The sequence below is a fragment of the Momordica charantia genome, assembly GCF_013281855.1.
Source record: "Momordica charantia cultivar OHB3-1 chromosome 9 unlocalized genomic scaffold, Mcharantia_2.0 BLBB01000009.1, whole genome shotgun sequence".
NCBI lineage: Eukaryota > Viridiplantae > Streptophyta > Magnoliopsida > Cucurbitales > Cucurbitaceae > Momordica > Momordica charantia.
Window position 1 is genome coordinate 9,123,970 of NW_028275167.1, and position 63,842 is coordinate 9,187,811.

General features: G+C 35.4%; 1 protein-coding gene, 1 long non-coding RNA gene and 1 pseudogene across 3 annotated transcripts; 1 reads left to right on the forward strand and 2 right to left on the reverse strand.

The window, feature by feature from the left end:
- Window positions 1–7,427: 7,427 nt before the first annotated feature.
- On the reverse strand, window positions 7,428–9,197 carry LOC148208914 (uncharacterized). The gene is made up of 2 exons (XR_015787388.1): window positions 8,862–9,197; window positions 7,428–7,844 (listed from the first exon to the last, which is right to left on the reverse strand). It is a non-coding gene; the product is annotated as an uncharacterized LOC148208914 (long non-coding RNA).
- Window positions 9,198–16,331: 7,134 nt separating this feature from the next.
- LOC111024481 (uncharacterized) lies at window positions 16,332–18,550 on the reverse strand. Its single transcript, XM_022302178.2, has 2 exons — window positions 18,393–18,550; window positions 16,332–16,736 (listed from the first exon to the last, which is right to left on the reverse strand). Exons 1-2 carry the CDS (start codon window positions 18,519–18,521, stop codon window positions 16,497–16,499), a joined length of 369 nt encoding a protein of 122 aa, XP_022157870.1. The 5' UTR covers window positions 18,522–18,550; the 3' UTR covers window positions 16,332–16,496.
- Window positions 18,551–37,212: 18,662 nt separating this feature from the next.
- LOC111024487 (large ribosomal subunit protein uL18-like) lies at window positions 37,213–39,705 on the forward strand (annotated as a pseudogene). Its single transcript, XR_015787439.1, has 7 exons — window positions 37,213–37,305; window positions 37,434–37,500; window positions 38,053–38,132; window positions 38,278–38,393; window positions 38,851–38,983; window positions 39,077–39,253; window positions 39,339–39,705. The product of XR_015787439.1 is annotated as a large ribosomal subunit protein uL18-like (transcript).
- The last annotated feature ends 24,137 nt before the right edge of the window (window positions 39,706–63,842 follow it).

The following is a 63,842-nucleotide window of genomic DNA, read 5'->3' on the forward strand; positions in this document are numbered from 1 at the left end:
CAGATGATTCATTGGAAGATCAATGATACCTAAGGAAGTTGACTTGCATGCAACAATTATTCTATGTGACGAGTTGATTTGCATGTAACAATTATAGATATTCGTGGATGTTTTAACTGTGTGTAGATAATGCATCAGAGTGTAACTCTAGATTTATAGTAGGATAACCTTTGTTAATAAGTAAAAATAAATTATTAGATCATGAGAGCTAATAATTTGTGAGTCCATAATTAATTAAGGTCCTCTTGTTAGTTCTTGCTTTCGAGAGGGAAGATTGTCAATATATCCCAACCAATAAACAAAGCATTTGTTTAGTACGTTTTGTTCCCACTCACATGTTTTATAAGAGGTCATCTAACATCTAACATATAATTTGTATGAGGTTTAAGTCCATAACTTTGAAGTTTAATTTATATAAATAGCAAAAAAGGGGTGCATTTTGTTGGTATAGGTTGTGGTTGGATTTAAAATTTTTGTTAAGGGGCTTTAGTTATTATTCTGTAAATATGCTCAACGAACTTGATTTTGATTATTAGAGTTATAAATCGTGAATCCATACTTTATGTTAGGTGGAACGTATAAAAATAATTTGAACACGTTGATGTGTATTTAGCTTATATATTTTGATACTAAATAGGTTAAATTACAATTTTTTTTTCTTAAACTCTCAATATTGTGTTTAATAGGTCTCTAAACTTAAATTAAAAAATGAATTATAATAAACTCTTAAACTTTCAGCTTTGTGTCTACTAACTCCACAAACTTTTTAAAAATGTCTAGGTTAAAAAACACATTTGGTTCCTTGATTTAGTCCCTGAACTTTAGTTTGTAACGATTTAGTCCATATACGTTTACTAAAGTAACAATTTAGTCCCTGAACTTTAACTTGTAATTATTTAGTCATTGTAGCTTAAAATTTGTAACAATTTAGTCTATATCGTAAAAAAATTTATTAAAATGAAGTGTTAAATTTTATCATATAACAATTTAATCTTTATAATTTTATAAACATATTTGGTTCCTCCTTAGTTTATCAATCTATATATAAGAAACTTAGCAAAAAAGCTTCACGATAAGGACTAAATCGTTACCAACTTTAAATTACAAGGACTAAATTGTTACATATTAAGGTTTAAGGACTATATTGTTACCAATTTAAAAGTACATGGACTAAATTGTTATAAACTAAAGTTTAGTGACTAAATTGTTACTTTAGCAAAAATAGAGGGACCAAAAGTATTTTTTTTAACGAAATATCTAATAGGTTCTTGAACTCACAAGCATAGTAGTACAACCTATAACAGATCTTGTTCAAGTAAATATAGTTTGAATTAACAGATTCCTGAACTTTAAAAAAGAGTCTAATAGGTTAATGATGCTTGAGTACCTGTTAGATGCAAAATTGAGAGTGAGAAGATCTATTAGATATTTTTTAAATTTCTGGATTCTATTAAACACAACTCTCAATATATATACACCAAACTTCATCACTTAACCAATTAAGTTTGTTCAATAAGACATAGAACAAAATTTTCAATGTAAATGTAGAAGAAAGTGAACGAAACTTGAAATAATAAATCAAATTTTCTCCTTTATAAGAACTTATAGAATTTTTCATGCCATCAATTATTTTAAAAAAGTTGACTGAAATTATAAATATATTTTTTATTCATTTCTATTTATAAACACTAAGAAAAAAAATCAAATTTAAAAAAGAATTTAAAAGTTTTATAATATATTTTTTTGTATTATTTATAACTGAAATTTTTTTTTCTTAAATAAAAAATCGTTATTCCTTCTAAGAAAATAAAAATAAAATAAAAAGGAAAAAAAAAAACAGTTATAACCACCGTTATTCCTTTTGAAAAAAGAAAAATAGTTTGATACTTGTAGAACTAGGGAGCTATGGGGAAGGGCTTCATGATAAAAGAGAGGCATGACCCACGGGGCCAACCAACATCAATATCCAGACGATTTAGATTTAAATGTGTAGGGAGAATATTATGTAAAGCCTTCCACAGGAAATGTCTAATTTTTGTAGACACACCTAAACTCCACACACTTCTCCAAAATATCTGATTTTCAACCATAGTAGAAGGGGAAGTGTCAATCTTCAAGTTCATATAAAGTTTGTAGCCGCTTCTTACATTGTAGGAGCCCCTCTTGTCGTAATGCCACACCCAACCATCTGCTCGAGTAGAATTACATCTCGGTATTTGCTTAATAATATCAACATCTTCAGGCCAGAAGAAACTATTCAGCTTTAGGACATCCCAGTTACCATCCACCCCAAAAAAATCAGCCACCACCAAAGTATCATTTCCATTTGCTGGAGTAATAGGCTTCAGAGTAGTCTCCCAAGAAATCCATCTATCTTTAAAAACATAGGTTGACTGGCAATTCCACCCTCTGTTGGAACTTCTTTAGAAGAAGATTTTGTCCCCAAACAAAGCTACGCAAAAAATAGGAAGGATGTTTGCCAATATCGGTATTCAAACAGAAGAACCAAGAAAATACCTTGCTTTCAACACCTTGAACACCAAAAGATCCAGGGAGGTCACCACCTTCCAAACCTGACTCGCAAGGAGAGCTTGATTGAAACCCTCAAGCTCCCTGACATTCAAGCCTCCGAGTTCCTTTGGATAACACAACTTCTCCCAGCTCATCCAATGCATCTTCCTTTTCTCTACAAATGAGCCCCACCAAAATCAAGAAAACATCTGATTGCCTTGCCTATACTCTTAAAAACCTCCTTACCAGCCTCCGAAAAAAACTGACGTTTCCAACCCTGAAGGGCTCTCCACACTCTATCTTTGAGGGACTGCCAATCCTCCCTTCTTTTTCTAGTAAAAGCCGAAGGCAAACCAAGATAAGTGCCTAAGTCACCAACAAAGCGAACTTAAAGAAGCGACTGCAGATAGAGTCTTCGATCTGGGACAATATTCGGAGAAAACTAGACCATAAATTTTTCAAAGTTAAAACATTGACCATAAGCCTTTTCGTAAAGGGTTAGGATCCGCTTTAAGGACCAACATTGAACTGCATCAGCCCGAAGAAAAATCAAACTATCATCGGAAAAAAATAGGTGAGAAATATAAGGGCATTGGTCTGCTAACTGGAAGCCGTCAATCTGTTTGCTCCTTCGAGATTGCTGAAATAAAGAGGCAAGACCTTCGGTACACAGAAGGAAAAGATACGGGGAGATTGGGTCTCCTGACTGTTTCCCCGTTAACCTAGATCGAGAAAGTCACCGAAGAGACACAGTTCATAACTTTGTTCAACCACTTCTCCGCAAAGCCCATCTTTCGCATAATCGCCTCAAGAAACACCCATTCCACTCTGTACTCTGTCGTAGGCCTTACTCATGTCAAGTTTTAAAGCAGTCCATCCCTTACGCCCCTTTTTCACCTGTTTCATCGCATGCAGACACTCATGACCAATAATCATGTCAAGTTTTAAAGCAGTCCACCCCTTACGCCCCTTTTTCACCTGTTTCATCGCATGCAGACACTCATGACCGATAATAATGTTGCCAGTAATTGAACGACCAGGAATAAAGGTCGACTGAGAGTTCGAAATCACATAATCTAGGATATGTTTGCACTGATTTGCAAGGACTTTGGTCACAATTTTTTACGAAACATTACATAAACTGATGGGTTGGAAATCGTCTTTGAAATAAGGACAATATTTGTGTCATTCCACCCCTGAACACTTTTCCCATCATTTAAAACTTCTAGCATTCACCAACTGTTTGAGGCCCCACAGTCTTCCAAAATTTCTGATAGAACAGTGCTGGAAAGTCATCTGGCCCAAGAGCTTTAGTGGGGACCATCTCTTTGACAGCCCGCTCCACTTCTTCTCGAGTGTAAGTAGAAAGAAGCCAACTGTTCATGTCTGGAGTAACTCGGGGAACAATACATCCAATGGCATTTTCAATCTCCTCGCTAGACGACTGAGAAGACTTAAAAAGCCCTTCAAAATAAGAGATAAAGCATTGGTTGATTTCAAACCCATCCTCGGTCCAAAGCCCTGCCGCAGAAGTAATACCACTAATGAAGTTCTGCTTTCGATGTAACGTTGCCTTCTTATGGAACTATTTGATATTCTTGTCACCCCACTTAAAGCCAATCTTCCCTTGAACGCTGCTTCCAATAAATCCGAAGATGAGAAGATGAGAATAAGAAGCGTCCTTTTGATAAATAATTCGACGAAGTATTGATCAGCTAAGTGTTTATTTAGAAGAATGTTTAAAAGATATGTCGCCATTTGCAAGACATGATGCCAAAATGAAGGTGGTAAGGACGCCATTGGCTGATAAGGTGCGAATATATTGTAAATGGTACATAACTTTCTCTTAGCTTTCCCATTTTTTGATGAAGTATGAGGACACAATAGATGAAAGGAGAACTCATTAATCTTACAAAATTCCCCAAAATGCTCATTATCAAATTTCCATCCATTATCACATTGAATATTCTTTATATCCCATTCAAAGTGGGTGTGGATGAAGCTCTAAATGCTAGAAACATGGAATAGACGTGAGACTTTTTATACAACGGAGATGGCCACAAAAAACTAGAGTAAATATCCAACAAAATTATATAATACCGATGTCCCGAAAAACGCAAAATAATTTCCCTTGTTCATAAGGGTAAAAGAAGCTAAATGTGTGCTGTTTTCTAACGTTTTAAACTCGGAAACCGTATTTTAAGCTTATTATAGTATCCAAAACCTTTCATTTCAAGTTATCTTAGGTTATACATGCACATATGACGTTTTTACATCATTTAGAGTTGATTTCTAAAGGAAATTACACTTTTGTGCAGAAAAATTTTGAGCTAGGTGACTGGCGCCTTCCCCAATCTCGAGATTGCCCTTAATGTAAAACACACGTTTTTGTGTGATTTGAAGCCTTCCCAAACTCTTCCACGTGTCTTCCATCCATTAAAGGTTGCTCATTCAACAACTACCCAACCAAAAGGTGTTTGAAATGGATGGCTCTCCACAAAGCTCTCAACCTCCTAACCACCTTGAAGTCCCTATAAATTCAGCAACTCATTCTCTTCATTCATCATCCCAGAGTGATCATTTTAGCTTTAGACGTTCATTCTCAGCTTATTTACGTTTTCTCTTTTAGTCTTTGAGTTGTTATTGTTTTAAACCTTGTTTATTTCTAGTTCACCCTTTATTTCTAGCTTGTTAGTCTTGAATTGTAAATTTTAATCTTGTTTAATTAAAATTCCAGCAAGTTCTTTGTTACTCATCTCTCTCTTTCTCATTACGAAGTTGTAATCACTCAACCTTGAGGAATCGACCGAGTATTGCTCCCCAATCTTGAAAGAGAACGGGTTAGGGTCATTCAAGTTACAACTCCACAATTTCCAGCTTGTCTTAATTCTACTCATCTTTTAATTATGTCGTCTACTTCCATCAACATTAAATTCTGTTTTTCCTTTATTGTCATGAGCTAAATTTATTTTTCCCAAGCCCGGTTATGGATAGTTAGTTAAAGTTTTTAAAATCCAACAAGGCAAAAGACGTTTTTCTCCTCTTTTATCACCTAAAGTTGTTTCCATAAGTTGAAACTTGATTTGGCCAATTAATGTTTTAACCAAGCATCAATACTGAAAGGGTTGATACGTTTTCACAACTTTACTGATTTAACTTTAGAGAGGAATACTTTAGACATAAAGATTTCTCTCGGGTAGCCTAGACATAAGACCTCGACCTAAGGTTACAGTTGGTTTTTACTAAATTAAGTTCTTTTTTCTAATAGACATATTAGGAATGGACTTAAACCTTCAAAATCACTTAGACATAAGAAGGTGGCGAAGTAAAACCGAAGAAAATTTATGAGAGGCGCCTGACGCCTAATTGTAAAAAATTTGTGTATTTTCAGCTAATTTGAAGTAATTGGGCTGAGTTTATTGCATTGAGTTTTTAAATATCAAAACCAACATTATCCTTATTATTTGTCACCCCAAATTCAATTACAAAGTCACCGATCATTAACATTTCCTATAAAAAGACTTCATTTGTCCCTGAGGATCGATACTCGGAATACTCGTTCCGTTTTTACTACTTGTGACGGGTTTACACTTGCGCTCTCATTTATTTTGAATCCAAAATCCCAAACACAAAACAAAAGAAGTCCAACGATCACAATGGATAATATCAAATGGCAGAAAAGTAAAAGAAGACGAGAAACAAATGGCAACTTCACATATTTCCCAAGAGAGAATGAATGACAAACCTTAGAGTTACGAGTTGGATAACATTCAATAAATCTATTCAGTCGAAGGGTTTCAACAACATGTGCTCCTAGGTGACCCAAACGTTCATGTCATAATGATGGTGCTAAAGCTGTGTGAACAGAGATGGCATAGTGGTTGGTTTGGAGGTGATTGGATAAAGAACGCCTTGACTCTCACATCTCATTAGATTCATCCCTGTCTGAAAATCCTTCATATAAAACTCAAAAGGATAAAATTGAACATAACTGAGATATTAGTAGGAAACTTTTGAACTGACACAAAGTTTTTAATAAGCTGAGGGGCATGCAGGACATCTTTCAAGGCTAAGGGAGATTGTGGGTGGGACAAGTTAGTGTGACCATGACCATTAATTGGAATGGAATGACTATTATCGACAATTATACAATGAGTATTGTCCAAATTAAAATAATACGTTAGAATACCTTGTGTGGCGTCATGTGGAAATTGGCATCAAGGTCCATATACCAATTTGCATTTGGAGTCAAAGGAGTAAGCTCGAGAGTGTGCATTGTGGCTGATGTTTGTAGGAGTTGGAGAGGTTGCTGCCTCAAAGACCTACTAATATAGTCCCAAGAATTTCAGTGTTCGACCGCTACTGCAAATTCACGACTTTTGTTGTGATGACGATTATGTCCAGTCCTTTTACCTCTAAAGTTGCCCCGGTTGGAAGGGAAAATGTCGCGGGGGGACATCGTCGACCTCTCGAGCAACCATGGCGGCATTTGATTTGACAGTTGCATTTTTTTTGCAAAACCTACTTTTTCAAGAGTGATCATTGAACGAGCTCGATAAAACGGTGAAAGTCGGTCACTTTGGTGAATCAACATAACAACCTCGCTATAGGCATCTGTGAGGCCAGCGACCATTTGGAGAATAAGCCAATTGTTCGTGACCGGAGCCCCCACATTATTAAGTTGATCCGACAAGGTTTTGAGTCGTTGACAATATGTAGAGGCATTTGAGAAATTCTCCATGCAAGTGTGAGAAAAATCCACTCGAGAGTGACGGCCCTAGAATTTTTATTATCTTAAAATATATCACACAACCTATTCCAAGCTTCTATGGTTGTGGTGTCAGGTTCAAGAATAGTGATGCGATCATATTTGGCCCACAGTTTCAAGAGTCAGTAAATAAGAAGATCAAGAGGAGATCGAGAGGAGAGACCCTCCAAAAGAGGACACTTCATTGAACTCGTGAGCATATTTTGAGGATCCCAAAAAACAAAAAGAGGAAGAAATAGATTAAGGGAGATCCAAGACGACCATGCCTCAAAGACAACCCCACCGCACGCATGACGCATGCCTAACACGCCCATATCTTGTACAAGAACCTCGCAAGCAGACGTCTTGCGCGCATGCCACTGCGCCCATATTCCAACCTTGTGCATCTCCTATCGCACGCCACCAGTGCACCCTCCAAATGTACGCCCTGCCTTGCGTGCATTCTGCCTCGCCCGTGTGCTGCACCATGCTTCCTGCATCGGTCGCTCGTGCACGTCCACGACTACTGCTTGTAGCACCCTCCAAACGTTTATGCCTTCTGCTAACGCCTAGCCCTGCGTGCCTCCTGTCGCACGCCTCATCATTTTAAAAGAGAAATTTCATGTATTTATGAAATTTATAAAAAAACCCATAAAGAGAACACTATTTTATTCCCGAGAACTTTCATGTATTTGTGAGTTTTAGAAAAAATTCACAAACTGAACACTACTAGTTCTGAAATCTGGTTTTTATATTTGTGGAAATAAAAAGGTTTTTTTTTTTACTTTATAGAACTAACTTGAAATAAATTAGCTTATTTATGACATTTTAGGAGGAAAGAGGATAAAAACTATATAGATCAGAACATTACTGCAATTTCAAAATTTTAATATTTAAAATTAGATACATTTAAATCTTTTTGACATCTTGAGGTACAGCTTGGAAGATTGCATTTACCAAATCTCAGCTTTAATAAAAAGATTAAAAAGCTACCTAGAATCTCTCGGGGATAAAATTTAATATTCAGCAAGCTTTGCAATATCAAAATTTTAATATTTAAAATTTCAGTTTCACAATTTTAATATTTAAAAGACTAGAAACATTAAAAAAAAAATTTACATTTTGTGTAAGCAAAATGATTTTTTAGATTTATAACAAACTAATTTGGTATTAAATGTTTCAAATTTTGAAAGCATTTTGAAATTTAGATGCACGAGATTTTATTGGGTTAAATTGGGTTTAAAAGCATGCAGAGTATAAAAAAATATGAACATGACCCAAGATTATATAATTTTACGGTCGTAAATCCATAAAGATGCAGTAAGCCAAGATTCAAATCATCTGCAGATTATTCAAACTACAAAATTTAAATGCATACCTCGTACATTCAAATCTAAAATAGAATTGACATGGAAAATGAATTAGCAAATCAGTTAAACAAATTTCAACTTACATGGAGGGAACAAAAATTAACAAAATAAGGCAAGTAGACATGGAAGAAAATATTAACAGCATATTAAATGAGACTTTTAAAAGAAAGAAATTCTCCTACTAATCTTATGACATACATTTTGTGAATTTAAAAATAAAGAATACCACAAACCTTTAGTGAAATTCCACCGAAATTTGGAGGAAGAGTAACCCTGCAATCTCACCAAATAAATTTCTTGGAGATATAAGAACCAAACTTTTGGAGTAACAAAATTTTAGCAATCTTCCAATCCCTCTTCTCTGGTTTGAAAGAGGAAAATAAAAGGAAAGAGAAAAAAGTGGGAGTGGAGTAAATGTGGGAGAAAAAAAAAACCTTACCTCCTATGAAGCGTCGAATATGAAGAAAGGGGAGGAGAGAAATAACGAAAAAAAGGATGTGGAAGAAAATTAGGGACGAAGAAAATGAGAAGTTGAGTACTAGGGAGAGAAAATGGTGGGAGAGTGGCCAGAGAGAAGGGCGGAGAATGGAGATATGGAGAGAGAAAAGAGGAGGGATATAGAACTTAGGGAAGTAGTTGAGAAAAAAAATAAACAATTGTATTTTGTTAATAAAAGTGAATGAAATAAAAAAAATGGATTTTGTAAAATCACAACTTCAGATGGAAAAAAAAATAAAAAAAATCATTAATTTTATTAATTTTGCTATTTTGTTATTAAATAGAATAATCAAAAGAAACATTGGACTAATGCATGAAATAAGTCGGACAAAGTACGGTATGTTCATAAGGGAAAATATTTTCCTCAATTGTTAGCTTATTTCATTTTCTTTAGATTTTATTCTTGAGAATTATTTTCCTTTAGTTTTAGGCAAAGTAGTAATCTCGAAGTCAGGAAATATCTTTTGCAAATTTTATTCCTCAGATTTTATTATTATTTTTATTTTACATTTTTTCTAGTAAAGTTAGTGGCCTTGACCTATAAATAGATGTCACGTGTAGTCTTGAAGACATATTTTCATAGATTATTGAAGTTCATTTTTGAAAGAGAGGATTCTCTCCCATTTCATTTGTTCAACCCCCAATAGTGTTATCCTTTGTGGGATTGAACTTAGGGTAAATTATTTTTGGAGCATACTTGTTTGGTTGGTCACCAAACTTGTGGAGTGTTTTCGGCCTTGAGTTTAGTAAAAGTATTATGTCTACTCATAGTATTTGACTGCAAATGTAATCCACCTAACTTTTCCCTTTCAAGATGAACCATCTATGTATATGATTATATTCAAGTAGCTAGAGGCTTGTGTAGTCCATATGCTTGGTCAGCCCGTGTCAAATAGTGTGCAAAAGATCGTGGGAGATAGTTGCACAAATCCATTGAAGAAACGTAGCATCAATGGTCGACTAAAGTTCTCTTTGCCTTTTCCAGAGGAACAATGTGGTTGATAACTCAGTGAGATCGTGTGTGAATCTTGAATAGTTTCACCCACGTTGCATATTGGATGTTATCGGTAATGGAAATATTGTTTTTGATGTTAGACATAGCAAGAGTTGTGTGAAATGAAGATTTGAATTCATCATGGTGGTCTACTGTAAAGGAGAAGGTAATGGAGCGGAGGAGAATGGCCGTCTTTGAGTTGAAAAAAAAAATGAAGCTGGCAACTAAAATTCTCAACGAAATGGGCAAATTTGGATGGGAAAAGAGTTGTTTTCCGGTCGAAAAGCTGAAAAATCAAGTCAAAAGCTGAAAATTTGGAAGAAAAAAATGTGAAGAAAGTGGAAGGTGCTGCAGAAGAAGAATGACCTATTTTCTCTAATACCATGTAAGCATATCAAATCCTCCCCTTCTCTATTCAACTCCTTCAGTATATACAAGAATCTCAAAGATCTCGTGGCTTAGAATTAAGGAACTAAATAGGAAACTAATATGTACATAAACACTACATTAAATTACTAATGATTTACCAAATACAAATATTCCATTCTAATCTGTATGATTTCGAAATTTAGAGACTAAAAAACTAAACTCAAAATATATAGAAGAAAGAATACTTTACTCAAACGAAAGTTGTAGAAACAATCAATTAAAACTTGAGAGGGAAAAAAAAAGAGAAAAAGTTACATCCAATGAAGTGGGTCCTCCCAAGTACACACGCCAACAAAGGTAAAGCTATGAATATGGGCAATCGCCAATTGGGGTTTAAAATAAACCTCTCAATGCATTGCCCATTGCCCACATGTATTGTACAAATGTTCACTGTTTAAGACCATGGCCATCTTGGTATTCCAAGAGAGTTAGGCTGGCCTATGGTTAAGTCCGATTATCGATTGGGCGAGGTCGGGAATAATGAACTCCTCATCCTTAACTTTATGAGATGTTTGTCTCTCTTTTTTTGTTTTCCTTGTTGAATTTGTCGATTTTGGAGAATGTAGATGAATTTGGAGATGTTGAGGTTAATAGTGAGTTTGAGACTACTTTAAGAAATACCATTGAATGAAACACTTTTTCTAGAGGAACACTAATTAAGCCTTTCTTCTAAAGACACTTAAAAGCGTTTTTTTTTTCCAAATATGTTTAATAACAAATTATCATGAGTTTGTTGAGCTTTATACTATATCAATATTCACAGTTTTCATCTAAAAATCAATTGGCAATGAGAGAAGTAGTCTAAGTATATCATAAACATTTCTCAAGTCTTTTATCTTTTCAATGTGAGATTCTTAACACAACACTCGGTTCTATATACTCTTCAAAGTGTGATTTAATTTTGGAGTACTTCTCTATCAAATAATTGGGCCAAAAGGGCAGTTATAGTACTTTGACTTTTTCAAAATTTCTTTTATGTTACTCCCAAACACAATGATATTAAGAGAAAAATAATTTCGCATAGAAAAAAGTATTTTTGGCCATGCCAAAACAACACTCTCAAATAAGGTTTATTATATTACATATATTTTTTTCAGTTTATAAAAAGTAAATAATTTGGCTAAAAAGTTGAGACATAAGAGCACCCACCTTGTGTACCATGAGGGAGAAGCAAAGTGTGCTATTTTGGACTAATGCTGACATTGATGATCTTGTGGATGAACAAAGAGTTTTTTGAGACAATTTAAAAGCTTAGGGTTAAAATAAAAATTTTGAAACTCTTGGCCATAACTGAAATTGATAATAGGAACATTTTATTTGACCTATATAATACTTCAATCATACCAAATATTTTGATGTAACAAACTTTATTTCTTGGTAATTTTAATGTTTCAAAGTCAAACGAAGAATTGAAGGAGAAAAATCCAATGCCATGACCAATATAAGTTTGGAAAGGAAAAATATATGTTGGCAGGTGATATGGACAATCCGACCAATTAGAAGTCGACACATGGCATACGACATGACACTTTGTTGATATGGCAGATAATGTAGCATCTAGCTAGCAAATCATAGTGACGTGGTAGTGATGTAGCAGTAAAATGACATCAACCATTTTGGTGAGTGGTGGATGATGTCGAAGAATCATGTGGTGTCATGACACATTCAAATAAATTCAAATTTTACCTTCACTTCCTCAATTTTCCTTGATCTCCACAAATCTCACCCAATCTACAAATTTTCTCAATCTCCGTCAATTTTTCTAATCCACAATCTTCTTTTTTTTCTCTACCTTATCTCTACTTTTAATCTCCATCGTTCATTCCTTTTTAGTCTAAATCTAATGGCCAAATTTCATCATCGCCACCAAATTCATCTTCTTCCACACACAAATTATTGAAGCAAAAATCATATTTCTCTTCTTCAATTTTTTTGCCCTCTCTCTCTTTTTTTTAGAGATATATTAGTGTGTTATTTTTAGTCATTACTTTAGTACGAAATTTGTAAATCCACCTTAGTAGAGTATTTCATTTTTTATTGTTTATTTTTACATCATTTGAGATTTTGTATATTAAGGTGTGGGTGCACCAATGGATCGTGAGAGTGATTTGACCTTGAACCAGTAATAAAGGTTGTAGTGGTTTGATCTTCAACTCAGTAAAAAAGATAGGTGTAGTTTGGATCTTGAACCTGCAAAAAGATCAATATGAATTTACTCTTAAGCTTGAAAAAAGAGTAATCCATCGGGTTGGTTCTCACCCGTAAGAGAGACGATGCAGTAAAAATATATCCAAATAGAAGTCTTGGGGAGTGAAATAGGAATTTCCGAACAACTATATAAATTTATGGTGTCATTTTTTTTCTTTGTACTATTTTAATTCCTACATTTAAATTACGTTCACAATTGCTGGTTATTCTTGTCTTCTTTTTTAAAATAAAAAAGTTGGTACGCAATTCTATCCACCCCTCTAGTGTTGTCGGACGATTCAATCGTTCGCAAACTTTTACCCTTTCTTTTAGTTCAAGATGAGGGCCCAGTGGCGAATTGAGAATTTTAGATGGGGCACAAATTCATATAAATATAATAGAAAAATATGAATTTTAATTCTGGATGGTGTGTATCAGTCTACACCTTATACTTTGGATAAGTGTTGCAATCTTCATCTTACACTTTAAAAAATATGGCAAATTTATATTTAGATAGATTTTCATTTGAAAAGAATAATTCTCATATGCGTCAAATGATTTAGAAACCATATTTTTGGTATGAAGTTGATAGAATTTAAGATAAAAACGATATTAGAGTTGGTCTTTTTAAACTTAAATTTGTAAGTTTGACAAAGTTATTTACATGTGAATTTTGTGTATTAACCCAACTTAATTTGAGAAACTTGATTTTTATTAATCTAGTTTGTGTTTTGTGATTTTTTTTTAAAATTAACAGACAAATTAGCAGAAATTGGATATAAGATAAAAATTACAGTAGTTATCTAAGTTTAAGATCAATTTGATGAAATTAAAAGTTTAGGGTGAAAATTAATGCAATTTACCCAACTTAGAGATGAAAGGATAATTTTTTTTTTTCAAATTAATCTAGGATGCATTTATTATAAATGTTAAGATTATGTAATATGGAAACTAAAAATATAATAAATAATAATGTATGATATTAGTTTTTTTAGTATGAGTACTACAGATTTTTGTCAAATAACTATTAAAAATTATGACTTTGTATATCAAGCTTACGTTGAAGTGAAAAATTAGAGAATTCAAAAAAGAAAAAAAAAAGTCGAAAAAGGTGGAAAATATGCAAAGCAAAATATAGTTTTTCATGAGAAAAACATCCATTTTTTAAAAATATTTAAATTATCACAATCAAAGAAAGCATAATTAAATAGTTCCTAAATAAACAAATAAAAATCATGGAAAAACTTGACCCACCATTATTATGTTATTCACTTAAAAGAAACATGCCTATGATGCTGACAAAACATGCTTGTTTACCAACAAGGCTAGGTTTTAAACCTAAAAAAAAACATAATAAAAATAATAAAAAGTAAAAAAATAAAAAATAAAAAGAAAAAAACTAGGCTCTAGTGTAATCCTATCATTATTGGTCCTCAAACCTAACTTAAATTTAAAATCTAAAATGAACCTAATTAAAATTTGGACAATCATTGACGCTCCCCCATAGTTTTAGTGGATATTCATAAAGGTGCTATTATATTCACATATAAAAAGTTATTCAAAATACAAAATTGAGAGTATCTTTTTTTAGTACAACCGATGTGAGGTGGGAATTTGAAACTTCAATCTAAAACGTAAAAACTATAACTATTAAAGCAAGAGTCTAACTTGATTATATATATATATATATATATATATATATATATATATATATATATTATGGCATTTGATTGAATAGGTAAAAGTGATTTTAGAGATTATAAAATCATTAAAAAGCAATTCTAAAGTATTTCAAAAACGTTTTCAAAAATTTTTATTTCCGTCACATAAATTTCAATTTTGATTTCGATAAATTCCTACCATTAACGTTATATTTCAATATTATTATGACAAACTGATTGATTTGGTATGATGTGGCATAAAGATTTCGTCCTACTCCTAATAAAACAAGGACAAGTGGACTAAAAAATTCAAAGGAAGGTAGAAAAAATATATTCTAAACTGATTGTTTAGCTAGGTCGTATTATTATTATATACAACGTATATACTTATTGGTACTAATAGTTATCTTGTTAGGTCATGTCAGCCAAAACAAAAATAGTTCAACAGTAATTGGCATATAGTTACAACCATGAGGTTGCAAATTCGAATTCCCTTCCCAACATGTTGTAATAAAAAAAATATTAAATCATGTTCAATTTTAAAACATCAAAGATTGCGAGTTTAAATGGGTTAATATATATTTGTGAATATCATGATGATATGTTGAAAGGAAATTTGTTGAATTGGATGTATGAACCATCCACCCCTTGATTACAAAAACACCAACATTGATTGTGACTTGACAAAGCCTTTTCCAATGGAAGAGACCAATTTAATTCCAACTTGAAAAATTTATAATGGAAGAGAATCACAATTTCACAAAGAAAGGCCAACCATGTAAAAGTTGCACATAAAGTTCCAAATATACCCTTAATAAGGGGAGGGTAAAAATGGAACATTTAAATCCCAAAAGGATGCATAAATGTTTTCACCAAGCCCATCCTCTATTTTCCAAATGAGTAGCCAGAAACTTTACCAAAAGAGAGAGGGGAAAAGAATAACTCTTTTGGAAAACTATTTAATATAATAGGATCAAAACATTTGTGTTTTTATCTCTTTAGAATTTTTTCTCAATTATATAATACTTATTTTTTGGGGGACAATAACAAATTTTGTTACTTGATTGGTGTTCGTTTGGTAATGTTTTCGTTTCTTGTTTTTCGTTTGTGCTCGTTTTAAATTTTAATTAACATAAATGTATAGTAACCATTTATGTTTCTCATGTCATTTTTAAGAAATGTTTTCAAAATTGCGGTAGAAATTCTAAAAACAACAGAATCAAATTTTTTGTTTTTTTTCTCCATTTTCAATATTATTCAAAATATAAATAAAAACATTATTTTATCGTGCATAATAATTGAAAAAATTATTTCTTATAAAAAAATTATTTTTTTTAATTTAAAAATTAAAATTTCTATAATAATTAATACTAAATATTAAAATGTAACACCCCTTAATATTTATAGGATTGCTTATCCACTACTCACCTCACCTTATGTGATTAGAATATATACGTGCTCACATGTTAACACGTTACTATACATACTCCAAACTACGTTATAAATTTGTTTAAAGAGAAACAATTATAAGTATATTAACATGATTATTATTTTACATATGAAGGACTAATTAAAATAGACATTTAGTGAGTATACAACAATTGACATATACTCAACTCATTCCTTTGAGATTGGAGATTAAAATTCTCATACCCCAATTTGTTGTACTAAAAAAAATAGACATTTCAAAATTTAGGGATCAAAATGGAACAACCGTATTAAGTGGACTCGACGAGAATGAAGTAGAAGTGTTCATAGATCGGTTTTAGAACCATCAAACCCACTTAATATCATTCTCCATCCCAAAAAGATCTCCATAATATTGGTGAAGGATCATTGTGGGAAGAATTTTTGGTGGTCGGATTCTCCGATGAGAAACTTTTCCTATTGAGAAAATTTTGATTACAAGAAAAGCTTATACCATTCGATAAAAGTTAAAGAAACAAATCAGACATATTTTAAAGTTCAAGAACCAAAACAAGATTTAAACGGAAAGAAACATAACCCAACTAAAAGGGAATATTCTAACTTTATACATTACAAAAGAGAAATACATTGGGATTTTGACCAATTAGTCCCTAGCTAGGTTGTAAAGTTCTTCAAGGGGTGTGATTGCAATTATTATTAAGTGGGTACTTAATTGCATTTAGGTCCAACTTCCTAAGGGCAGCTTTAGCAAGATCAATGCCACAAATATCAGAGAGTCTGACCAAATAGAGAAGCACATCAGAAAGCTCTTCCCCCAAATGCTCTTTCTCCTCCTCCTTCCACTCTGGCAGTCCCTTTGCCACCTCCCCTTTCCATTGGAATATTTCTGACAATTCTCCCACTTCTCCCACCTGTCAAAAAAACCACTTGTAAATAACCTTACCTAAAGTGCTTCAAAAACTACTTTAGAGCGTGTTTGGAAATTACTTTTGTCATTGTCAAAATCACTTCCCCTTCCATTGACAATTTTTTTGACAAATAAAAAAAAATTTGATTTTAAGAAATCTAAAATCATTTTAGATTGATTTTTAAGGTATCACTTGCATGATAATTTTGAAAAATCAATTAAACATAAATCTCATTTTTCAAAATCATTTCTTGTACCATCACTCTGGAACACACATCTTTAGAGTGCCTTCCTTTCAAACACTTGAGCCCGACTTCTAGATTTGTATGTTGCTTAAATAAAACTACTTTAGAGTGCTTTCCTCTCAAGCACTTGAGCCTGAGCCTATGACTTAAGCTCCTACTCATTTTCTGATGTGTTGGCTGTTTTTAGAATTAGGAATATTAGTAGGACGACTTGTAGATTTGTATTTTGTTTCCTTGGACAGCTTTTAAGATAATGCTTTGGACTATTCTATAAATATTTTGAGAGGAAGGACTTTTCGGCCCCGTGAAAAGCACACCACACATGGGCTCTGTCTCAAATCGTGATGTGTGACATATTTTAACATGTGTTTTTATATTTTTATTTTTCGTTTCATAACGGTTATATGGTTTGTTTTAAAAGTTACTTTTTTTCTTTTTTTAATAATGGTTTTAGGACATAAAAGTAATGAAATAAGTAAAGTAAAATCTATCGTTACTAAAAGTAGATTCGGAATTTTAAAATTATATAAGAAATAAATATGTAAAAAAAGTTCGATTCACAACTATCTCACTTCCTTTATCCTTCCTTTTTTACCTTGTTTAATTCCTACTTCAAATTTATGCTAACCCACTAAGCTATATGTCATGTCATATAAGTTTATCATCAGAAAATTTCAATATCCACCAAGGTATAATTAAAAAGTACTTAAATTTTCGTGATTAATTTGAAACTTTTTGAATGATAGAGACTAAATTTCAACATCCACGAAGGTATATAATATATATATATATATATATATATATATGTATGTGTGGATTTAAATAAATAAAAATAAATAATCTAATAAAATTATAATTTAAGAGAATGAAAATATTTTTAAATAATTTAGATATTGGATATTAAATTTATAAAAAAATGGATAATTGAAAATTGAAAATAAAGGAGTCAGGCGGAAAATAAAGGATAATTGAAAAAGTTATGAGGCGGCTTGACAAGGTTTCTATTTCTTTCCCATTTCCAATTTTGTTAAAAAAAAAAAAAAATTTATGTTTGTTATTTTTCATTTTCCTTAGAAGACTAAAATTGTATACAAATTTTACAAATAATAAAAATAACTTTCTTATTTCTTATTTTTCATTCTCATTTTTAATTTGTTATAAAAACACATAAATAGTATATAACTTCCTCGGTATCAATCACAACTAATAAGTAATTTATCTTTACAAGATATATATTTCTTTTATTTAAGAAACATAAACAAAAAACCAGGACATTACCAACGAAACAGACAGGTTCTATACGTTTTTATCATTAAGTTCGTGTTGGCAAAAAAAAGTAGATGTCGTTTACCGTCGAAGAATGGTCGGTATTTTAAAGTCGATGAAACTATGGAAGTGTGAGGGAGAGCGCATACCAGAGCAAGAAGGAGGTTTCTGGGACTATGGAAGCGATCCCAATTCCTTTGTTGAGAAAATTCCGCCATTTTTTTCCTCAGAAGCTCCAAACTCACACTATTTCCTTCTTCATTTCCATTTCCAGTCATCTTCTTCTCTAAAACTCTGCCTCTCTTCTGTACCCTCTTCATCCTCTTTATACACGTCTCCGCCACCGGCTATTGCCGGTCATGGGCTTCGATGGACCGGCACGTGTCCGTTCCCATGGATTTTCTCCAGGATCCTTGGTCGCCCTCGTGTTCTTCTGGGACCCACTTCTCTTTTTAATAAAATATATATAATTTTAAAATGTAATGTTTTTAATTTATTTATAAAAAAAAATAGAGAAAAAAAAAGAAGGTACTGTGCTTTCACACCTTGACGAGCGACGCAAAGAAATATGTGAGAGTGAGAGACGACGTCGTTTGGTTGAAGAGGAAGTGAGAGGGACAGATGGGGATAGGAAAATGGATTGCAATTTCTATTGAAGTTGACTAATTCTTCTATTGGTGGAATATCACCATTAATGTTTTCCGTTTCAATAGTTTGAATTTTGACCATATTTTTGTTTTTTGTTTTTTTGGGATACGTGTAAGAGTTTTCTACTTTTGACTTAATTATAGGCTTCAAGTTAGTTACGATAATGGTAAGATTCTCTACTAAAATATCAGTTATTGTATTTGAAATTTCTTAAGAGATTAATGAAGTTCTTATTGAATAGTTTGATGATAAGGTAGGACTTTTGAATGTAAAATGATGAGCTAAGAGAAATAGTTTAGATGAATGTATGGTGATCAATGCAAAGCTTACTAATTTAAGTTCGGGCTAGGTCAAGTCTAGCCTAAGCTATTCTTACACTTATTCCGATTATTCTCAAAACAATCTTCTTTTGTGGTTTTTCGGAATCTTTTGTTGATCATTTCGTCATTTGCTTTTTACTAAATCAACTAATGCTCTTTTTGATGTACTAGCACCACTTACACATTTCGTTCGAAATTCTACTTCAATGGTTATAAGGGCAAATAATTGTATTTTACTAATTATTTGAAGAGTTGTTGTAGGATACAAGGGAAGAGTATGATGCTCTAATTCGAAATGAATGAGACGATCAAGAAATTCCTCCCTGAACCCCGTATGAGACTTGGGATTTGGTTCTATAGCTTCTTGTAATAGGCTTTAATGGGTCTTTTAAGACAAAAAAGAATTTTGATAGTTCTATATTTAGATACAAGATACATCTTGTAGCTAAAGAATTTCATCAAACAGTCAAAGCTATTCTTGGTAAATAAATATTTGAAGAAGAAATGAGTTCTCAAAAGAATGAATTTCATTCATCTTATTCTCAGTCAAAGCTAAGTACAGAGACTGACATATAGGCTTTGAGTTTCTTAATAGAAGTTAGATAGCCAAAAACAGATTTAACAGCCACTAACCAAGTCATTCTAACAACCTGTACTTACTAATACAAAATGATGATAACTAAAATTACAAATCAATGATTGATATTAACATTGGTTAATTGATCATTCTTTTAGTCCAGATGTAACTCAGGGGTAAAACGGTAATTTGACCCAACTTGAGTTACGAGCATTCGTGAAGGATTGACTCGTCATTAATGGTCGTATATCCATGGACACGAAAACATTCTGCAGTGAGAAGAGTGCAACTGCGAGTCTTTAGTGGAATGACCCGTAGTTAACGAATCTTGATCAACTCGGTCAATGAATTTGACCAATTAATCTTGCATCGTTGGAGCTTCTGATCTGTAGGTCCATTAGGTCCCATTGCTAGCTCATAACGGGTAAAACGAGGATCAAGTTTTTGGAAGAATTTGAATTGTTCAAATTACTTAAGGGATTATATGTATATTGATACATTATAATATATAGCTAATTATAAATTAAAACTATATATTATGAGAGAAATTATTTGAATGAGATTCAAATAAAATTAATATGAATATGATTCATATTAAAACTATAGGTTAAAACTAATGTGCATAAGATGTACATTACAACTATAGGTTATGCGAGAGAAATGTTTTAGAATATGATTCTAATTTTATAATAAATAATTAAGTGTTAATTATTTATTTGATTTATATATATAGTTATTAATTAATTATTAATTGGATTAATAATTAATTATATTTATTAATTAATATGATTAATTAATAAATTATATATATTAATTATTATTAATTAATTAATAATATTAATATATCAATTAATAATTAACTCCCCTGCAACTCCCTGCAAAATTGCAGGGAGTGGGCAGTTGAGTGACGTGGGGTAACTCCCTACGTCACTGCTTTTTGTTCTTCCTTTTGCAGTTCTACAAAATACAGGTGAACAGAAGAAAAAAAAAGCAGAACTCCCATTTTTCTCTCTCGATCAAGCTCTCTCAATCAAACTCCCCCCCTCTCGTTCCAAAGAAACGCTCCCACAAGCGTGTTCTCGAAACCCAAGAGGATAGCAAGGAAGATCGTTTGGTGGTGTTTGTTGGGAAAAAATTGAAGAAACGATCTTCAAAGGTAATGGTTTCCCTCTGTATTTTCTTCTTAACGTTTTTTATTTTGTTTCCCAAATATCACGAACAACGGTCCGCTTCCGCTCCAGGATTCACATCCCTTCACTACTATCACTGCACAGCCTATTGTCGAAAATACTGCTTTACCTGACACAAATACTTTACCTAATGGATCTTTGAATGGCTCTTTATCTACTGGTTCTTTGAATGCCACATCTGAATCTAATGCTAATATTTCTTCCAATTTTGATGAGCCTACTGGTATGCTTTCTTCCTTACCATCCTCTTCAGTTGTTCATAATTCTCATCCTATGACTACACGGGGAAAGAATGAGATTTTCAAACCCAAAGTCTCTGTTGTGGATTATAAGGAAGTTGAACTTCCCGATGTTAAAAAGGCCTTACGACATGAACATTGGAGACAGGCTATGAATGAGGAGTATAATGCTCTTCTTCGGAACCACACTTGGGATTTGGTTTCTCAACCTTTAAATCAGAAAGTGGTTGGATGTAACTGGGTGTTTAAGATTAAAAGGAATTCTGATGGTTCCATTTCGCGGTATAAGGCTCAGTTAGTTGCCAAAGGCTTTCATCAGTCTACGGATTTGATTATTCTGAGACGTTTAGTCCAGTTGTTAAGCCAACAACTATCCGGGTTTTACTCACCTTAGCCTTAGCTCATGATTGGCCAATTCGCCAAGTTGAAATCAATAATGCATTTCTTCATGGTCTTCTCTCTGAGATCGTATATATGGAGCAACCTGCTGGTTTTTATGTCTCCAGCTCTTCGCCTCTTGTATGTCGTCTCCGGAAAGCATTATATGGTCTTAAACAAGCTCCCCGAGCTTGGTTTGATCGGTTGAGTGTGTTTCTTCACTCTTTGGGCTTTGTTAACTCAAAAGATGATTCTTCTTTACTTTTACGACATACGACCTCTCATTGCTGCTATATATTGGTGTATGTTGACGATATTTTGGTTACGGGTAGCTCGATGACTGTTATATCTCAGCTTATTTTTTATCTTCATAAGCAATTTGCATTAAAAGACTTGGGTCGCTTGAGTTATTTTCTTGGAATAGACGTTTCTTATCCTCCTCAAGGTGGTCTTCTTTTATTTTAATCAAAATATATTGGTGATCTTCTTCGTAAGACTCATATGGCTGAGGCTCGGTCTATTGCTACACCAATGGTAAGTGGCCCATTGCTATCTGCACGACAAGGTGAGCATTTTTCTGATGTTCATCTTTATAGAAGTATTGTGGGTGCCTTGCAATATGCTACTTTGACTCGTCCTGAGATATCTTTTAGTGTTAACAAGGCGTGTCAGTTTATGCACTCTCCCACTTTGATTCATTGGCAATTAGTTAAACGGATTCTGCGATATCTAAAGGGTACTATTGATCATGGTTTGTTCTTAGCCAAACCGATTACTTTCTCTCTTCATGGCTATGCGGATGAAGATTGGGCGTCTGATCCGGATGATAGAAAGTCTACCTCTGGCTTTTGTGTGTTCTTTGGTGGTAATCTTGTTACATGGGGTTCAAAGAAACAGTCTATCATTTCTCGTTCCAGTACCGAGGCTGAATACCGTTGTCTTGCCACTACTGTCACTGAGTTGGTTTGGTTATATTCGTTATTTACAGACTTACGTATTTCTCTTTCTACTCTACCAATTTTGTGGTGTGATAATCTTAGTGTTGTTCATCTTAGTGTGAATCTGGTTCTGCACTCCAAGACCAACATGTGGAGCTTGATATTTATTTTGTTTGTGATCTTGTTCTAAAAAAGAAACTATTGGTATATCATCTACTTGCTTCTAATCAGATTGCTGATGTGCTTACTAAGCCGTTGTTTGCTGTCAATTTCAATCGATTAAAGTTCAAGCTCAATGTTCGGGATCCATCCTCCATTGGCTTGCGGGGGGTGTTAAGACAGCTCACTGATATTCTCTAACGTGGCCATCTTATGTGGAGTTATTGTTTAAATTGAGTTTAGTTTTTTTGTTATTTCTTTAACAAACTTTTTACTCTCGGTAATTGCATTATTTTTTGTTAATAATTTTTAGGAGTTTTTATGCCTATCACATAAATAGTCTTCTCTGTAATTGCAATTGATGGAATGAGAAGAATCGATGGCTTTTCTCCTCCATCTGAGATTTTATCTGATTCAAATTCTTTCGTAATTTGATGGGTATTATGATCATATTGGGCAATGCTCATAGAGAATTTCTATGTTCTGGGAATTGATAGAAAAAGGAATTCTTGCGGTAGCAGAAGGTGAGGTTCTCACAAATGCACAAAAAAGACCTTGGATGATTAGAAGTAGAAAGATTTGAAAGCTAAAAACTATCTCTTTCAAGCTCTTGATCGCTCAACCATAGAAACAATTCTAAGCAAAGATACATCGAAAAGCATATGGGATTGCAGAAGTATCAGAGGTCTAATAGAGTCAAACGAGCACAATTGCAAGCATCAAGAAGGAATTTGAAGTCCTACACATGAAGGCAGGAGAATATGTGAATGAATATCTTGTTGGTACTCTTACCATTGCCAATAAGATGAAAGTTGCTAGTTCAAACACAGGTGATGTTAATGTTGTTTGAAAAATTTGGAGATCCACGACTCCTAGATTTAATTATGAATCTATGTAGTATATTCTATTGACGAGTCAAAGAACATAGATAATTTAACGATCGATGAGTTGCAAAGCGACCTGCTGGTGCATGAGCAGCATATGAAAGCTCAAGTTAAAGAAGAACATGCCTTCAAGATCACTCATTGTGATAAGCCACAAGGTCGAGGACGTGGAAGAGGGTCACGACGACAAGGACGGGGCCTATATTCTTTTGACTAATCCATAATTGAATGTTATCATTGTTACAAAAGTAAAGAGGAAGGTGTCAACTTTGCTGAGACTAAACATGAATTGTTGTTGATGGCTAAGACAAATGTGAACAAAGGCAATAAAGATGATGTATGGTATCTTGACTCAGGCTGCAGCAATCATATGTGTGGTAAGAAAGAATACTTGTCTGATTTAAATGAAAAATATAGAGCATCAGTAAAATTGGGAAACAATTCTAGCATAGTTGTTATGGGAACATTAGATTGAAAGTGAATGGAACATCCAAACTACTACTGAAGTTTTTTATGTGACTGAGTTGAAAAACAACCTACTAAGCATTGACCAATTACAGGAGAAAGGATTTGTCATTGTGTTTTAATTAGGGCTTCAAAAATCATTCAACATGATGACATGTCGTAAAAAACTTCAATAATCCTTTGTCCCACAGTCTGGGTCTATTTACAACTAGCCAATTAAGAATTCTCAGATGTACTAGTACTAGCAAGTGCATCTTTGATGCAGTCATCGATTCTCCCGAGAGGTCACAATTACCGCGAGCAAACATATTAATGACGATGAATACATTTTTGCTATTCTACTAATACTTGTACTTGCTCTGCTATTCTGCCCAAGCCTGGCTGAGGAAGAATTACGGGGCGTAAAACAAAAAAATATGCTGATTCGGGTTGGGTATACTCATGTCGTCATGTCAAATGGTCTGCATTTCTGTATGGTGGGAATATGTATTGACGATTTTTTATGTGCCTGAATTGAAAAACAACCTACTAAGCATTGACCAATTATAGGAGAAATGACTTATTATTCTATTTTAACTAGCGTTTCAAAAATCGTTCGTCATGATGACATTTCGATATTTCTATCAACATTGACATTTCAAACCTTTGTTTTAAGATGGTAGATGTAAGGTATTTCATCCAGAGAAAGACTTGATTATTGGATACTAAAATGCCTACAAATCGAATGTTCATTTTAGAAGTTGTTCTCAACCTATAACATCTGTTTGTGGTACAACTTTGGCATTGTAGATATGGGCATTTGAGCTTTGCAGGTCTCCAAACTCTCCAACAAAAATAAATGGTGTCACAGTCGTACATTTTTCAACCGCACGGTGCCATGATCTAAGCTCGACCATGGCCAGGCTTACGGGGAACTCTAGCCCCAATTCACTTTTTGTGCCCTTTGTGGCTTCATCGGACCTTAGGCGAGGTTCTTTCTTCCTCGACCGAGCTTCACTCCATGTTTCCAACCATCTTGGTCTCCGGTCACTAGGCTGTCTCGCTCCTACGATGAGTCAGGACCTTACCGAGACGGGTTATGACCTGTAACGGGATCAGAACGAGCTTAAAACGCCAACTGGGTACAACCGAGAGATTCTTGCCACTTAACTATGTCGAAACTAGCTTATCGGACCCATCGGACCCTTTGAGGTCATTCTTGCCGAGAAACTAGTCAATAACGGGCTAAACGACCTTACCGGATACTGTCGGGATGATTCCTACCGAGATCCGGACAAGGAATGACTAAACTTGGCAACCGGTATGAGTCTTGCCGCTTACTGGGCCAAGACTAGCTTTTTCTCACTTACCAGGTGCCCACCGATACTTTAGAATGCCACCCCGAGCATCGGGATGTCATCGGACTTTGCTAATTATTTGGGTACGCATACCGAGAATCAACCCACGAGTTTGTATTTATTATCGGGACCTTCCAGACATCCAACCATCCAGACATTATCGAGGCACGACGACTTTTGCACCCGTGCCATGTCGTTCGAGCATATCGTAATGCATAACAGCCCCTATGTGTAACCTCCAGCCCATAGGACGAGAAGTAATGCCGGCACACCCGTGCCGCCCGACACTATTCTTGAGATTCCCATTCTCGAAGGAAGACACCCAAGACCTTGGTCTTGCAACGCTCGCCCATGCCATGACACACGCATGTGCCATGGGGTAGCTCACTTAGGCCAAAAGGCCTAGGGGTGGTGGAGAGTTGACACCATGCTTCCCCCTGAGGTATATTCTAAGACATTCTTGGTCTGGTAGGCGTGTACTTGCAAAGTGGCGAGGAGTCACTCGCCAACATAGAGCGCATGTCTGAACTTCGATTGACACGAAACTTGGCGTACTTGCATATCTCACTAATATGCATCTAACTCTAAAGCTGCTCGTCCAAACTCTCGACGGAACCCCAACTTCAAGGGTCATGGCCCAGGGCCCGAACTGGCCCCCGTTGAGCTTGTCACCGACACCACTGACATCGCCTTCGCCTTGCATTCTGCGTATGCCTTCTTTAGACATTCTTTTGCACATCTATGGGGTGTGATAGGTGATGCACCATCCTCCTTGGTCGCATCACAGCACTTCTCTCTCGACCCTTAACATGGCTCGACAGGCGACATATGCATTTCACCACCATTTGTCCACTATATGGGTGTCACAACCTACTATCCACTAGTATGGTTGTGACATTCTCCCCCACTTAAACTATCATCGTCCTCGATGACATACTGGTGGGGTACAATCCAAAGATAACAATTAGGATTGTAACACTGTCCCCCAGTTAAACTCAGCATCGTCCCGATGACGACTCGGAACTCCAACTTCGGACTGGCTGCCAACTGACCCGCTTGTAAATAATCGTGCATCAGACTGAATACGAAACTTGTACACTAACAATGAGCTATCCACCCACGGACTTTCGTGCGCCCAACTATAGGACTTGGCTCCGAGACTCGCAACGTTGCCACGGCAAACAGTCGTGCGCTCCTCACGCGTCAGCTATGGACAATTCTCTACCTCGGACAACTCTGCTCAACAAATCTGGGGAACTTCCACCCCAACAAACACGTATTCTCTGAGCGGCACATAACAGTGCACCTCTCAGGGTGAGGCTCGCAAGCCTACCACTGAATAGTTGGGGTTCTAAAGCATAACAAGCATTAAATCTGTAGCAAGCTATCCCCCGAATGTGAGATTTAGTTCATAACAGAAAAGAGAAAATAAATAGAAAAGACATGAGAAATCTCCATTGAAGTAGTCAACAGAGAATTGGAAGTTTCCTTAAGAGCACAGTGTGACCCACAAGCAGGCAATCAATCTTCTCAGCTCATTCTTTGATGAAAAATAGATGATGACAAGAAGGGAATGTTCCCTGAAATCGATGCTTCCCAAAATGTATTACTCTCTATCCTTCTTTGTGTGATTGATGTATATTTTCCTTATATATTGGGTCCTTAAAATTTAGGGCACCCCTTGGAAGATGTAGGAACGCGGTAAAAATGAAATGTATCGGGTTGTTGCACTATCATACATGCTAAAGCATCCGGGCGACAATAGGCTCTAACATCACCCTTACGACCTTGGCAGCACCCATCTTGTCCTTAGCAAATTATACAATTCCTGCACAAATCATCAATAATTGAGCATAAATCATTACAATTGAGGAAATTAAGAATTCTAACAGCTTAGGGACAAGGATTCTAACAGCATAAATCAATGATTTCTCAGATTTTCCTTAGTTTCTTGACAAGGATCCTCACATTTCTACACAATTAATACCCCAAATAGCCCGCAAAACACTCTATTGTAGAGAGTTATCAATGATTTCATTCTAAAGTAAATGAAAAAAGATGGGAGGTAAAATTGAAAATTTTAAAACATCAGGACAAAATTGAAACATGCTATATAAATTAATAACATTTTTAAAATTTAGTTTGTTTGATTTTTTTCTCTAAAAATAAATCATACTCTTGTCTTCTCAATTCTTGTTTTATGACAAACTAAACGTACTTTTTAAATTTTCCATTCTGCACTTTAAACCATTTTTTAATATCTCAAAACTTAAAAGTAAGATAAATACTTGCGGAATTAAAGTGAAATAAACTTTTCCTTTTAAAAAACTTATTCTATCTTCAAAAAATAAAAATATACAAGTTAGGTTAACCAAAAAAAAAAAAAAAAACAAAACTATATCTCAATATTAATATATATTGCCTATTTTGAATAAGGTAGCCTTCCTCTGTTTTAAAACTTTAATCAAAACATCTCGTACTGATGGAATAATCTTTACAAATCAAATCTCCATTTTTTGTTGGGTCCCTAAAAAACTTTTTCTTTTAAACATTGTTTTTCAATACCTCTCCTCCAAGATTATTTCTTTCAAATTTAATGATAAATTTACAAATATAATTAAAACAAAGACAAAAAAAAAAAAAGAAAAAAGAACAAGAACAAGAAATAAGAAATACAAAGTGATGCAAGATTTAGTTCTGACTCTAAAAAATACGTGTAACACAAGAGATTTACACACCGGTATGGTACTAAATCCAACACACTCCGATATCTAAATCTGACAAAGAATTCAATTAAGAATATCAAAAAGTAGGATTATAGAATATATCTTGCACCTCTGATCTAATTTTGCTGAATGGTCCGACTTGGACGGTTCGATTTACGTGGCTTACTTAGCAATCCAACTAAACTATATGTGTGCAAGTAAATAGACAAATCCACAATAAGGAACTTTGAATATTTGGTGTGAGATTCAGAGCTGAAATTTCGTTTATGATTCCTCTAAGCTTCCCTTAATTTCATCAAAAGAAGAGATAAAAGTCATAGCTTCGGTTGTAAGATCACACTCATCTAATGGTCCCCTTTTGTGCTTTGATTCTTTATAATAAATGAGAGTTTGAATTGAGGAAAAATTTTCCTTTTCCCAACCGACATTTTCAACTATACATTTCATTTTCAGCTGCCATGCAACATTAATTAATGGAAAAAGATTCCATTAATTGATAAATTAAATTTAAAAAAAAATCAATTAATGAAAAGTGTTATTAAAAAGTATAGGACAGAGTTGGTGATAAATAAAGAAAGAACATCGCAAGATCGCTAAATTTATGATCTAGATGTTTTGATCGAAAAACAAAAATCAGTGAATAGTCATGGTGGTACAACTGAATATGCATTAGAAAATAGAAAGGTCAATCTCTTCCCTACGATGCAAAAAATAATTGGGTCAAATTAAACATCCTTTAAAAACAATTACGAGGAAGTGTAGAGATTCACTGTAATAAAAGTCGGTACAAATCTTGAAAAAATGGTGTTTCTCGCTACACATTTTAGTTTTTTCTCATTGTAAAGTAGACTTCATTATCAATCTTGAAGTCTTCATCATTGTAAGCAGTAATATTGTTTTGATATAAATTTTTCTGGAATATTATATCACATGCAGAAGTATAAGAATTTTAATTTAGCTATCTTAACCACTTAATTATATTCATACTAACGTTCAACTCATAGTATAAGATTTACGAGAATAATTAATCTCACCTTCTAAAGAAAGAATCACCCATTTAGAATGGCTAGCTCATTGCACATGTCTTAACTAAAAAGTCATATTTTTTCTACCAGCTTGTTGATCTTCTTGTGGGTCTTTCCCTTCCAAATAAAAAGAAATTGAGGTCACTCACATTAAATGGAGGGAAAATGAATGCATGGTCTAATTCTAGGCCACCCACAGAAAATGGTGACTCTAATTCTAATTTTAGGCGGCGTGTGCATCGGTGAAAGTTTATTCTAGACAATAGATATGATATCATACGTCGGTAGAAATATCTAAAAGACACGGTATTACTGACATTTTTTGCAACAATACTAAACATATCGCTAAAACTTTTAGCGACGCTTTTCAACTCTTTGCAACGTTTTTTATGCGTCGTTGAAAGTCTTTGTAGTGACTAACAAAAGATGAGAATATTCCTGACTTAATGTTGTTAGAAATAATAATAATAATAATGGACAAGATGAGTGACATATTGAATGTTACATTTTATGCTAGATTATACATTTGAAAAGTTATAACGTAAAATTTTCTAAAACATTTCTACCTCTCTTCTTGCCAAGAGATAAATTTCATTTATCTTATTTGGGTCAAGACTTAGGGATGAATTTCACTTCAAACAAAAAAATTAATACAATTTTTAATAAAATAGTATGATAAATAATTATAATATATATATATTTGTAAAATGCCATAAAAATGGTTTCAAGGCTTTTAAATAATGCCATAAAATTATTTTCATGAATCTTCAGAAAATGCCTTTTTAAAAATATGTTATTATAAATAGAAGATAGCTAAAAGTTGTTATCTTTCATGAGTATTAATAGGCTTCATAAAAATACTATTAGTATTCTTCTAGCTAGCATTTTAATCCAAAGTCTTGGTAGCTCATATTATTAAAAGAATAATTATATATTGTTGTTGAATATAACATAAACTTTGAAAATGCTATTAAACATGCTATAATTATAGCACTACACAAATCTGTTTTATTACATTAATATTACCCATTTCATTTTTCTTTCATAGGTTTTCTATGTGAGGTTCAATTCATGTAAACAAATTGAGAAAATTTTATTATAGCTTTCATTATCTACATATTTTAGTGACATTTAAGACACTTGTTTATAAAAATAAGTAAACATATATGTATTACTCATAGTTAAAGAAATTAACGGCTTCACTGAATCGAGTCATAACACAAAATACATATTTCATTTTCACTTCAGTTAAGAAACCAAAAACATGAACGTCATTGATTTAAGAACAAGCTCACAAACCCTTGAATTAAAGTTTATATTTGGGAGAATTAATCATTAGAGATTGTACACTATATATATCCAATACAAATTAAGTTCATTAATTCGAGTTCCTCTTAGAATTCTCGTCAAACACCATCATCGTTAATTTAAGTCTTTTGTATTCACATTGACATTGTGAAAATATTTTAGGTCATTTTGATCCATATTGCTTTCCCACGTCAGATGCACACATCACATAATATATATATATATATATATACATATAACAATTCTATATTTAATAAGCCATTTTATTTTTTCTATTTTTACGAATTCTTTTGCAAATTTATCTCTTATTATTTAAAGGGACAGAGAAAAAAAAATAGGAAGATCATAATCTTAATACAGATTGATGTATGGTTGGCTGTGTATTATTAGTAAAAGTGCTATTTCTTTACCACAAAATCTTTCTTTCTGTTATCTCAAAATAATAATAAGAATGATAATAAATAAATCTTAAGGACCAAAATGGAGAGTATAGAGATCGAAACAGTATTTAAACAAAATTTTATTTAAATTACTTGAATTGAGTGAAAATTTTTCTTATTATTATTCCAACGTACATGTAAAAATAGTCCACTATTGAATTTGGTTATCAATATTTTGAAAGAGATCACATTTGATAGAATTAAATTACTCCAAAAAATCTTGCCTAATATGGTCTTTCTTGATTGAGCTAGAATCATAATCATTGTTGATTAAACTAAAATCATAATCATTGGTGGAGGTCATTTATCGTATGTCACGTGTCGACATCTAAAGAGACTTTGTACAAGGAAATGATTCAACGAAAAACCTTCGACAAGCTATCTCGCTAGCTCGACATTACATAGCTGAACCGATCTAATTTCGTCCATCAGCCAACCACTCCCACGTACGAGCCAACCTTTGAAGAACACCGTACCCACGATCACGAAGGCAACGAAGGCGTTCTCCAACAACACACCGCATTTCTCAGACTGACGGTGAGTTATTAGAGTGTCGTCGAGAGATCCCCACTTCCTATACAAGGTATGCGAAACTATTTTCACATTGAATAATAGATTAGACTGTTCGTTGGAATGCTAACCTTGTCTTGTAGGTATCTTGAACGTCAATTTCTTTCTTCCGAACTTCGTAGATTTCGACCTTGATCATTTTCAGGATCAAATAATCAGGATCAAATTAATAATTCGATCCTGATAATGACACTTTGATAATTATATTAAATTAGAAACACAAATCAATTTTTTTTTAATAATATGATATCACGATATTGATGTCAATCTAATTAACTATTTGATATCATGATATCGAAACCCAATATAATTCATTATATCGAATAAAGTGACATTGACATGCTCCAATGGTATGTTGAAGATATCCAATTAATATCAGGGTTAGGTTATGATATCATGCATGATAGTGAAATCTTCTAGTTATTTCATTTTTTTTCTTTTTTGAGTAAAAAGTTATAACAAATTTAAAACATAAATCCTAATCTAATTTATTATCTAATATCATGATAGTGGTATCCAAAACGTAGATCAATTACATCATATTAAAAACACAATCATAATCTTATTAGTTATTTGATATCAAAATAGTGATATTCAATATTGTTGACGACGAATTTCGGTAGAGGATCACGTGGTATATGGACAAGCAGTTCGGCTTGAAACCCAGCGGACTTGAGCCAGAATACTTGATGCCGGTGCGGTGTCCCATCTAAAACACTCTCACGATCAAGTTAGTAATCAGAATATAAATAAGAATAAGATACGAGAGGTATTAGTGATAGGTTTTTCACTTGTCTAGTAAAGATGAAGGTCCTCCTTTTATAGCTTCCGGGACCGATCAGGAAAAACAACGGTTAGAAGTGGCAGGGACGCCGCACACTGTATGTTTGGTCAAATGGGAGTGCGCTTCCAGCAGGTGCATGGTGGCACCACCACCTGCGGCTTTGGACATGTCGTCCGCATCTGTGGAATGCGCCAGTTGTAGTGACAATGCAACTACGTAAGGGGGTAACCACTTGTGGTCCTCGATTCCTTCTAAGGCAGACATATGTCCTGCTAGGTAATGCCCGCCTTAGGAAGGTGGTGATCAGTTGTCCCCAGTCCGTAGAGGATCGAACGTGTGTCTAGCTCGAGTTTCACCCATAACAAATATAAATTTTTATCTAATTAATTATCTAATACCATGATTTATGGAAATCAATATGATGAGTTATGTTGATGCCAAAATCTGTTTAAGTCTTGTAGAGCAACCTAGCAGGTCGGTGCGAGCTTCCCTGAGGTACCTGTAAAGATAGGTAAGACACTTTGACGTCCAAGTCAGTTAGTAATCCAATCTTAAACAGATTAGCTTCAGAAAGATTTTCATACTTGGCTTGGTGGGGGTACTGGTGGTGTAGTTATAGTAGTCAAAGGGGTAGTTACCTATCCCATTAAGGTATTTCCCTGTTCGAGCCAGTGACATGTCAATGGACCGGTATCATGTTGGTTTTTGGATCCATCCCTATTTCAAGATGGGGCGCTTGAGGTGTCCCTATCCACGTATGAGTACTGGATCCCGACCTATCAGGTGTATGACCTTCTTGGAACGGCTTTTGGCAGTTTGCCCTCCAACAAGTTATATTGTACTAAAAATTGAAATCAAAACCCAATTAATTATTTGATATCATGGATATTAATTTTCAGTATAATCCATTAGTATCAAATTAAAATAACAGCAACATGTTATTCGTTGAATCATATTTGTTGGAGAATAAACTATGACATGCAACATGGAGAGCAAAGAAAGATCAACGACCAACCTATGTAGCTTGACCAACAATACGACCTTATAGCTCGAACAAACTCTGAAACAGTTTAATAGAACCGAAAATTCATTCAAGAGTATCTCAACACTCCCCATCATTTGTTGGCTTGGATAATTGTACAAAGACCCAACAAGTGAAAATCATAATAAATGAGAAGGAAACGACACTACAAGGGTTCGAACACAGGACTTCCCGCTCTGATGCCATGTAAAAAATGAATAAACCGCCCCTCAATCCAAAAGCTTAAATTAATGGGTTGAGTAAATTTATATTGATGATGTTGGTGAATCTGATGATATTAGTGAACCCGTTGAACTATAGTTAGTTGTTATTACTTGAGTTAATTTACCAAATGTTGTAATCAGTTAGTTAACTCACTTAGTTAGTTCTGGATATATATGTAACACTGAAAATTTATTTAAGAGTATCTCAACAATCATCATTTCGTATATAGGTACTGTAACATGATTTTCCTCATTCTGAGAGCTTAGATCGCTCCTTATTGATTTCAACATTGTAGTGTTTGTCCCCATTTATGCAAATCATCCTTCACATTGGTCGCTCTAGATAGTTCAGTCATAGTCCTAAGCACATATTCACATCCAAATTTTAGGGGTCCCATCGATGAAAAAGATTGAATTACTTTAAAACCCAAAAATGTTGATTGTGAGTGTACTAAGAGTAAGAGCTCAAGGTTTCTCACATGCATTGAAACTCTCTCACAAATTAAAATCAAACTCTCTGCTTTAGCTTTAATAAGAAAATGTCGTGTACACACCAAAAAAACAAAACAAAACAAAACATTATCCGCAGACAAAAGGCAAAGGTTTCCTTTAATCGCCTTGTGTTTTCTATGACCAATATTCAAAATTTTCAAAGATCTTCTTGTTTGTGTTTTGTACATATCATAAAATGTGACCTTTTTTATATATATATTCATTTTTCTCTTTTTTTTTTTGGGTTTTTAAGGGTAGGTGAAAAGAATATTAGAAGAGGAAATAATAATAATAATAAGAGCACCGAATGATCTTCTTAGTTTGACATAATGTTTTGGATGTTTTTGGAAGCAGGATGGCTGAGATTTGACATCTCTTGCTATCTATTTGTCGGCTAGCAGCAGCTGGCTATGTCATTTTATTAAAATATATTATAAAGAAGGAAATTACAAAAAATGTGTATTTATATATATAGCATTATGTTTAAAGTTTTAGAAAAATGTTATAAGTTGAAACTTATACAAATATGTGTATACGAGACCAATCAAAAATTACTTTTGTGATATTTTTTTAAAAAGAATTAAAAGGTAACGATTTTTATAAATACATGTTTTTGCATCAAAATGAATTATGGTCTCACAGTTAAGTTGGCAGTCGGTCGGGTCTCGAAGGTCAGTTGATACTAATACTAGTTGGATACGGGAACATCTGTACAAGAAGAGCAAACATTCCAACGTCGAAGTTAATCTTGAATAATTGCGTATATTTACTTTCACGGGCGTATCAAAAAAAATCTATTTTGAGTATTTTGAATGCATATTTTGAGCAAACAAAAACTTCTTTTAGGTCAAATCGATACATTTCCAGTACCAACGAGCACTGATTTCTCATCTTTAAGCTTAAGTGACTTAAAAGGGAAGCACATGAAGATGAAGGTGGGGAATTAAAAAATACATGTTTTTTTATTGAAATCCATAAATTATCTCTATCTATCTGTTACTCTATATTTCAGTATTTCAGGAGTTGTACAAATGCATTTAGAGGAGGTCGTCAAAATAAATAATTTCTGTTGAGACAACTTTTATCACTTGCTAGAAGTGTGTACTCGTGCACTTATATATAGGTTTCGAGGGATTGTTGTTAACTATTTGTTCGATTTTTTTTATTCTTTTTATTTTTTACATTATTTGTTGTTATAAAAAATAATAATTTAAACAAATTATTTCAAATTGCTATAATTATTTTTTTAATTCCTATATTAGATGTTGAAATATTTCTACTCATGTATTTATGTTAAAATCATTTCTTGCAGAAGAATATTAAAATTTTTTCTTATGTAAAATTATAAAATTGTTTTGTTTTTCTAATAATTTATTATATTTTAGTGGATATCATTTTTAATTATATAAAAATTACTTAAAGTTTAGAAATATGGAGATTAAAAATGTTGAATTTTAGTATAATTAAACTACAATTAAAATATAATTTATTAATTAAAAAAATTCTACTAAGTTTTGTGATTTCAAAAATTGTTGTAGATATGTCCCGATATTAACATTTTAAATTTTGCTTAAATATGTTTCATTATAACTTAATTAATAACCTAAATAAGCAACTATTAAACTAATCTTATTTGCAAATTCAAATAATCTTCACCAATTCCCTACGGTTATTTTTTAAATTTCTATTGACGTCGATACTTGAATATAAATATTACTTATGTTTCTGATAAGATGATTAAAAATTGTAAATTAAGCTACATTTAAATTGTCATTTATTAATTTAAATAATTTCTATCGATTTTCATAATTTTCAATTCTCTTCTTAAATATTCGTTAACATCGACATTTCTATCAATGTTTTAGTCACGAATAGATTCATTTGAATTTTTGTATAACAAACACACCTAATGATAACAAACATAGATCCATTACGAGCTTCAAACAAACTATATGTTTTGTTGATACCAAATCAATGATGATTTTAGTATTTTGAAGTATTCATAACGTAGAGATAAAACAGATGATTCCAATCTTTTTTAACCCCTCGAATTAGAGTGTATGAAAAAGTTATGCCCAAAAGAGTTGAAGGCTTATTATTCATACATGGCTTGAAGATGACGTGGACAAATGGACCTATCAGAAGATGACACGTGGAAATGTATGGACGCATAGGGCTTATTGGTTGAATTGCTGCAGCGGTCCCACAAATGAATCGAATTGTGACATGTGGCAGACTGGGTTGCACGCGTTTGCTGATGCCAGTGGATTAGACCAATAGACCGTGACACATGGCACCCTCTGAAAAGTGAAATAAATACAAAAAAAATTCAAACTTTATTTTAACACACGTTTTCTTTCCATTTTGAAAAACATTCCTCTCATTGTTCTTGAAAATTCTCTCCCTAAGTATTTTGTTATTCTATCTGTTCCAAGCTTCAATTTTGTTGTAATTTTTCTTGGGAGAGATATTTTACCTAAAAAGATTTTTGAGCTTGTCCATTTGAGAGCTTTTTTATTTGTAAAATTTTTTCATTGTTCATCAACTCTTTCGAGAGAGTTTGTAATTTTATTCTTAAATCCAAAATCTAGTGTACAGTCTAAAAAAACGTTGAGAATGGTTTAATCTTAAGCTATATGTTGGAGGTAATTTCTCACCAACCACGTGTCAACATCTAATAGGGCAAAAATAATGAACCAGTACAAAGGTCAATATATTAAAGTGATTGTTCCTCGGACCTCGCCAAAGAGGCCGAGCCGATCAAAGAAGCCAATCGAGAAGTCATCCACTAGACGAGCCGACCTACGCCTCCTGCCTCGACTGCTTGAAGTCCAAGTGGAGCCGAGCTCATAATCCCAATGTCGGGTGTCTAAATTAGCAATCGTGCCGAACAGAGGACACTTCTTCAAGAATTGAACTCCGACACATTCCATGAAAACACGCCGTAGTACTTAGGTCGTGGAAGAGTTGTTGGAGACTTGTTGTAAGTCCTATCAGAAACTCCACTTATAACTATAGACCTCCGCCTCAATTTTCAGATAAGCAAAACTATATTCATCCATCGAGTCAGCTATCGTTTGAGATGAGCTTCGCAGACTTGGTCACAATCTTAATCAAACATTTTACACATGAAATTTAACCTAATTTTGAAGAACTGGGGTTGAATCGGACAGATAGGAAATTGGGCTTTAAGCCCAATAATAAAAGGTGCTTCTCTGGCCCAACGGCGTCACCTTAGGGTCTAATTATATAAATATGAGATCCTTCCATTCGAAAAACTCATCTCTCCTTCGCATCTCTCGTTCACTCTCGCTCAGTGTACTTCAGGCCTTCGATGGTGAGATTTTTGCTCGCATGAATCTTTCTATATGTTCGACGATTGTTATATGCAACTGCATTGTTTTGATATTAATGTTAGTGTAAATATTGGGTCGGCTCCGAGTAATTTTAATGGTTTATTTGCAGGCTTTTGCGAAAGCTCAAAAGATGAAAGCATACTTCAAACGCTACCAGGTCAAATACAAGAGAAGAGGTGTTTTCAATTTTTTTGTTTACTTGAAAAGTTAATGGTCGGTTTCTGATAGTGCTTGATAATACACAAGAACAAGAACAAGTACAAGAACAAGTACATCACTCCCAAATATCGCTTTGTTATTAGATTTGTATCCTCATAACATTTGGCTGCAATCTTTATGCTTTCCTTCAATAATAGCCCCCACATGCATTGTAGCATTAGGTTATATAGAAGCTGTTGTAGGCACGTTCTCCTTTGGATGCTTTTGATGTTCTGTTAATATATATGTATACATTTTTTTTGTTTTGGATGGTGAGATCTCGCTCGGGAAAGGAGACCTTAACGTTGTTTATTTGTAGACTAATAAGGATATTACAGAACAAATAGTATCTTCTAGCATTGCTGGTGATGTGGTTATTGCCGCAGCTTATTCTCATGAGTTATCTCGTTATGGTCTTGAAGTTGGTCTAACAAATTATGCTGCAAGTACTTCTTTTTCAGTGTAAGTCTATTTGGGACGGGCTTTTTGATCTTTTATTAACTTCTTATCCCTATATGAATACTGTTTAGCTTACTGTACTGGACTTCTCTTGGCTCGTCGTGTCTTGAAGAAGCTCGAGATGGACAAAGAGTACGAGGGTAAACTTGACGTACTCTATCTATCCTCTCTTGACCTTACCTAAAAGCAAAACCAAGCAAATTAAACAAGATGAATTAATATACCTCATCTGTTATGGCTCAACTCTTCCATCATTACTTATGTCCACTGAAAGCATTTGTATCATGAATCATTAGGTTACCGGAGAGGATTTCTCTGTGGAACCTACAGATAGCCGAAGGCCCTTCAGAGCTCTCCTTGATGTCGGTCTAGTCCGAACAACGACGGAAACCGTGTTTTTGGTGCTCTCAAGGTATTTAGTTAGTCTTAGATGAGCGTCTCTTTTCCTTGTTTATAATAATAGTTTAGTATTTGTGCTTCTAGCTTTACATGGTTTAATGAATTTCACCCGAGTAACTTTGTTTATCATCAAAATCATGATTGGATATCATGATGGCCACTTACCTTAAGAATCAGTAATTCTTATGTGGTCACTTACCTTAAAAATTAGAAATTACTATGTGTTTTCCGACACTAAATGTATTAGGGTCAAGTGGTTGACTCGTGAGATTAGTCGGAGTGTGCATAAACTGGCCCAAATACTCACGAAAAAGAAGGAAAAAAAACTTAGCAGCCCATTACAATTATGGTGAGAAGTTTGTTAGTTCACTGGAATTTTTAATAATCAGTAGGACAGTTTGAGCTCTTGGTATCTTTATCAAACCATCGTATTTTTAGAGACTGAATCTATATATATTTTCATGACACAGGGAGCTTTGGAAGGTGGATTGGATGTTCCACAGTGTCAAGAGTTTTGCTGGTTTTTCAAAGGACAGAAAGGAGCTCGATGCTAAGGTTCACCGCAACTACATATTTGGCGGCCACGTTGCTTCCTACATGAGGGTAATCTTTCCGAAGCTAATATCAGCATATAGTTGACTTAGAAATCAGAATAGTAATGAAAAACTCATGTTCACCATTGAGTTTTTAATCCAGTCCTTGATGGAGGATGAGCCGGAGAAGTATCAATCTCACTTCAGCAAATACATCAAAAAGGGAATCGATCCTGACAACATTGAAGAGTTGTTGAAGAAAGTTCACGCTGCCATCTGTTCAGAACCGTTGGCGAAGAAAACTGAGCAACCACCAAAGGAGCACAACTATTAGTCACTCGTGATTAAACTTGCATTTTTGGTTTTGGACTTTGATTACCACCTGTTGTTTACTGTGCGTGATTATTTAATGAATCTTTAAGGAGTTGTTGTCTGATAGGTTTAACTTGAAGAAGCTCACATATGAAGAAAGGAAGGCCAAGTTGGTTGAGCGTTTGAACGCGTTGAATTCTGCGGCTGGGGTTGATGAAGACGATGACGAGTGATTCAACTCAATCGACGACCATGTCTTTCAACCAATTCTATTATTACAAACCATTTAGTTTAAGTGAGAAGATCCATGGTTTTTTTTTCTTTTTTGAGATTTTCCCGAGGCGACTTTGCAACTTTTGAAGCGCTTCTGTCATCTCTATGTTCTAGTTTTAGTTGGCAAAGTTCAATTATGAGATTCTGGGTATGAAGATGTTAACTTGGTTTTTCAGTTTGGTCAATTGCATCTTTTGTTTTATTAAATTTTGTTGTTCGTTGGATCGAATATGTGATAGCTTGCTGATCAAATTGGATGGTCAACTCAATCCAATATCTTTGGATTGGGTCAGGTTGGGTTGTCGGATTGTGTTCTTTTTTTAATTTTTAATTATCACGACGAAAAATTAGGATTAGAACTAAATTGATGGCTAACTAAATTAACTAAATGGACGATTGATATTGAAGATAAAGATATTATTTTATATATAATTAAAAAATACACATATATTGCATAAATTCGGATTGTAACCGATTTTATCATTATTTGGTGTAGACTTCGGTAAATATTTTATAAACAAAAGGAGAAAAGTCACACCTACATTTATGTGCGGCTGTGTTTTGTTTTGTTTTGTTTTTCTTTTATAATACACGTCCTCTTTTGTGTGGCTATGTAATTTTGAGGTAGAAATTTTGCCTCCAGAAGAGCACTAAATAGTAGGGACTTTGTAACGTACCTTAAGGTCATCCCCAAGCCCAGGATTCAGCACTTCTTTGCCCCGACATTCCTCTACGACCTGGCTGCACCACCGTCAAACTCTGAGAGATTGCTCCAAGTCAAACACCCTTAACTTTGAAGTTCTTATGATTGAGCCACCGAAAAAAAAGGTGCATCGTAGTGACTATCAATTTCTTGACCATTCTTCCATGATCTCAGGATCTTTCTCATTCGGATGTAGTATCGGTTCATTCATGTACCCCTTCTCTCTATTTGGGTGTCACATGACTGTAACGCCCCCAAATTTCAAACAACCTAGTTGGGGCACATTATTAAAACCTCCTATTTCAGCTCAACATCAACAAAATAAAATAACTATATTTTGCTCAACATGTCCATAAACGAAACTTTATTGACTCTAAAAGTTCCAATATCACAACCAAAATAGCTAAACATATCCAGAGTTCTCAAAAGAATAACGAACCGACATCTTAAAACATCCTTAACAAAAAAAAAAAACAAACTGAAACAAATTAACTTGCTGAACGAATAACAAATCTATAAAAAAGAATCAATTCTGTTATCCTATCTAAAATAAATTGACGCAGCGCTATATGGTCTTTCTAGTCATGTCTCTACTCGCCATCACCGTTCCTGTGAGCGACCTCGTTACCTGTGGAATTTGGGGGAAGGGGGGGGGGGGGTTGAGTACAAAATTAGTACTCAGTAAGCAGCCCCTACCTGAAGGGCCACACACAATCAACAAGCTCTACAAGGATTTCAAACGTCATGCTTAACAAGTCATCATGCTTTATTTAATATAAACTCAACTAAATATGCAATCTACATGCCAAAACTCAATCCTCACAACACGAATCACTAGTTATCTTTCCTATTCCTCCAAGTCTTACTCCTTCGAATCGTATCGATCCCTAACCATCTACCCAGAGCCTCGACATTTCTCTATGACGCTTGGCGTTCGTCCCTTGACCATTTACCCAAGGCCCCCAACTGTTGCACTGACCCTTGACCATCTATTTAAGGCCTTGATGACTTCGCAACGTATTGGTCCTTATCCTTTCCTCTCAAGGCCCCAATACTTGTCTTACCTCTAAGATTCATCGCAGCGACCCTCGACCATTTACTCGAAGCCTCGACACTCATCTTTGTCCAAAGTTGACTTATCGACCCCCGAAGCTTCGATACCCAACTAGTGGCGTATCAGCCCTCTGACCCTAATACTCACTCATTCTCTTCATAACATAATCAAACTCTCACCAAGGTCCTGCATGCTTCTAAGCCATGGCCCATACATCAATCATCTCATAATAGTCCAATATGCAACAAACACAAACCATACGTAAATATCAATCAACTCAAAATAACCCAGCCTGATCCGTCAACAACATATATAATTCACAAAAGAGGCACAACCAATCAATATAACAAACAACATAACCAATATCTCATCTAGAACTATACCAATAGTAACATAGTATAAACAAGCATAAACAAGCAAACACAAGCACACAAACGTTTCATACACAGAAGAACAAACATCCCTAAAAGTAAGAACTACTTACAAAAAAGTGCCCTAACATGTTACTAAACTCGCCGAATGATTCCTAACTCACACTAAAACCCCTTGGGTTAGGAATGGGTCGACGTCGAGGGGGTTCGGGCTCCCAAATCCGAGTTGAAAAGGCCTTAAGCTTGCTGTTTCGATGTTAAAAAGCGATGGGTAAAGTTGATTTGGGTCCGATTAAGGGTGGGTCAACGACAAACCAATGCCAAAGAGGGTGGGGTACTATGAATCAAGCTTTGAACGGGTGTAGGTCAATGCCAACTATCATCAGAATGAAGAATACGCCGCTAATTTAAGCTCGAAGTCTCCGAGATCGAGCTAAATGTGTGCTGGTTGTACGACTGCTCAGTCGGAGGCACCACCGGAGCTTGGGTCATTGGAGAATGCAACGCCGGCGGAAGAGCCACTGCCAAGAACGCCGGATCTGGTGAGAAAAATACTGCTGTCGGGTTGCTCTACCGCTGAAACGCCAAGAAACGGCGATGGACATTGAAGTCGTGCCGCTACTCGTTTGGGAAGACCGCCGCTGCTATGGAATCGTTGGGGAGAAGGGACGCTACTGTCTGCCGATCTGCTACAGCCGGAGAGAAGCTGCGAGGCTGTGATTCATCGAGGGGAGACGAATGCTATCGAGGATCGTCGGAGCTCTTGCTTGTCCGCCGTCGCTCGCTGAAGAAGGTCGTCGCGCGTCGAATCCCCGCTGTTGCCGTCGCCGGAGAGAGGGGAGGGGCTGGACGAAAAAACAGAGTGGGAGGGGGCTGACGGCTGATCATTAGAGAGGGAAAGAGATGAGGGAAAATTGACAAAATAAGCCTTCTGTAAGGGTCTTTTAAGTTTTTTAATCGCCCTTCCCAAAACACAAGTTTTCTAGTCACTGCTGACATCACCAACTTTGTCAAATAACCTCTCATGCCCTTCTTGCTTTTTTTTTTCTCTTCCAGACTCCATCTCTCTTCTCTCTCTTCACTAATATTTTAGATTTCCCTCCTTATTTCCTCTCTCTACCTCCATCTCCCTCTTTTTCTAGATTTTTTTTCCTCCTCTCTGTTTTTTTATCGTTTTACATTATTCTCTTTTCCTCTTTTCAGCAAAACTTTTTTTTCTCACTCCCTAAAATTTTCTTGGAGTTTCTCTTTCCATCTTCCCTCTTTTTCTATTTTTTCTATTACTATTATTTTCTTTCTTCTCTACTCACCACAAAAAACAATTTTTTTTCCTCCATGATTCCTGTGACTTTTAGCAATCGATGACGATGGATGCATCAAAGCCGACGAAGGAGGTCGTTCGCCGAAGAAAGAAGATCAGTGGGGGAGGAGATAAAGAGAGAGAGAGCGAGGGTGAGCGAGAAAGAGCGAGGTTGAGCGAGAGAGAGCGAGAGAGAGCGTGGTTGAGCGAGAGAGAGCGTGGTTGAGCGTGAATTGAGGGAATCTAAAATACTATCCCAATATTAAATCAAATTTGTTTCCCGAAATCTATTTTCAATCTCATTAAATCTCTCAACGTAGTTTTAATTAGGATTGAATTAAAAACCCCTCATTTTGTTTTCATCTCTTTCATTCATAATTTAAAATTTAATCAAATGAAAATATCAATTTAAAATCTAATTACAGAAAGAAAGTATTCGAATTTGAAATTTAATTCAAATTTGTTTCCCAAAATTGATACATTTGATTAAAATTTAAATTAGGAATCAAAGATGGGAAAGCAAAATTGGGGGATTTGAAATTCAATTATAATTAAAACTACATTGAGAGATTTAAGGAGATTTAAGGAGATTGATGAGAGATTTCGGGAAACAATTTGAATTAATATTGAGATTCCGTTTTTCTCAAAATTAATTTGATTTGATAAACATTAATTCAAAATTAATTTTTAGATACTATCAAAAAACAATCTCATTAATTCTATCTCACCCTCGCTCACCCTCGCTCTCTCGCTCACCCTCGCTCTCTCGCTCTATCTCCTCCCCCATTCCTCTTCCACTGAGCTTCTTTCTTCGGCGAATGACCTCCTTCGTCGGTTTTGATGCAGCCGTCGTCAGCGAAGTCACGAGAACCATGGAAGCTGCTGGTTTTAAAAAAAAACTGAGTGATTTAGGGTTTTTTTTAAAGTAAATTGTTTTTTGTGGTCAGAAGAAATGGAATAATAGTAATTAGAAAAAATACAGAAAGATGGAAGAAGGAAAAGAGAAACTCCAAGAAAATTTTAGACAAAATGAGAAAAAAAAATCTGGAAAAAGAGGGAAATGGAGGTAGAGAGAGGAAATAAGGAGGGAAGTCTAAAATATCAGTGGAGGGGTAGTGAGGGTCATTTGGTGTGAAGGTGATGTCAGCAAATGCCTATAAACTTGTGTTTTGAAAAGAATGATTAAAAAACTTAAAAGGGTCCTATGCTTATTTTGTCCATTTTCCTAAGAGATGGGGTAGGGTTTTTTGGTTATTTCTTTCGTTTTTGTTTTCTTTTCCCTTTTTTCCCTTTTTCCTTTTAAAACCTAACCAACAAAATAGGATTTATGACCCTATAAATAAATGAAATTCTCCCAAATCCTTTAAATCCTTTTATTAAAAGGAAACACACTTTAAAAAGGATTTGAATAATATATTTAATAGATTAACCTAAATTTAAAGTAGATTTTTTTTAATAATGTTAAAAATGAAACTAATTCTAAATATATTGCAACAATCAAACTAATTTCAAAAATAATGTTAATTTTATTGTTTGGATTAGGTGGCATATGAAGTGGGCCCCAAAACATCTTTTAATTCTCCAACGAGTGCCACGCAAGCACTTCTCCTCTCCAATCCTCCCTCATTTCCAGCCCCTCCACCAGCTTCAGCCATTGCTTTTCGTCTTCGGCTGTACCAGAGTTGCTTTTCGTCATGGCGCTAATCGCTTTCTGGCACCACTTCACTGTCCGATCTCTCAGGGATCTGATTTTTCCCCTTTTTTCTCGTTAATTATCCCTTCCGATTTCTGATTTCCTATTTCCATTTTCGTCTAGTTTTTTCGTTGGGAGTGTTCACGTTCTGCGAGAATTTAGGGCTTTTCGTTCTGTTTCTGTTTCGATTGTCTTATTTCCATTTTCCCCTCTTTATCTCGGCTTTGCGATTCACTAAACCTAATTACTGAAACTTTGACGAAAATGAACACGAGATTGATATCGGTCATTGTGATTTAAATTTACAATCTAGGACTACGCTTTTAACTGTAATAGCGATGATGAGGTAATATTCAAATTTACATAACACAATGTTTATCATTGAATGTCGGTTGGCTAATTATCTAATTTCTTGTGGATTGTAATTCTACATTGTTTGTGCACTGTGTTTCGAGGGGTCGTAAAAAGCAACGGCTGAAGCCGGTGGAGGCACGGGAAATCAGGGAGGGTTTGCTGCCTGAGAAGGGGAGGAGAAGGTGCTTGCGTGGCACTGGTTGGAGAATTAAAAATGTTTTGGGCCCACTTGCTAGACCACCTAATCCAAACAAATAAAATTAACATTATTTTTGGAATTAGTTTGGTTGTTGCAGAATTAGTTTCATTTTTAGCATTATTAAGAAAAAAACCTCTAAATTTAAAACCTAATAATAGAATCCAAAAGAGAGAATTAAATTTCCAAAACGTAGGATTAAGATTTAATTAAAAACCTCTTTCCAAATTTTGATAACTTAATTATCTTAAACTTATGAAATTAAACTTAATCGTAATTGTACCCAAAATTAGAACTCCAAATTAAAAAATCCAAGAATTTAAATTATCAGCTTAGGGAAAAAATCCAATGACTCAATCTAAATCTTAAGTTAAAATAACCTGAAAACTCGGGGCATTATAGGAAATCTTAAGACCATCAAGATATCTTGTCCTTTGGAATTCCTTAGGAATTATTCGAATAGTAGAAAATAGGAATTTTCTCATCCATAACAATAGGCCTCACTCTCGAAGTTGAAGATTGTCAGACTTCTGCTTTGAGAGTATTTTGTCGTTCATTGGTTGACTATTTTTGTGGAATAGCCCTTTTGTTGGTCGTTGTTGGTTGTCATATTTATAGGCTAGCTTTCCTAGCCCATATTCTCTTTTGTTGTAGTTGGCTACAATTAGGTCTCTTGGCTCTGCTATACGGTTAGTTTTAACCGTTAGATTTTGGACTTGATATCTAACTTTTAGTTGGGCCAACGGTATCATGTTTGGGTTTCTAACCTATTTCGCTTTTGCCCATGGTTTTATATCCTAGGGTTTACTCTTGGATTTCTAACCTATTTGGTTTTCACCAACGACTTTATACCCTGAGTTTAGTTGGTACCCTTGGGTTTCTAACCTGGCTTCTGCTTGTTTTTTTCCCGAAGTTTAATCAACACCCTTAGGTTTTCCAACCTCATTTGACTTTTGCCAAATGGTTTTATACCCTGGGTTTTGTTGATTGGTTTGGCTTCAAAGGCATAAAACAAAATGTGAACGCTCCTTCCCCTCGTATTCCAATATCTCACTTTCTTTTCGTGTTGTTGAAACTCTAACGAGGTACTAGCTTTTCTACAGAATTCGTACATGAAAAAGTACAAGTTGTATCTTCAACTATATAAGAAGATAAAGCCCAAGGGGAAAGGCGAAACCGAAAACCTCCTCAACTTTAGAAGTCTCAATACGCGCTAAAAGCATTTCCTACTAAAATTGTGTAAGATAAGAAAGGAATTCATTGACTTCGAACAACAAAAATGATGGGATGTGAATCCCAGAGCGGAAGCGGATCTTTGTTCATCAATTTTGAGAAACAAAATCAAAAGTGAGCAAAAATGGAATACAGGGGAAAAAACATTTCTTTACCTTTGAAGAACTCTTCCTCAATTTGATCTCCCGAACACCACCAAAGAATCTTCCGTTTTCTTTACCTTTGAAGAACTCTTCCTCAATTTGATCTCCCGAACACCACCAAAGAATCTTCCGTGCTATCCTCTTGGGTCTCGAGATCTGGCTTGTGGGAGCACCGATTTGGAATGTGAGGGAGAATTGAGAGAGAGAGCTTGATCGAGAGAGAGTTGTTGCTCTTGCAGGGGAAGAAGAAACTGTACAGAACTATTCTTTACAGTTTAAACAAAAGTGACGTGGGGTAACTCCCCACGTCGCAACTTCCCACAATTGTATGGGAGTTTTTAATTAAACTTAATAATTAATTAATATAATTATTAATCTAATTAATAATTAATAATTAATTAAATAATTTAATTATTCATATTTAATCTAATTAATAATTAATAATTTAATTATTTAACTAATTATTAATTATTAATTAAATCTAATATTTATTAAATAAATAATTAACAATTAATTATTTAAAATTTAATTAAATATCACATAATTAGTTAAATCCATATATTTGAATCTTATTCAAACGCATCTCTCTCGTATAACCTATAGTCGTAATGTACATCTTATGCAAATTATTTTTAACCTATAGTTTTAATATGAATCTTATTCATATTAATTTTTATTTGAATCTCATTCAAACAATCTCTCATAATATATAGTTTTAATTTAGAATTAACTATATATTATAATGTATCAATATACATATATTCCATTGAGCAATTTGAACAGTTCAAATTCTTCCAAAAACTTGATCCTCGTTTTACCCGTTATGAGCTAGCAAGGGAACCTAATGGACCTACAGATCAGAAGCTCCAACGATATGAGATTAATCAGTCAAACTCATTGACCGAGTTAATCAACATTTGTAACTACGGGTCACTCCACTAAAGACCCGCAGCTGCACTCTTCTCACTGCAGAATATTTTCATGTCCACGGATATACAACCATTAATGAGAAGTCAATCCTTCACGAGTGCTCGTAACTCAAGTTGGGTCAAATTACCGTTTTACCCCTGAGTTACATCTTGCTCCTTAAATACCACTGCTCCTCTAATGAACAACCCGGTTATGGTCCGACCAATAACCGGAAGTCCCTCTCGGGCCAGTGAGAGGGTGGGGCCCTTTGTTCAAGTCCCGGAATCAATAATTAAGAGAACACTCATCTACTCCCCTGAAGTCGGAGAGAAGTGAATTCCATCTTGTGAAGTTATGTTCCCAGCTCCCCACTCGATCTCGTCCCCAAAATGGTAGGAATATTGAGTCGGCAACTAGGGCCACTCTGATCCATACAGATCAAAGGACGAGCCACTCACGGGCAGGAGCCCATAACTCACCAAGGATTGAGAATGAGTTGTCTGGTCATCCTATAAAATAGCAATCTGTTAGTCAACGACGTTACATCTAAAGATTGTCTATTTCGCAGTCCGGTCTTATACAAACTCATTGTATAGGATACCCCCACTCGCATGTCTCCACACGAACGACCTGCATCGAGTCGTCTGTAACATTTACAGAGTGGGTCGTATCCATAGTGTTGTCAGGATAAGGTACCCAGCCTTATCCATATATTATAGATCCTTTAGGTTATTTACAGGATCCACTTGTATATCAGGGGCATATCGAATATATACCTCGTATATCAGGGGTATATCAATTATACACCCAGTATATCAATTATATACCTAGTATATCAATTATATACCCAATATATATACTGTCCCAGTAACATGGTAATAACCTTGGATGTTTAGTTTATTGGACAATGCAATGCTATGAATTCAAGAACAAATTTATTGAATATACATTTGTTTTTACATAAATACAAACTATGAGTTTAAGACAACACATCCAACCAAAAAAGGAGTCAATGAGCACTAACTCTGACTTTTTTGTTTTGAAAGGAATGCTGATGTAAAAAATGGAGGTGGAATTACAGTGAAGGAAGAGTCTCATGCCAACTTTCTGTTTTTACCTTGCTAGGCCTGTACGCATGCCTTTTTCAGTACTTTTGGATTCTCTTCCCCGGTTTCAAATAAAATTGAAAATAAATAAATAAACAACATGCTTAATTTTTTATTTAACAATTTATCACCTTCAACCATCCCGGGCAAGAATAATTACCGGTTTACCTTCATTTTCAAATGGCATTCATCGTGAACAGAGTGTTGCTGACTTTCCTTGGAATTCATGACGACTGCCTTGACCTTTACAGCTTAGTCGTTTCCCACAGACGGTGCTAATTGTTGATGTAGAAATTTGGCCTCCGTGGATTGCACTAAATTCGTACCAATCTTCTAGAATTAAAGGGATCGACGAGACCTGCAAAACAGAAGAGCACGAGCCACACAAGCTCCGATGCGTAAGTCAGAATCGGAGTAGTCGAGTATGGAGTGTAGGGTAGGGTAGTTCAGCGTAGCAAATAGTCGGAACTTGTAGAATAGAAGAGCACTAAAGAGTAATGTGGCTCTTCCAACACAGGCTCCGATGCTTAAGTCAGAATCGGAGTAGTCGAGTATGGAGGGTAAAGTAGTTCAGCGTAGCAAATAGTAGGGACTTGTAGCATACCTTCATTATGAGTATTTACCTTCTATTTATAGAGAAAAATCCTAAGGCCATTAGGATATCTCGTCCTTCCGAATATAAGATATATTCTCATGAATCTAGAGAAAACCTAAGACCATCAGGATATCTTATCCTTTTGAATTCCTTAAATAAGGGAAATTCGAATTGTAGAAAATAGGGATTTTCTCATCCATAATAGTAACAACAATTTTTAAAGAGTATCATAGTGGTAGATATTTAACTTAGACATTTTTTTTAAATGATATAAAACCCATCCAATAGTCGAGATTTAAAGTGGCTGTGACTTCCATGTGATGTGTCTCCAGCCGTTCAAGGGAATCACATGCAATGTATACGATTTCCCTCCGCATCCTTTTTTTCATTTTTTTTCAATTCTTTTTCTTTTTACTTTTAAGATTTTCTAAATAATGTATTATTTCAAAAAGTCCATAATAGTGGTAAATTTGTGTTGGTATACATTTCAGTTGATGCAATTTTTGGGGAATCCGGGTCGGGTCAAAGGTCGGATCGACTAAATCGAACTACTCGGGAAATCGACTATCGGTTGATTTAATGAAGACTTGATCCGGAGACTGGTGGAGTTGGGATCTGCAGTAAAAGAGAAGATAAGAGAATAAACACCAGTGTGGTATCGACCGACATACACTCTGATGCTTAAGTTAGTTGATGAGCTTATGAGGAAAAGAGAGGAAATAAGCAAATCGTGAGTTGAATTGCTTAAGAGGGAAGGACATACCTCCTTTCTATTTATAGCTTTTGGTGGTAGTGTGAACGAGTCAAGGGAGGCCGTCAAAGTCAACTCCCGCACTATATTCCACTCTATAATGGGACCAATGAATGCACAAAAAGGGTAAGTGGCTCCCTTGCATCCGAAATCCGCACTATAACGAATGTTAAATCGGTATCGTATGAGTAGCGGTCAAAGAAGGTGTTTAGAAAAGCGTGTGCGACCCAACAAGCCGCACAAAATCAGGGCCCACCACCACAAGGTGGTAGGCCGCACAAGTCAACCCTCCAGCCTTATATGGTGCGACTTGGAGTTAAATGTCGCACAATGCGCGACTTCCCTTCCTTCTTCCATTAATCAGGCTTCAGGGGTCCATTCTTCAATTCCTCCAACATTGGGCACCCACTTCAAAGTTAGGGTTTCCTAGCTTTGAAATAGATTGTGCCCCGATTTCTCCTTTTCCTTGAAGCCGCTACTCACCTCCATGCTTCCCTTCTTTTGCGTTTTACTTTAACTCCCATTTGTTTACTTTAGTTCATCCATCTGCTGGGTTTACTGCCGTATTCGTCGTTGAATATTTCTCCAATTTTCGGTGAGTAATGACTTTTTTTCCTTCATCGAGCCTTTGCCAATTGTATGTTTTTCTAAGGCTGCCAAACCAGCCGCCTAAAGCATCACTGAGCAGTTCCCCTCTTCGGTCGTTGTTCATCTTTGGCGAGGTACTTACAAACGGCTAAGCTTGTTGCCCAATATTGCCTCTTTTCTGTCGTCGTTTGTCTCCGGTGAGGTCATTTTTTTTTTGTTGGCAGCGCAATATAGTTCTTAACATATAGTGGACATATACATATATTTTTATACATAACTGCAGTAAAACGTCCTTGTTGTTTAAAATTGTGTGGGTAGTAAGACTCTTACCACATTGCCCGCTAAAGGCCGTCCAATTTGTTGCTCAACCCCACTTCTTTGGGTCATGCTTCGCATTTTCTTTTTAGGCGCGTGGTCTACACGCGTATATAAAAAGGTATCACTTTATTCTCTTGCACACATTCCGTTTGAAATTTTACCTTTTCCCTCTTAATGATAATACGGTTTGTTGAGCGTCTTTGAGGTTTTAGGGAGCTTATTGTGCGGTTTTAACATTTTTGAAGGATTTTTTGGTGGACTAGTAGGATTTTGTTGCATCAGGGCCCCTGGTTAGGCTATTTCGGGCCGTTTTAGGAGCATAGTGCGGTTTGTTGTGCAATTGAACAAGATGCCCACCTTTTGTTTGTGCATCTAGTTAGGCATTCATGAAGTCACTTGATTGGGCATTCTTGAGGTTCTATCCTAGTTTCTTTTCCTTTGAGAAGCTTGTTTGGAGGCGATTTTGGCAAAGTACTTCTGAGGTATGTTTGCTTTTACTTTTCTTCTTCCCTTTCTTTTGTTTTCTTTCTATCTTATTATCAACTGCTTGTGTTTTCAGCCTGGTGTGCTGGTTAGCTCGGTGGCTTATCATATGGGAGCCAAGCTTTCTTACCTACAACAGTAGAAGATCGCAACAAATATAGCTCTATAGGAGTCTAGAGAGCTCGGACGCTAGTTTGGCGAGAAGAAGGCTGAGCTCGAGTCAACAATTGGTTAGATGCAACTTGAACGTGACCATGTGGTAGCAAAAAATGAGGTTATAAAAGATAGATCTGGTTTAGCGCCAAGTAGAGACAGATCAGGCTAGGTCTGAGTTTATGAGAAGCAAGGCCGAGTTTAAGGCTTTACGCACCCAGTCGATTACTGATTGGCGAGACCTTAACAGGTTAGAGGTCGCAATGCGAGAGGCAAGTGCTTTTGAAGCCTTGCAGAAAGAGGCTCTAGAACTGGGCATATCATAGGTAACTAGTTAAGTAGACAAAAGGTATCTTGAAGTAAACCTTGGATTTCTCCCTTTGACTTTGGAGGTGGAGTCGGCTCTACTAGAAGGGTCTAGCCATTCTGGTATGGTTTCTGAGGACGCCTGACACGACCTGCCCTAATACACCTACTAGTTCTAGAACAAGCCGCGCCGACCATAGACCCCAACGTACTACAGAGTCTATAGTCAAATTTCTTTCTAAATTTCTAAAACTAATTTAGATTATTCTTTAATATATAAAACATAAAGTGTAACATAATTCAGTTCAGAAATAACTATTTGGCCACGACTTCTAAACATGTTGTACAAACATAAAAGGTACAACTACTCCATTATAAGTCATTCTAAATGTACATACAAAATGAGATGCAAGTTCTGAGACGATGAGTGACAGAAACTGGTCGGCTATCTCTTTGAAACTCAGGTGCAGCCTGGTGGAGAAAAACAATGATAAACAGTGAGCTAGGAGGCTTAGTGAATGACAATTTAATAAGAAAATAGTTTCGTAAATTTCTTTATAAAACAACTCAAATCTCAACTCTTATAACAAACTTCTTAAAGTTGAAAGAATAAGTTTTTTTAAGTAAAACTTCATATAACATGAGCAACTAAAACTCAGTAATTTTCTAAACATAACTTGTAACAACATATACTTTCTAAAAACACTTTCTAAAAACATATCAAATATCTTCTTTCAAACCTAAAACAAGTTAAGAAAACTCAACACCACATATGTATTCGCATTCTATTCTGGTCTACTAGTGTAGAGTAATCTCAATACGTACAGCAGAATAATTCTATTTCTGGTCTATTGGCATAGAGTAATCTCAATATACATAGCAGAATAATTCTCTCAACGCGTGGAGTAAAATGGTCCCAAAGAGCTTCTATTTCTGGGTATACTATAGAAACACATTTTTATAGCATACGGGTAATCACCTAGATACAACAATATGGTGGTTTGAAAACTTATTTCTGCTTAAAATTCTCAATCTCATATACAGTTTTAAAATTCTTCTATTCTTCTTTCTAAGAACATTTCTTTCTCAAATCACTTCTAAATATATTTCTTGCTAACCATACTCATTAAACACAACAGTTTCTCAGAAATCATAAAGCATTTCTAAGTTCTCACAAACATTCATAAATTCTCAAAAACATTTCTAAATTCTCAGCAAACCCAATTTCTCAGTAGAAATGATAACACATACGTAATATATATTTTCTTAAAGTTCTATAATAGATATCTTAAAATATTTACTAAAATAACCACTCACAAATCCTATGAACGGGGTGAATTTGGATAGTACGCTGCTCCAATTTTTGTTCGTCCTGAAATAATAACCAACCGAAATTCAATTCACACTCAATTTCCAATTAAACTCTACAATTCTTTAAATTAAACCACAAAATTCATTCAACAATCTCATTTTCTCTCTACAATGCAATTACACTTCTTTCTCTCTCATCTTCCTTACAAGTGGGACTCACATCCCCATTCATAACCTTTCAAACTCATTTCTCACGTGATTAGCTTCAAATTTTGCAACATTTCATTTTTTTTATTTAACTTAAACCCACTCATTCTCTCTCCTCTACTATTCATCATCTTCTTCTTTTAACCTTTCATCCTCTTCTTCTTCCTCCCACGAAAACCCTCACTTCGCTACTCAAACAGACCATCTTTTCCAGCCATCACAGCAAGAACACGGAATATCCTACCCATCCTTTTACTGTGGTTCCAACCCTCCTTTCTCTGTTAACAATAAATTCTTCTTCTTTGCAAGAACCCAAAATATAGATTCACAAATCCACCATTAACACAAGGCCATCCATCAACTCCAAAGAAGATCACGATTATTCATAGTTCTTAAAACCCTAAAATACTCACAACCTCAAATAAACTTGTGATTGACAAACCCACAAATTAAAGGAGTCCATATACTAGAAATTCATGGTTTAAAACTCCAAAACTTACCAAAATCAAGCTCCCAAAACTCAAACCGGTTTCAAAATCACCATTAATTTCTTCCTCTTTCCTCTGTTTTGGTTCCAATCGACAAGAATCCCCTTCTGTTTTTTCTTTTTCCTCTTCGCTTCCCTTCGTTTCTTTTTCTTTCTTTTTCTTCTCTTTTTTTCTTTCTTTTCTGTTTTGTTTTCTCTTTTACCTCTCCACGTGTTTTCTTCCACAACACACATATGCACTCCAATTTTTTTCAATTTCCCATTTTCTAAACACACAAAATTTAAAAATTCATTTCTTTTTTTATTTTTAACTCAAAATTACGAAAATACCCTTACAACGCCCCTGGTACTGCGGTGGTCGAGGTTGTTGACGTTGCGATACCTGGCACAGGTACTGCTACTTTTTCATGGGTCGCTCATTTGAGTGAGCTTGCTTTTCAGTTGGGTCACCCTACGGGTACTCAGAGTGAGACTCGGGATGATGCTCCAGAGAGGGATGGGGTGTAAGGGTAGTTTAGCAAGCTTTTCCTGGTTCATTCATTTGACTTTTGTATGTATTTTTATAGAGACATGTTTCCCGAAATCTTTATTGGTTTGATTGAGTACTTTTATTAATTTACGATTATACATTTCGAGCTACGAATAATACTTCTTAAGATGTTCCACATTCCACGGATGTTTCAACTGCTTTCCTTCGAGATTTTCCAAGTAGTTTGTATCGGGTCGTGAAGTCGAGTGATGCGATATGGGCCTTCCCATGTTGGGCCGAGTACTCCATTGACAGTGTCTTTGGTTCCTTGTGCCACTTTACACAAGATCACCCTTCTGGAATGCTTGTGGTCAAACATTGGCGTCGTAGTATTGTGAGATGTGTTGTTTTGAGCAACGACACATCGATGAGAGGTCTCTCGAAGTTCATCCAGAAGGTCTAGATGAATTTTGAGTCTTTCATCATTGGTGATGGGATCATATTCCTCTATTCTTAAAGAATGAAGGCCTATCTCCATGGGGATGACTACTTCAGTGCCAAAGGCCAAGGAGAAAGGAGTTTCCCCAGTAGCTGTTTTGGCAGTGGTCCGGTACGCCCATAATATGCTTGGTAATTCTTCGGCTCAACCTTCTTTTAAGGATTCTAGTCGGGTCTTCGGGTAATGTTTGATGACTTTGTTCATTGTCTCCACTTGTCCATTGGATTATGGGTGCGCCGTGGAAGAGTAACAATGACGAATGTTGAGTTACTCACAGAAATTCCTAAAATTGGCATTGTCAAACTGCTTTCCATTATCAGAGATAATAGTGTAAGGAATGTCAAATCGTTATATGAGATTTTGCCACATGAATTTGGTGACCTTTTTTTTCGAGATCATAGTCAATGTCTCTGCCTCGACCCATTTGGTGAAGTAATCTACGGCTACTATAGTGTACTTAGTCCGACCTTTCCCGGTTGGTAATGGTCCTATGAGATCTATTCCCCATTACGCAAAAGGCCACAGGCTGAAGCAAACAGAGGTTCTGCTGGCATCGTTAGGATCGTTGCATAGCGTTGGCACCGGTCACACGTCCGAGTGTAAAATTGGGTATCTTGTCACAACGTTGGCCAATAATATCCTTGTCGAATGATCTTATGGGCTAAAGATCGCGCCCCTGAATGATTATCGTAAACTCATTCATTAATTTCCCGCATCACATATTCGGATTCTTCTTGATCCAGACATTTCAACAGCGGTTGAGAATACCCTTGTTTGTACAACACATCATAGATCATGATATATTGGGTTGCTTGATGTCGTAACCGTCGAGCCTTGATCGTGTTAGCGGGTAATTCACCTGTATTTAGGTATTTAATGATCAGACTCATCCACGAGTCATGACTAGGGGTATTTATAGTGCGGATGTCGAGGGCCTTTTCCGTACTAGACTACGATATAAACAAGATAGGGATGGTTCGGCCGACATTGGTTTGATAGATGGTTGCTGATTGAGATAAAGTAACTGCACTCCTGTTCTTTGATCGAGGAATTTGTCGAATCTCCCATTTTGGGAATTCGGCTAACAATTGTTGTACCTGTTTTTTTGTAAGTGTTTAGCCTTTCCCTTTTTACTTGATATTCTCTGCTAACTTGTTGACGGCGAACATGGAATCGCTATGGACACGTAAATGTATGGCGCCTTGCCCCCGTGCTGCTTAGAGTCCAGCAATTAAGGCTTCGTACTCAACTTCATTGTTGGAAGTTTAAAATCCGAATCTCAAAGCAACTTCCATACGCTCCTTGGTATGTGATAGCAATACTACCCCTACTCCACAGCCTTGGCCATTTGAAGATTCGTCTACATAGATTATCCAGAGTTTCGGATCAGTTGAGTGGCTGCTAGGGGCATCGGGGAGGGCGTCTTCATTTCGAGGTGCTAAGCTAGGGGTTAAGTCAATGATAAAATCGGCAATTACTTGCCCTTTAATGGATGTTCGGGGCTTATATTGTATATCATATTCTTCTAGTTCCACGACCCATTTCATTAATCATCCCAAAGTCTCGGGCCTTTGAAGGACCTGCTTCAATGGGAGGTTGGTAATCACAGTGATGGTGTGGGCCGAAAAATAGGGTCATAGCCGCCAGGCTGGCTCTATCAATACCAATGATATTTTCTCAATGGACAAGTAGCGGGTCTCGGCATCAGCTAATGCCTTACTGGTGTAATTATACTGGTATATGACGCCCATTTTCTACTTTGACTAGAGTAGAGCTTACTGCTGTTTCCGAGGTAGCCAGGTACAGAAATAGCTCGTCACCTAGGGAAGGTTTTGCCAACAAGGGTGTGTGGCTGTGGTACTCTTTGAGTTGTATAAGCACCTTCTCACATTGGTCGGTCCATTCAAATGGACCTCACCTTTTCGAAAAATATGGAAAAATGGTAAACATTTGTCTGTGGCCCGATATATGGATCGATTTAACGTCGCGATCCTTCGGTTTAGGCATTGGAATTGTCGTAAGGTTTTGGGTGATGCCATATCCATTACTGCTCGTATTTTGTCCAATTAGCCTCAATTTCATGTTGATGAACCAGGTAACCTAAGAATCGGAACATACCCCAAAAGTGCATTTATTGGGGTTTAGCTTCATATGATACTTTCACAGGATGTTGAAAGCTTCTGCTAGGTCAACCTAATGCTAGGTTGATAGCCGACTTTTCACCAGCATGTCATCCATACAGACTTTTATATTCCTGCCAATTAAAAGTGCAAACATCTTATTTACTAACCTCTGATAAGTTGCTCCAGCGTCTTTTAGGTCGAAGGGCATGACTCGATAATAATAGAGTCCCTATTCTGTTACGAAAGATGTCTTTTCCTGGTTAGGCTTATACATTCGCAATTGATTGTATCCAGAATAAGCATCCATGAAACTTAATGTTTCATGGTTAGTCGTGGCATCCACTAGTTGGTCTATTCGTGGTAAAGGAAAACTATCTTTTGAGCAAGATTTGTTGAGATCCGTGAAGTCGATGCACATTCACCATTTTCCATTGGATTTTTTTACCATGACTACATTGGACAACCGCTGTGGATAATGTACTTCATGTATAAATCCTGCTTTAAGGAGTTTCACCACTTCAGCGGAAATAGCTTGGTTTTGCTTAGTATTGAACGATCTCAGCTTCTGGATTACGGGCTTGACATTCAGATTCACATTGAATTGGCGAACTATCACTTGAGGATCAATGCCTGGCATGTCGCTATGTGACCCAGTGAACACATCGGCATTATGTCTTAGAAATGCTATTAAATTTTCCCTGGGTTCTGATCCCATTTGCGTACCAATCCTGACTCTTCGTTCTTCTGAAAGTAGGGGTATAGACTCTACTGCTTCCGCTAGCTCCCTTCGTGCGTTGTTGGGATTCTTTAACTTACTTTGTAGAATATCCTTATTTCGACCGAGCGGGGCGAGCATCACGGTTTCAGAGGGCTTTTCTGCCCTTTCTGTATCAACACTTGGTTTTGGTGGTTTGAGGTTTGACAAGGCCGATTCTGGGTGTAGAGCCATATACTAACATTCACGAGCAATACATTTCCTATTCCCCAAAGGGTGGAAAATTTCATAACTTGGTGCAAGGTGGATGGTACGGCTCCCAAACTGTGTATAATGGGTCGACCTAGGATAGCATTATATACCAAATCCAGATCGACAACCAAAAAACATACTAACCTATTAAGGATACATGAGCTTTCTTCGAAAGAGACAGGTAACTTGATGCTTCCCATCAGATGAACTCGTTCAACACCAAATCCTACCAAAGGAGTATTGCATATCTTTAGTTTTTCTCAACCGATTCTCATAGCATCAAACGTTCGCAATGCTAAAACATTAGCCGAATTGCCTCCATCCACCAGTTTACGATACACTTGGATAATTGAAAATGGGAAGTGCGATTACCAGTGCATCGTCGTGTGGTTGATGCAGACTTTGTTTGTTTGAGCGGTTGAAATATATAGTGAATTTATAAGGTCCCGTCATGGTTGCTCATATGTCGTGGTCATAAAGCTCACGCTGTGCTTGCCTGGCATGAGCTTTTCTCTTTCTACTATACTATTCTCCAGTTGGTCCGCTAAATATTGTCCGGATCTCATGTGGATTAGGCTGTTTGTTTGCTGGTGGTCTATCATGGGGAGGGGAGCGATTACCCCCTCCTCTCCTATCTACAAACTCTTTGAGATACCCTTGTTGTATCAAGGTCTCAATTTCTTCTTTCAAGTGAACACATTCACCAGTGTTGTGTCTGGCTTCCTTATAGAATAAGCAGTAGCGACTTTGATCTCGAGGAAAATTTTCCTGCTGTCTTTTAGCTGCCCATCTAAGGAGGTTTTTATCTTTGATCTCCATCAAGATATGCTCTAAAGGTATAGTTGTTGTGGTATACCTTCGAATATTTTTTGGGAACTGTTGGTCCTTTGGCTGATAATCAGCTTTTGCCTTCTTTTGAGGATTTTGCTTGAAGATCTGCTTTTCTCTTTTTGCTTAAGTGTTTCGAGCAAAATTTCTTGGAGTTTCTCGAGCATTGAGCAATTTGTTGGCGTTCATGTGCTTTTGAGCTCTAACAATAAGATTTGTTGGGTTTTATGCCCTAAACTCGTGGTTTGTAAACATAAAACAAATATTCATTCAATAAAGTTGTTATTGATAGAATTGCATTAACCCAAATCCAAGAAACTAACATCCGAGGTTATGTCATGTAACTAGAACAGTATTAACAGATATACAGTATATATTTAATATACAACTAATATATTTGATATACAGTGTGTATATATACAGTATATATTCGATATACAGGTGGATAATGTTCTAGTAGTAACGTAAAGGGTTTATAGTATATGGATAAGGTTGGGTACTTTATCCTGGTAACACTATGGATACGACCCACTTTGTAATAGTTACAAATGACTTGATCCACGTTGTTCTTGTGAAGACATGCGAGTGGGGGTATCCTATACAATGAGTTTGAATAAGACCAGACCACAAAATAATTAATCTTTAGCTATAACACCGTTAGCTAATAGGGTAATATTTCAATAGGATGACTAGGTAACTCAATCTCAATCATGAGTGAGTTATGGACTCCTGCCTGTTAGGGCTTGTCCTTTGATTTGTAAGGGTGAGAGTGGCTCGAGTCGCCGACTCAATATGCCTACCATTTTGGGGACGAAACCGAGTGGGGAGCTGGGAACATAACTACACAAGATGGAATTCACTCCTTCCCGACTTTATGATAAGTAGATGAGTGTTCTCTTGAGTGCTGACTCCGGGACATGAACAAGGGGCCCTACCCTCTCACTGGCCCGAGAGGGACTTCCGGTTATTGGTTGGACCATAACCAGATTGTTCATTAGAGGATCACAGATATTTAAGATACAAGATGTAACATAAGGGTAAAACGGTAATTTGACCTAGCTGTGGTTACGAACACTCGTGAAGGATTAACTTACCGTCAATGGTCAAAATCCATGGACGCAAAATATTCTACAGTGAGAAGAGTAAAACTGTGGGTCTTTAGTGGAGTGACCGACAGTTAACGAATTTGATTAAATGGTTAATGAGTTTAATCAATTAATCTCGTATCGTTGGAGCTTCCGATCTGTAGGCCCATTAGGTCACCTTGCTAGCTCATAAGAGATAGTTAAAAACAGTTAGTCCTGAAAATAATTTGAATTGTTCAAATTAGTTAAAGGGAATTAAGATTAATTGAATGAGATGCAATTAATATAATGTATGTTGATATATTATAATATAAAGTTAATTTTGAATTGGATTCAAAATTATGAAAGAGATGGATATTAGAATTTGATTCAAATATAGTTGATTAATTTGAGTTTAATTTAATTGAATATGATTTAATTAAATTAATATGATATATTAATTTGGTTAAATTAAATTAGATTTAATTAAATTAAATTAATAATTCTTTTTTTAATTAATTAAATTATATTTAATTAATTATTATTTTAATGAAAATAAAAAGAAAAAAAGGAAAACAAAAGAAAAAAAATAAGAAAAGGAAAATGGGAGGAAACCTCCCACTCCCCACCATTAATGGTGGAAAGTGGGGAGGTCGGTGGGGAGTGGGGAAGTGAGTGGGGAAGTGGTGATTTCCCCCTCACTTCTCCTTCCCTATAAAAGGGAAGCTCTCCCAATTTATTTGGACGGCTCCCGATCCTCGGTTTCCCTTTCAATTATAAGACGGTTCCCACAAATTGAGTTGTTAAATCCAGAGGATAGTGAAGAAGACTTTGTGGTGGCGATGGTGTCTTCAAAGGTATGTATCACTAATTTCCTTCTTACTCATGCTTATGTTTTTTTTTTGTTGTAATTCTAAAACAAGATCGAAGTACACGCGTTCACGTGCTTCCGCTGCGTGATCCGATCCTTTCAAAATCATCAAAGGTAGTTGGAGTTTTCTTACCTAAGGACAAAAGAAACTGTTCATTTCGTAGTCCGGCCATGACAGCGGTTAGGGGGGTTCCATCAACACCTCCCTCCAATTTGAGAGCTTCATTATTAAAGCGAACGATATATTCACGAAGGCTTTCGTTCGCTTTTTGTCAGAGTGTTAATAGATAGGTAGCTTGTCTCTTATGCTTTCGTCCTCCTACAAACTGTGTCAAGAAAGCACGTGTTAATTCTTGGAAAGAGGTTATTGATCGTTTCTTAAGTTGCCTGTACCAAGTACTGGCTAGTGTGGTAAGGGTTAGGTAAATGCCCTGCATTTTATCTCGTCACGAGCCCTTTGAAGATCGATCTATGCGCTTAAGGTGTCAACGTGATCCAACATATCCTTAGTGCCATCATATTGCTTCATGGTCAACCATTTGAACTTTGGTGTTATGGCTACTGCTATGACATTGTCTGCAAATGGGGTGCCTGATTCATCACAAGGTCCTCCTTTATTCCGCACGTGGTTGGGGTAGTCATTATGATTGCCCAGTGTGGCATCTGGACGTTCCTCAACAGGGATCTGATGGCGATGGTTGAGGAGATCACAGAATCTGATTGTTCTCGATTTTTATGTTCTTTTCTCCGGTTCTCCAGGAATTCTCGCAGGTCTCTGGTGTTCATTCCCTCTAAGTTCGTTCATGACCATGTTTGGTGATATCGTTGCTTGCTTAGAACACGAGCTTTGGGGGAATTGAAACTATTGGGAGGATTCCTAGGATGGTTGTTTCCACCCAAGGTCAGTTTCTCTTGAGGATTTGGAAGCGGGCTCGTTCGTGATTCATTTTCCATTTCCATAGGAGCCTTTCCTCTAACCGGATCTCGGACAGACAGTTCCTGAGAGGGGGAACTGACCCAAGTTCCTTGGTGCCCCTTTTGTTTTAATAGAGTTAGAACTTGGGCCATGTCCCCTTTCAGTCCCTGCACATCTTGGCTAATTGGGTATACCTGCTTCGACGTCGTCGGGCACTTCGGTGTCGTCTACGAAGTGGGTAGTTACCGTGATGTTTTCCTGTGCCTTTTTAGCTTCCTGAGTTGGACGTCGGAGGGTTGGCTGAGGCGTCACATATCTTGAGGATGGGCGAGGGTGTTGCACCCGTCCTGAGTTCATGGTCTTCTCTGGAACAGCTTGGCTATCATTCGTGTTCATGGTGTAGTGAGTCGTGTTTTTGATAGTCGTCCTCACAGACGGTGCCAACTGTTGATGCAATTTTTGGGTACCCAGGTCAGGTTAAAGGTCGGATTAACCAAATTGAACTATCCGGGAAATCGACCGTCGGTTGATTTAATGAATACTGGATCCGGAGATTGGTGGAGTTGGGATCTGCAGCAAAAGAGAAGATAAAAGAATAAACACCGATGTAGTGTCAACTGACCACACTCTGATGCTTAGGTCAGTTGATGAGCTTAAGAGGAGAAGAGAGGAAATAGACAAATCATGAGTTGAATTGCTTGAGAGAGAGGACATACCTCCTTTCTATTTATAGCTTTTGGTTGTAGTGTGAATCCTTAAAAAGTCAAATGAGGCCGTCAAAGTCAACTCACGCACTATATTCCACTCTATAACGGGACCAATGGATGCACAAAAAGGGGGAGTGGATCCCTTACGTCCAAAATCCGCACTATAGTGAAGGTTAAATTGGTGTCGTATGGGTAGCAGTCAAAGAAAGTGTTTAGAAAAGCGTGTGCGACCCAACGAGCCGCACAAAATCAGAGCCCACCACCACATAGTGGTAGGCCGCATAAGTCAACCCAGCCTTTTATTGTGCGGCTGGGGTTAAATGTTGCACAATGCGCGATTGAAAGCCGCGCAATCGTGCGACCAGCACACCAACAATTCAGGCCCGTGCCCATTCTTCAATTTCTCCAACAATTTCTATTTTTTGTGGTTATTTTATATTTACTGTTCTATAAATTTTAAGTTTTTTTTTTTCAATTTGTACGTTTTCATTATATATATTGACATTTTTCTATAAATTAGACTGATATATTTTTGCTTATAATTTTTCTTATTTGTTTATAAAATATATTTTGTTGTTGTCATATGAAGGTGGATCTATATTGTTGCTTATATATTCAAAATAGTCAAAATACTAATAAAATAAATAATATTTTTAATGTAAAATAATAAAAAACAACATAGATATGTTGGAATGAACAATTCATTATGCAACAGAATTTTGATTTTCTAAACAATTTTGAAATCTTGGATCGACATTGAATTTAAATTTAGAATTAAATTATGAATTAGAAATTGAGAAAATTACCTTTGTAGAATCAACTGACCAAAGTTTGTAGGAATCTCCTTGAAAGAAATGAACAATAACTTTTTCCTCGAAGGGTTAGGGAAAATTATGTAGAGATTTTTCTCATAGAGAATAGTATGTGTCTTTGACTTACTCCGAGAGTCCTATGGACTTATGAACAAACTTTTAATATAATATTTAAATAAAAGTTTGATATTTAAATAATATATTAGAAGTTTGATATTATTTCATTCTCATTTAAATAAATATCTTATTATTATATCTCATATATTAATAAAATATTTATTTTTCTTTTAAAGTATAAATACATTAATTGGATATCTTTAAATAAAATAATATCTTTTATATTATTTGAATCTTATTTAAATAAATATTTTATCAGTATATCTCATATACTAATAAAATATAATTTTCCTTCAAATGTATGAAATATGACATAATCTTTAGCCAAATAAAATCTTTTAATATCTCATATATTAAAATTTATATTATTTGAATCTTATTCAAATAAATATTTTTTTTAGTATATCTTAATAGAATATAATTTTCTATTTAATGTATTAAATACATTAATTCATATTCTCTTTATTATTCAATACATCCAAATGTATTAAATATTTAAATATGAATTTGAACATTTCAAATTCAATTTTCTTTCCTCACATTTGATATCATTAATGTTATTGTGAGCTAGCAAGGGAACCTTATGGAGCTCCAGTCATACATTAATTAATTAATTAATTTTCATTTATTAACTCAAGGTTATTCCTCTATAAACCCGGAGTTGAACTCTTATGTACTCTAGGATATATAAGTTATGTCTATGGATATAA

Excerpts from the sequence above, each read along its gene's own strand:
- LOC111024481 (XM_022302178.2), bottom strand. The coding sequence starts at position 18,521 with ATGACTGGAAATGGAAATGAAGAAGGAAATAGTGTGAGTTTGGAGCTT. Across the intron at positions 16,737-18,392 it reads GAAACCTCCTTCTTGCTCTG|GTGGGAGAAGTGGGAGAATT; the intron begins GTATGCGCTCTC and ends TTTTTTTGACAG.